The following is a 72,089-nucleotide window of genomic DNA, read 5'->3' on the forward strand; positions in this document are numbered from 1 at the left end:
GCTCAATGTCGCAATGTGAGAAAGATTTCCTCAATAAGAAATTAATCATGTTCAACCATGGGCCAATGTTGCATTGTGACAAAGATTTTGTCGATATGAAAATCAACCATGTTTATTTTAAGGTTTATAATATTTACTATAGGGTTTATATACCTTGGGTTTATAATAATATTCCGTTGGGTTTAATATTATTTGCTTGGGTATATAATCCCTTGTGTTTTTTGTATTAATCTTAGGGTTTAATATCAATCTCTTGGGTTTATAATCATTTTCAACCATGGTCAATGATGGTCCAATGTCACATTGCGACAATGGTTATCTCAATATGAAAATCAACCATCTTCAACCACTGTAAACTGTGGTCAATCATGGTCAACCATGTTCCAAAGTTACATTGTGACAAAGATTGTCTCAATATGAAAATCAACCATGGTCAACAGTGGTCAACCATGTTCAATCATGGTCAACCATGGTCCAACGTCGCATTGTGACAAAGATTGTCTAAATAAGGAAATCAATCATGCTTAACCATGGTCAATCATGATCAATATGAAAATCAACCATAGTCAATCATGGTCAACCATGGTCCAATGTCATATTGAGACAAACAAATATTGTCTCAATATGAAAATCAACCATATCAACCATGGTCAACCATGGTCCAACGTCGCATTGTGACAAATATTGTTTCAATATGAAAATCAACCATGCTCAGCCATGGTAAATCATGGTCAACCATGGTCAATAACCATGGTCACATTGTGACAAATATTGTTTCATGGTCCAACGTCACACTGTGACAACCATGGTCAACCATGTTCAACCATCATCAACCATGGTCAATCATGGTCAACCATGGTCCAATGTCACATTGTGACAAAGATTGTCTCAATATGAAAATCAACCATGGTCAACCATGGTCCAATGTCACATTGTGACAAATATTGTCTCAATATGAAAATCAACCATGGTTAGGTATGGTCAACCTTGGTCCAACTTCGCATTGTGACAAAGATTATCTCAATATGAAAATCAACCATGGTCAATCATGGTAAGCCATGTTTATTCTAATGTTTATGATATTTATCATAGGGTTTATATACCTTGGTTTATAATATTTATTTTAGGGTTCATCAACCATGATCACCCATGTTTATTTTAGGGTTTATAATATTTATCTTACAATTTTTATGCCTTGAGTCTATAATATTAATTCCTTGGGTTTATAATCCTTTTAGGTTTTAGTATTAATCCCTTGGGTTTATTATTCCTTTGCGTTTATAATATCATTCCCTTAAGTTTATTAATCGAAGGGTTCATATTCCTAGGGTATAATATTATTCATAAAGTTTATCATATTAATCCTAGGGTTTAATATAAATCCCTTGGGTTTATAATCAGGGTCAACCATGGTCCAACGTCACATTGTGACAAAGATTATCTCAACATGAAAACCAACCATGTTCAACCATCATCAACCAACATAGTTACCGATCAAACATGAACTATTACCTCAGAACGGGTACTCGAGCCCAAAATCCCAAAAAAATATGAAAAAACACCTTGAAATCGAAAAGTGTTGATGTCGGAATAATGTTTTTTTTTTTTTGAGAGTAAAATTTCAATACTTTTTAAAAATAACAGTAAAAAAAAGTAAAAGCCATTTTGTTTGGTGCAAAAAACACCTTGGAATCGAAAAGTGTTGATGCCAGAATAACGTTTTTTTTTCAAGGTACATTTTCAACATTTTTTTAGTAATTACATTAAAAACAAAATATTGTGACTCTGAAAAACTTTAAATTTCCAATGATTTTCAAGCATCACATTAACGATAAAATATCACGTCTTTGAAAACCCTTAAAATTCCAATGATTTTTAAGCATGACATTAAATTTAAAATATCACTTCTTTGAAAAACCTTAAAATTCCAACAATTTTCAAGAATGGTGATAAGAAAAAATATTTATAATTGTTTTCAACCATAAAATTAAAGATAAAATATCACGACTTAGAAAAACATTAAAAATCTTGACAATTTTTCAACCATGGAATTAAAACCAAAGATTATGACTGCAAAACAATCTTAATTTTTCAAAATATTTTAAGCACGACATTATGGAAAAATTTTATGACTAAAAAAACTTTAAAAGTGAACACCTGAATGAAAGAGTTATTATCCCGGCAACCCCTGCAACCTCTGCATCCTCTTCCCATCTTGGAATTAATTTTCCATCTTTTGCTACCTTTGTGATATCACCAAGCTACAGGTGGGATTTTTCCTTCCCAACATTTGGATTTTCAATGCTCTAGTGGAGGAAGGCCCATTCCTGAAAAGCAAGCACCATGAGGAACCTGATAGAGTAGATGCAGATTCGGCAGCGCAGGACTAGTAAGAGCTAGGGTTTCAAGAATTTTCAGGTGTTGAATGCCATGGAGGGGTGCAAAGGAGGGAGCTCCACTCCCTCCTACAGCCAAGCAGTAGCCAGTCGAGGAAAGAAACCGTTGGTGACGGCTAGAGGTCTTTCAGGAGAAGGGAAGAGGAACATTGACGAGGCACGGGATTTGACCAATTCAAGGCAGGACAATAGATCAAAAGAAAATGAGGAAGAGGACAAGAAAAAGGAAGCAGAAAACAAAACGCAAAAGGGTCCTGTAAGCCTAAGGCGGAGGTCACACCCAGAGTAGTTTTAAATGATCCTGCACTGCAGACACACAAGGATCACATGCAGACCTATGCTATCATTTGTAAATTCATGGGATTATGGCCCACTAAGAAGGCACTACAGGCATGGATTAAATACCACTGGAAACCTAAAGGAGGCATAGACCTACATCTTGGATCAAAAGGTTTCTTCACGGTAGTCTTCACAAATATAGAGGACAAAGATAGGGTGTTTGAAGGAGGGCCCTATTTCTATGCAGCTGTAGGCCTTTATATGCAGCCTTGGATGATGAATTTTGTATTGGAACGCGAGACTTTCACTTTGGTCCTGGTCTAGGTAAGACTCTATTCCCTACCTCTAGATTACTAACAAACTGAATCTTTATCTGCAATAGGAAATAAATTAGGGCGTTTTGTCAAAGCATTTGAGGCAACCAGAAGGGGAAAATACACTTCCTTCGCCCGAATATGTGTGGAGATGGATCTCTCTGGAGCTCTATCGGATGAGGTCATCCTGGAAGTTTTTGATGAAGAATGGGTGCAAACAGTGGATTATGAACATATTCCTTTCAGATGTCGAAGGTGCCATGAACATGGGCACCTATTTAGAGATTTCCCTCTTAGTAAAATAGAGACCAAAAGTAAAGCTATCATAGTGAAAGACACTTAATGCTTTCACAAAAAGGGATATAGAGGAAAGGGGGGTAAGAGGGGGCCAACGAAAAATCAAACTGAGGGGCAACGGGCCAGTCCAAACAGGTTCCAAGTATTAGAAGAAGAGGAAGAGACAACAAAGGTAGATCAAGAAATGGAGGGAAGCCCCAGGGATAAAGATAAGTAAGAAAATAGTGTGAAAACATAGGACACTTATAAACAGAAAGGGACTATGCTGAACAACGAAGAACTGGAAATGGACCATGAAATGACCCCGAGTGAGATGGAAATGGAGGATCGTGAATTGCAAGATATTCTTGACAAAGAACACCTAGATCTAGAAGGATTCTTGAAACAGGGGACCATGAAAGGGGTGGAATCATTACCTCAATAAGAGTTTAACGGAGTGCAACAGTTGTTCAAATGGAGAACTCAGACTAACGAGCTGGAAGGACAAAGACACACCGAAAAGCAGGGCAACGAAGGGGTGAAAATTATGAAAACCACACCAGGACTAGCTCCTAGGAATCCAGGAAAGAAAAGGGGCAGAAAAAAACTAAATGAGTTATTGATGGAATGTGGAAAACTAATGATAGATTCAGGTAAGATGAAAGATCTAACCAGCTACTCCTTTACAAATCTTTCATAATGAAGTTAACATCTTGGAATATCAGAGGTCTAGGAAGTAAAAGGAAACAAAGGATACTCAACAATAGAATGAAACAAGAAGCTCCGGACATGATCTTTATCCAGGAAACTAAATGTTCCATTCAAAAAATAAAGGAAATACACAGTAAATGGCTCAATAAATATGAGTTTCTAGAAGTCAAAGCAGACAAAACAACAGGAGGTATCCTTACTCTTTGGAACCCCCAAAATATTGGCATAATAGATGCTGAGGCATCAAGGAATTACTTATTAGTGGTTATTCAGCCTGTGGGAGATAGGGAGATGTATTTAATTACAAATGTTTATGGCCCTCAAAGACCTGATGATAAACTCAGGCTTCTAGATTCTCTTGTGGAGCTAAGAGATAGACACGCAGGAATACCATGGATAATGGGCGGGGACTTTAACATGATCAAATCCCTTACGGAGAAAAAAGGAGGGACCAGAACTTTAAGCAAAGACTCTATAGAATTTCAGAATTTTCTAGATAACATGAAGCTAGTTGACACAGATACGAGTAATGGCCTCTTTACATGGAACAATAAGAGAGGAGGAGAGTCTCAAGTAGCCTCAAAGTTAGATAGATTCCTTATCTCAGAGGACCTCATGCTCACAAGCATGGATATGACAGTGAGAATTCTCCCCTTCGGTGGCTCGGACCATTGGCCTGTCCAACTTGAGGTTCAGGGCATTGGCACCCCCAAGAATAAACCTTTTAGATTTGAGAATATCTGGCTCACCCACCTAGATTTTCTTAGCAACATTGCAAAATGGTGGACAAAGGATCTGCAGATTCAGGGTACGAGAATGTTTCTACTACACAAACGACTGAAACATATCAAGCTCAGACTCAAAGATTGGAACAAGAATGAGTTTGGCAATATTTTTGAAGTGAAAAAAGCTGTCGAAGGTAAAATGCAGGAACTCAATCAAGCCCTCATAACGGATGGCTTTAATAAGGCAAGGAACGATCAAGCCACCAAGCTTCATCAAGACTGGGAGAACTTATGCAAGCAAGAGGAGATATTTTGGAGACACAAATCAAGAGTTCAATGGTGAAAAAAGCTGTCGAAGGTAAAATGCAGGAACTCAATCAAGCCCTCATAACGGATGGCTTCAATAAGACAAGGAACGATCAAGCCACCAAGCTTCATCAAGACTGGGAGAACTTATGCAAGCAAGAGGAGATATTTTGGAGACAAAAATCAAGAGTTCAATGGCTAAAAGAAGGGGAGAGAAACACAAGGTTTTTCCACAAATCTACAATGGAGAACAGGTCGCATAATAGGATCTCAATGATTAAGGACTCAGAAGGTCAAGTACTCAATACCCATGAAGACATAGAAGCTGTGTTGGATCAGCACTTTCGAAGTATCGCAGAGAAGACCATCATATATAGAGATCATTTTATCAGGGACTTCACTAAGCACATTCCTAAGCTAGTAACAAGAGAAGATAATTAAAATCTCAATAGGCCGGTGAATGAAGAGGAGGTTAGTGATGTTATCAAAGAAATGCATAATGGAAAAGCGCCTGGCCCTAATGGTTTCAATGTTGATTTATTTAAAGCTTGCTAGAGCACTGTCAAGCAAGATATTCTGAATGTCGTGGAGGACTCCAAGATAAGTAGAAACATTCTGAAGGTGCTCAATACTTCCTTCATCTCTCTGATCCCCAAACAGGACAATGCTTTGACTCCAGATAGATTCAGACCCATAGCTTTGTGCAATGTGGTGTACAAGATAATATCCAAATTAATTGCCAATAGACTCAAACCCCTTCTTCCCACTCTGGTTTCTGTGGAGTAAACAGGTTATGTGGAGGGCAGAAAAATCCTCAATAACATCATCCAAGCACATGAGGTGGTTCATTCATTGTTAAGTAATAGGAAGGCTGAAATGATTATGCAATTGGACCTTGCCAAAGCTTATGAAAAGTTGAATTGGACCTACATCAGGAAGGTCCTTCTAGCCTTTGGATTTGACCACAATTGGGTAATATGGGTTATGGCCCTCGTGACTTCATCTAGTTTTTCAATTCTGGTTAATGGTTCTCCATCTAAGATTTTTAAACCTTTGAGAGGCCTCAGGCAGGGAGATCCTCTCTCCCCCTTTCTCTTCATCCTTATGATGGAAGGACTTGGGCGATCTATTAAGCATGCTAAAGAAGTGGGTACTATCTAGGGTCTTAGACTCTCCGAGACTGGATAGGCTTTGACCCATCAGCAATTCGTAGATGACACCATGCTTCAAGGCATCCCCACGATAAAAAAGGCACTAACTTATAAACGAATCCTAAGTGACTTTGACATGGCAGCGGGTATAGAGGTAAGCCTCTCCAAGTCTAAAATTTTCTTGTTTAATACTAATATTGCTATTCAGTGGAATATCTCCAGAATTATGGGCTTTCAAAGAGATGTGCTACCTTTCAAATACTTGGGAGTTCTACTAACTGACAAACCTCTGCACAAGAGTATTTGGGAGCCAGTGATTAACAAGATGCAGGACAAGACCCGGAAATGGACAATTAGATCTTTAAACTTGGCAAGCCAACTAGTGCTTACAAAGGTTGTCCTTCAATCTATCCCCATCTTCATGCTTTCAACCCTTCCAGCTCCAAAAGGAGTCTTGCATCAATTTAGAATCATTCAAAGAGACTTTCTTTAGGGTAAGAGGGAGGAGAAAAAGAAATGGGCCTTGGTTTCCTGGGACACTATTGACAGACCTAAAAACCACAGAGGTCTTGGTTTGGATGACCCGAAAATGCTAAACAAAGTTTTAGGGGCAAAATTATGGTGGAGATGGGTTAAAGATCCAGAGGTGCAGTGGGCTCGTATTTGGAAAGAAAAATACAGGAGCAATTGGAAAAATAGTGACCTCATAAGGATGTCTGGCATCATAAAAGGCTCCTACATATGGAATAAAGCGTGGGAGAATAGAAGCATAGTTCAAAAAAATAGGTTTTGGGAAATCAAAGCGGGAGATCTAACATTGTTTTGGGAGGATAAATGGCAACAAGAACCTCTACTGCTAAGAGAGGACTTTGTGGATCTCAATAATGACACTGACACCAAAGGGCTACTTAGGGTAAAGGATTTTTGGGATCAGACAAGTAATGAAGGAAAATGGCGTACCTGGACGAATATGAATTACAGGGATGACATCCCCTTGAAAGCAAAAGCTGATGCACTTCTAACAATGTTGGACCAAAGGAAAATACTGGTTTTAGAGGATCATGACCAACTTAGATGGGGCAATAATAATGAAGGCACCTTTAATCTTAAGGAGGTAAAGCGCTTAATCCTGGAGCTTGATTCTAATGAACCGGATAGGGTTTGGTAGAATCTATGGAGACACCAAGGTTGGATGAAAACCAAACTTTTCATGTGGTTGGTGCATCATAAGAAAATTCTCACTTGGGAGAACATTAGGAAGAGGGGTGTGTTGGGACCATCTAGATGCCATATTTGTGAGTCTAAAGAGGAAACGATGGAGCACCTACTCAATACCTGCATATTCACCTCCAACTTGTGGGATGCTTTTGCCTTCATTTTCAAAAAGACAGACAGGGACAGAGGGAGCATCACCAATACCCTTAATAACTAGAGAGGAAACTTATTTGATTATGAAATAGTCAGCAAAGCTTGGGCTTTAACTCCAAGCTTCATAATATGGAATGTCTGGAAAGAAAGGAACAACAGAATCTTCAAAAGAAATTTTTTTTCCTACCAGAGCATCATGGCTTAGATCTTATGACAGATCAAGGAGATGGTGGGAACTTTAATGCAAGCTTACCCAAAAAATCCCCCTTCAGAAGCTAATATGCAGATACTTCTTCAGTTGGGAATGCAGGGGCTTATTCCTCAGGGCATGGACATGAAGGTAAAGAAAATGATCACTGAGAAAGACTTCTGGCATCCTCCCCCTCAGGGTTTTATGAAATTCAACATAGATGGAGCCTCAAAAGGCAATCCAAGTATTGCTAGCTATGGTGGGGTGTTAAGGGATGAAAATGGGGGCATCCATTTTATTTTTCATTGCCATCTGGGAAGAGCCACAAACAATATGGCAGAGCTTATAGCACTAGAACAATGTTTAGAAATCCTAAAGCGGGACAATCTTCAGAACATCATAATTGAAGCTGACTCTGAGCTAATCATCAATTCGGTCAAGAGAATCTGTTGTGGTTCGGCGCCGGAAAAGGTCTCAAGACACTGGAGGCTGCTTCAGGTATTTCAAAGGATACAGTTCCACCTTCTGCACTTGAGAACCATAAGTTTCACTCATGTGCGAAGAACAACCAATAAATTGGCAGATATTCTTGCTAATAAAGGGGCTCTTTACACCAAAAGCAGTGTCAAGTTTAGACGACAAGAGATGCCACAGGGTAGTTTGAGGGAGAACTGTCTCAATAAGGTGAATCAGGACAGAGCGCTATACTGAAACAGAGTTGGTCATCAGCCGCAGAAACTGGGTCCAATATGAAGTGGTGTTTCAGAGATGATTTTTCAATGGGGATACAGGTCTCTGCCAGCTTTCTCAGCCCAGGAAAGCGCAATCACAGGGGTCTCAGTTGGAAGTTGTTTGGCAGACATCAATTCTCGGATGCTCAGACGACAACTATCAAGGGTGGTAAGAATATTTCCTTCTTCCTTGGAATCAAGCGATTGAGGAGTGGGGGTGATGTGAAGGACCAGTGCCTCGGCTTTCTCAGCCGACAGGAAACCCTCCGCATTACTACCCGTAGTGTCAATACCGGCCGTGGGGTGGTTTATGGTTTATCGCGTGCCCTGAAATCCGGGAGCGGTTTCTCTGAGATGAGCGCGATTCCACTCACCACTCTACACGTGGCCAAGGGAGGTGTGAGAATACCGCCCTCATCAGGAAACTATTCTCGGAGCTTCTTATTCATGCGATATGATCCTCCACCATTGGATCTGGCAAGGTTAATCAACGGCCATGATACGTCATGCGGGTTGGTGGGTCCGGGTCTTGAAGGGTGACTGGGCGGGCCACTCACGCTTTTCTTTTTTCTCTCCTCGGAACTAAAATTCTGTTTAGCTGGGGGGCATTTCTTTTTCGGATCCGGGATACTTCTGCTTTGATTGTATGGGTCCTTGGGTACTTTGACCTTTGGGTTAGGAAGCAAAACCCTAGGCTAAATGGTTTAGCCTTTGGTTGTTCATATTATATGTAAATTTCTCCTTTTGATTATTTGGAATAGAAGGCACGACTCTTGCATTAGCAAAAAAAGAAAGAGTTGTTTAATTGAGGCTTCTGTGATCTATAATAAGTTTATGAGAGATTTTTCGGCGTAAATCACATGATATTTCATTTGTTGACGTGTTTCGAACCAACCAGTGTGGTTCATCGTCAGGACAAGTTGAATGAACAGATCTCGCTTTGCATGTTAAATAGATAGAGCAGAACATCCAACGGCTATTTGACCAGGTAATGGCTATATTGACAACGGCTAGATTTTACTAGGAAACGGTTAAGTGAAGAAGTTATAACAATTTTGCATAATGGCCATGCTTGGGCACTACAACAAAAAGTTGAACTAAAGCATCATGGTATGATATAGTCACACAAATTGTTTGGTCTTTTACTGGTATTTTAAAACAATGGTGGGATAAGTTGTCTGAAGAAGAAATGAACAATATCATTGAACATCCAACAGATCCCCTAAAAGCTATTTTTGATGCCTTAACACATGAATTTGTGGGGGTAGTACCAAAATATTCAGTACATCATGGTCAACTCTTTTTATCTCAAAGATTGTGTAACATAGATTATCTGCATGATTATTATTGTGTTATGCAAAAACTTCTTTATCAAGCAGCAAATCATCACAATGTTGCTTATTTGAGGTATTACATAGCTTCAATGCCAGGAAAAATTCCAGATTTGATTAATCAGTATATTGAGACCAACAAAGTAAAAATTGAAAATTCTTCATTTGCTACAATACATCAGATGATAGTTTCTGTTCTGCAAAGAGAATGTGCATCAGAAAAAGATAAAAAGAATTTTAAGAAGCAGATGCATTTCAGTACAAAGTTGTATAATAATTTTGCAGAAACTTATGACTTTGGATGTAGTAGCAAATCTAAAAAGAAAGTGTCAAAAGTTTCATGCTCATGCAAGACAGATAAGTATACTCCTAGGAGAAAATATTATCCTTCTAAGTTTTAAAAAAAGAGGAGGATAGTATTCAGAAAAAGAGCAAAGCCTTCTAAAAAGGTAACATGTTTTATATGTGGAAAAGAAGGTCATTATGCTAATACTTGCCAAGAGAAAAAGAACAAGAAACAGTTGAAGACCATGGATATTTTTACTACAGTCCATAATCCAAAAGATTGGGATCTCATTTCTCACTTAGATGGTGAATATTTTGAAATTTCCAGTGATTCTCCTACTTCAGATAATGATGATTTATCTAATATCAGAAGAATAAGTTTGGAATCTAATTATTCTGACTCTGATGAAACTTTTATTGCTAATATTAAAATGTTTTACTTCAGCAAAACAGACAATTTGCAGAATCAGATTGATGAAGTCAAGACACAGCTAGCACAACTTGAACCTTCCCAGCTAACAGCTAAAAGAAGATTGAAAGAAAAGCTAGATAGCGTGGAAAAACAATTGCCTTCCAAAAGAATAATTAATGACGAGGATTTTATTGAAAGAGAGTTTGATTCAATGTTCAAACCATTGCATATTACAAAAGCTTCTCAAGTTACAGGTATGAATGAAATCAATACTCTCAAGAAGAAAATTAGCAGTTTGGAATCATCTATTAAACTAACAAGATCAAAAATATTGCAATTATCAACTAAACTTCAAAGTCTCATTTCTGATTATGATGATGCTAATTCCAAATTGACAAGAATTCTGATGAAGGATATTCCAGAAGAAATGCCCATGAAATCTAAGGAAGTAGATTTGGTAAATATCATGGGAATAGGAGATAAAGTGGTAATTCCTTTGAAAATAAAATTGCCAAATTTAAAGGAATACACTTTAGATGCACAAATTGATTATGGAGCTATGTGTAGTTGCTGCAAATTTGGTGCAATTCCTTCTTATTATTGGCAGCCTACTAAATTGTCCTTCAGAGCTGTGAATAAAGAATTAATGGAGATTAACAATATATCTCCTGATTTTCCAGTTTATTTGAATCATGTACAGACATATGTTACTTTGTACAGTTTTGATACATGATTAGATGTTCTATTGGGACAATATTTTTTGAAAAGATTCCTTCGAGTCACCTTTGGCAAAGACTCAGTCACATTTACTACTATTGAAGGACCGATTAATATTCCTGCAAAGAATGATTACCATTTTAAGGTCAAGCCCAGTGAAGAAGACAATCTACAGGATACCATGCAAGATCTTACCAAAATTCAAAAGATTTTCAAGAATGCAGAAATACATGGCCAAAAGACATTGCAAGCCATCTCAGATAAGCTACACCAGGACTACACAGCCAGCAGGCCCGATGCTTTCTGGACTCAAGAGAAATATTTTGTAGCATTACCTTATAAAGATGGGTATGTTCCTAAACCACAGAAAGCAAGTGCTAATCATATGTCACCTATTGAACAGGCTTTGTGCAAATAGGAGATTCAGCTATTTATTAAATAGGAACTAATTGAGCCTTGCAAAAGCCTGTGGGCATGTCCGGCCTTTTATGTCAACAAACATAGTGAGCAGAAACGTGGAAAGAAGAGGTTGGTAATAAATTACAATGCTTTGAATGAGGCTCTAATGCCTATCAAGTATCCTCTTCTCAATAAAGAATTGTTGCTTGCTAAAATAACCAACACCAATGTTTTTAGAAAATTTGATCTTAAAAGCGGTTTTTGGCAAATTGGTATCATTCCAGATGACAGATATAAAACATCCTTCACAGTTCCACATGGCCAATACCAATGGACAGTAATGCCATTTGGTTTGAAGAATGCTCCTTCTGAGTTCCAAAAGCGGATGGAAGATATTTTTGGAGGAGTACAGTATGTGATTGCATATATTAATGATCTTCTTGTATTTAGTAAGGATGTAAATACTCATAAGCTGCATTTAGAAAAATTCTATGAAATGGTGTACAAGCATGGTTTAGTTCTATTTGACTCAGAAGAAAAGTTTCAAATTGGAAAAGTCAGAATAGACTATTTAGGATTTCATATTGAACAGGGTCACACAGAGCTTCAACCTCATATCCTTCTTCATCTTCTGAAATTTCTTGATATTTTCCTTGATGTAAAGATTCTTCAGAGATTTTTAGGTTGCTTGAATTACATCCGTCAGTTCTATGAAAAGCAATCTGAAGATACTAAGATTTTGCAGAAAAGGCTGAAGAAAGAAAAATTTGAATGGTCTAATGAGATGACTATGGCAGTAAAGAACATAAAAAAAAAAAATTAGAGAACTTCCCAAGCTAAGACTGCCTGACACTGATCTCCCATTTATTCTTGAAACAGATGCATCTGATCATACATGGGCTGCAGTATTATTACAGAAACACGAAAGGAAAGAGCTTGTTTGTGCATATGCCTCTGGTACTTTTGATGACACAGAAGCTAAGTATCCATCTTCCCACAAAGAGATACTTGTTGTCAAAAGAGGAATTCAAAGATTCAGATTGTTCTTAAAAAGTGTCAGATTTTTAGTTAGAACTGATCTGAAACATATGAAGGGTATTCTATCCAACAATAGATTGTTAGAACAAGGAAATACCAGGATTCTAAGATGGGCTCTCTGGCTAGAAGGTTTTGATTTTGATATTGTCTACAAATCAGGTGCAGAAAATTATTTAGCAGACATGATGACAAGAGAAGGAGCTCCAGAAATAAAAGACATCAAGATGTTCAGACCCCTGTACAAAGGAGAAAGTTCTTCAAGTAAAAGTCCAGTCCAGTCAAGTGTTTTTCAGTCCAGAAGTTGTTCGGTCTTGGTCTGTAACCAGTGTAAATATGAATTTTGTTGGGATTGTTTTGTTTTAAGAGTCAAGTCATTGCCAGTAGAAGTCATCCAAATGATTTTGCAGATTTGGTTTGATTTAGAGTCTAGTATGACAGCCTATAATAAAGAGTTACCTTATAGAGATAGGCATTGGCGTGTCTATTATTCACTATCTAGAGAACCAGTTCCCAATTATTTTGGTTTTTTCCAACATACTGATTGGACATGGCAAGGTTATTTTTTTATCCATCAGAGGGCCAGAATACATGGTTATGTTAGAGTCATTGCATGCACGACACAGTTAGATAGTGCTAATAGCTGGTGGAGTCCTTGGTTTAAGGTGTTCATGTTTAAGTATATGCCTAGGGGTGAGCAGATTTGTCATTTTAATTTGCGGGAAACCATTAGTACTTTAACTTGGGAAATCCATATTACTGCTCGACACGACTACACTTTAGAGTTTGAATTTCTTCATACAGATACAGAAATAGTCCTATAGGATAGACAACAAGATGAACCATCATTCAATTTGAAAGTCAGCTTCCATGGAGATATTTCTACAGATTCCTGGATGAGACCAGAAAATGTATTCCATTTTCCATTTTATTGCTATTTCTTAGAAGTAGCACCTCCATGGCTTGATGATGTCTTGCCTCATGATATTTTGCTCCCAACATAGAACAATTACTGGAGATGGATGAAGCTGACAGAGAATATGCTGCTGCATATGAATGGAAATATAATAGTGATTGATGTATATGATCACTCATTCGATATCATGTACATTTTAGTTTTCGTGGGTTTTCTTTAAAATATCCACTTTGTAATTATTATGAGCCGATGTCCTAGATTCCGACCATCTTGTCTATAGATCATATAATCTTGCTTTTTAGGTAGTGTCAGATTCGGTCCCCATATGGCTCTGCCTTTAAGGGATGAGATAACAGGTGGTAGTACCCACTTGCCTGAATCTTTTAGGTACGCATTACTAGTAGTCCTTTGGATATGATTGCCTGCGTGATATTCATACCGAAAGTAGATTCCCTCTGTTTCAGGTTTCCAGTAAAAGTTTTAACCGATTAACTTGCTATGATATTATAAATACTAGCTTTATAATAAGGAGGGGGCATTGGAAGTTCGAGAGAGATTTGAGTATTTGAGTTTGAGTCTGAGCTCCCTGCTCTGCATCTGCGAGAAATTTCTCGATCTGCTTGCATCACGGAGATCTAGCTCACAGCTGTAACCTGACTTCTTTGAATGAAAAAGTTTTAGTTCAAGAATTTGAACCACAGCCAAATTGGACATTGCCAGAGATAGAAGTAGACAAGTTATATAAGATCCCTGCTTTTCAGTTTAGAGCAACTCAGTTATTTTGCTTTACTTCTGTAAATATCCCTATTTCTATTGGTCAGAAAGTCTACCAGGTTCCTTTGATTAAAAGAGAAGATATTGAATGGGGTTTAGAACATGGGTTCAAATATATTCATATAAGCATGGTTCAGTTTGGGATTAATCCTCTTTTCAGACCATGATTAAACACTTCTTGCCTAACTTATGTTCTGGATACCAGAATGAATGATTTTAATGATGCATTATTAGGAGGTTTTCAAAGTCCTCTTAATAACGGTCCTTTCTGGTCTTCAGTAATTCCCAGATATCAAGTTTCTTTGAATGACCCATACATAAATGAGTTTCTAAATGCCTATATTCAGTTCAATGGTTTCGATGTCGCCCCACAAGCTTTAATCGCTCAGCTCCATTCTTCTATTTGTCTTAGATTTGTTTCCAGCACAATGCCTCCACTCAATCCAAAATTGTGTTCAAGAGCTTTGAAAGAAGGAGTGATAGTTGGTCCCGGTAATACTACTCCCTTACAGATAGGATTTGTAGAATGCACTCTACCTGATGAATGGAATAGTTATTACATTCCATTATCACAAAATATCCTCAACTGCAAACATCAAAAGAACCTAGACAATTGTCTATTGTCAAACATTCTGATGGTTCTTCTGGTCTCAAATTCACAAGCCCCCGTCTTGTTAGATCTATGACTATCTTAGATAGATCTTCATTTTTAGGAAGTAGAGACAGTACAAAAGCAGTAATACCTCCTCCAGTTATGCCTTCTCCTGCTCCTTTATCAGTTCCAGTTCCACCAATATATTCTGTTCCCAAAAGAAACCAAAAGAAACCTCTGTCCCATAAATCTAATGATTGCCAATTCTGTGTATCGGGTACATCTTCTAGTTTCCAACTAGAAGACCAAAAGCATGAAACAATATTACTTGATATTAAAAGCTTTAGTCTTCCCAGAGCTCAATATTATCTGATAGCAAAGATTAATGAAAGATATTTAGAGCCTGCAAACTCTAGAAGAACTTTCAAGAATGGTACTCTAAAGTCAGATTTCCAATGGATACAGATGAAAAACATGTCAGATGCAGATCAGAGTGAAACAGAGAAAATGCATAATTATACAAACTATCAGATTGTTTGTATGCTGCAAAACATAGATGACATAGCCAAAGATGTGCTAGAAATTAAAGAACATATAAAGAAAATGCACAGTGGTTATAATGAATGTTTGGGAATACAGAATGAGCACACACAAAAATTGAATGATATCAATTCCAACATGGGAATTATTTCCAAGTCCCTTGAACATTTAAGAGATGCATTACCACAACCTACTTCTCCACCTCATTATAGAGAAGTAGATCTTTCAAGTTCAAAATTAAAGTTTTCTTCCAGTTCAGATGAATCAAAAGATGGTCTTAGAAGTATTTTGTTCAAAAGCATTGATAACATAGATACTGCTAAGATTGAGAAAGTACAAAAAGGAATAATGTTAGCTAGAGAAAAAACAGATTTGATGAGAGATAGGCTAACCACTTTTCCTATTGTTGAAAGCTTGAGATTACCAAAAGGTTATGTCAATCTTAAAACCCTTGTAGAAAATGGCCAACCATCTGCTCCACAAATTTTGGCCATGTCTGGTGTTACCTCTCATGCTACTAGAACTCCTGGAGAACCCACTCAAGGAGATACTAGTTCTAAAAGAGATAGAGGTGATACATTTACATTCATACATAAAGGAATGAAAGGTGACAATGATACTTTTGCACATGAAGCATCTGCAGACAGTCATTTTTCTAGATATAGAAATAATTTGGAAAGTGTCCCTGCCAAATTTGAAAATCCATCAACTAAAGGATTTGGCAATACACTTTTGGTAAATATTGATTGCATTTAAAGTGAAGAAGTTGTAACAGTTTTGCATAATTTCCATGCTTGGGCACTACAGCGAAAAGCTGAAACTAAAGCATCATGGTCTGATATAGTCACACAAATTGTTTGGTCTTTTACTGGTATTTTAAAACAATGGTGGGATAAGTTGTCTGAAGAAGAAATGAACAATATAATTGAACATCCAACAGATCCCCTGAAAGCTATTTTTGATGCCTTAACACATGGATTTGTGGGGTTAGTACCAAAAGCTTCAATACATCATGGTCAACTCTTTTTATCTCAAAGATTGTGTAACATAGATTATCCGCATGATTATTATTGTGTTATGCAAAAACTTCTTTATTAAGCAGCAGATCCTCACAATGTTGCTTATTTGAGGTATTACATAGCTTCAATGCCAGGAAAAATTCCAGATTTGATTAATTAGTATATTGAGACCAACAAAGTAAAAATTGAAAATTCTTCATTTGCTGCAATACATCAGATGATAGTTTCTGTTCTGCAAAGAGAATGTGCATCAGAAAAAGCTAAAAATAATTTTAAGAAGTAGATGCATTTCAGTACAAAGTTGTGTAATAATTTTGCAGAAACTTATGACTTTGGATGTAGTATCAAATATAAAAAGAAAGTGTCAAAAGTTTCATGCTCATGCAAGACAGATAAGTATACTCCTAGGAGAAAATATTATCCTTCTAAGTTTTCAAAAAAAAGGAGGATAGTATTTAGAAAAAGAGCAAAGCCTTCTAAAAAGGTAACATGTTTTATATGTGGAAAAGAAGGCCATTATGCTAATACTTGCCAAGAGAAAAAGAACAAGAAACAATTGAAGACCATGGATGTTTTTACTACAGTCCATAATCCAGAAGATTGGGATCTCATTTCCCCCTCAGATGGTGAATATTTTGAAATTTCCAATGATTCTCCTACTTTAGATAATGATGATTTACCTAATATCAGAAGAATAAGTTTGGAATCTGATTCTTCTAACTCTGATGAAACTTTTATTGTTGATATTAAAATGTTTTACTTCAGCAAAACAGACAATTTGCAGAATCAGATTGATGAAGTCAAGGCACAGCTAGCACAACTTGAACCTTCCCAGCTAACAGCTAGAAGAAGATTGAAAGAAAAGCTGGAAAGCTTGGAAAAACAATTGCCTTCCAAAAGAATAATTGATGATGAGGATTTTATTGAAAGAGAGTTTGATTCAATGTTCAAACCATTACATATTACAAAAGCTTCTCAAGTTACAGGGATGAATAAAATCAATACTCTCAAGAAGAAAATTAGCAGTTTGGAATCATCTATTAAACTAACAAGATCAGAAATATTGCAATTATCAGCTAAACTTCAAAGTCTCATTTCAGATTATGATGATGCTAATTCCAAATTGACAAGAATTCTGATGAAGGATATTCCAGAAGAAATGCCCACGAAATCTAAGGAAGTAGATTTGGTAAATATCATGGGGATAGGAGATAAAGTGGTAATTTCTTTGAAAATAAAATTGCCAAATTTAAAGGAATACACTTTAGATGTACAAATTGATTTTGGAGCTATGTGTAGTTGCTGCAAATTTGGTGCAATTCCTTCTTATTATTGGTAGGCTACTAAATTGTCCTTCAGAGCTGTGAATAAATAATTAATGGAGATTAACCATATATCTCCTGATTTTCCAGTTTATTTGAATCATGTACAGATAAATGTTACTTTGTACAGTTTTGATACAGGATCAGATGTTCTATTGGGACAAGATTTTTTGAAAAGATTCCTTCCAGTCACCTTTGGCAAAGACTCAATCACATTTAGTACTATTGAAGGAATGATTAAGATTCCTGCAAAGAATGATTACCAGCTTAAGGTCAAGCCCAGTGAAGAAGACAATCTACAGGATACCATGCAAGATCTTACCAAAATTCAAAAGATTTTCAAGAATGCAGAAATACATGGCTAAAAGACATTGCAAGCCATCTCAGATAAGCTACACTAGGACTACACAGCCAGCAGGCCCGACGCTTTCTGGACCCGAGAGAAATATTTTGTAGCATTACCTTATAAAGAGGGGTATGTTCCTAAACCATAAAAAGCAAGTGCTAATCATATGTCACCTACTGAACAGGGTTTGTGCAAACAGGAGATTCAACAGTTGATTGAACAGGAACTAATTGAGTCTTGCAAAAGCTCGTGGGCATGTCCAGCCTTTTATGTCAACAAACATAGTGAGCAGAAACGTGGAAAGAAGAGGTTGGTAATTAATTACAATGCTTTGAATGAGGCTCTAATGCCTATCAGGTATCCTCTTCCCAATAAATAATTGTTGCTTGCTAAAATCGCCAATGCCAATGTTTTCAGCAAATTTGATCTTAAAAGCGGTTTTTGGCAAATTGGTATCATTCCAGATGACAGATATAAAACATCCTTCACAGTTCCACATGGCCAATACCAATGGACAGTAATGCCATTTGGTTTGAAGAATGCTCCTTCTGAGTTCCAAAAGCAGATGGAAGATATTTTTGGAGGAGTAGAGTATGTAATTGTATATATTGATGATCTTCTTGTATTTAGTAAGGATGTAAATACTTATAAGTTGCATTTAGAAAAATTCTATGAAATGGTGTACAAGCATGGTTTAGTTCTATCTGACTCAGAAGAAAAGTTTCAAATTGGAAAAGTCAGAATAGACTATTTAGGATTGCATATTGAACAGGGTCACATAGAGCTTCAACCTCATATCCTTCTTCATCTTCTAAAATTTCCTGATATTTTCCTTGATGTAAAGATGCTTCAGAGATTTTAGGTTGCTTGAATTACATCCGTCAGTTCTATGAAAAGCAATCTGAAGATACTAAGATTTTGCAGAAAAAAAAGTTGAATGGTCTAATGAGATGACTATGGTAGTAAAGAACATAAAAAGCAAAATCAGAGAACTTCCCAAGCTAAGACTGTCTGACACTGATCTCCCATTTATTCTTGAAATAGATGCATTTGATCATACATGGGCTGTAGTATTATTATAGAAACACGGAAGGAAAGAGCTTGTTTGTGCATATGCCTCTGGTACTTATGATGACACAAAAGCTAAGCATCCATCTTCCCACAAAGAGATACTTGCTGTCAAAAGAGGAATTCAAACATTCATATTGTTCTTAAAAAGTGTCACATTTTTAGTTAGAACTGATCTGAAACATATGAAGGGTATTCTGTCCAACAAGAGATTGTTAGAACAAGGAAATACCAGGATTCTAAGATGGGATTTCTCGCTAGAAGTTTTTCATTTTGATATTGTCTACAAATCAGGTGAAGAAAATTATTTAGCAGACATGATGACAAGAGAAGGAGCTCCAGAAATAAAATACATCAAGATGTTCAGACCCCTGTACAAAGGAGAAAGTTCTTCAAGTAAAAGTCCAGTCCAGCCAAGTGTTTGTCAGTCCAGAAGTTGTTCGGTCTTGGTCTATAACCAGTGTAAATATGAATTTTGTTGGGATTGTTTTGCTTTAAGAGTCAAGTCATTGCCAGTAGAAGTCATCCAAATGATTTTGCAGATTTGGTTTGATTCAGAGCCTAGTATGACAACCTATAATAGAGAGTTACCTTATAGAGATAGGCCTTGGCGTGCCTATTATTCACTATCTAGAGAACCAGTTCCCATTTGTTTTGGTTTTGTCCAACATATTGATTGGACATGGCAAGATTATTTTTCTATCCATCAGAGGGCCATAATACATGGTTATGTTAGAGTCATTGCATACGCGACACAGTTAGATAGTGCTAATAGCTGGTGGAGTCCTTGGTTTAAGGTGTTCATGTTTAAGTATATGCCTAGGGGTGAGCAGATTTGTCATTTTAATTTCCGGGAAACCATTAGCACTTTAATTTGGGAAATCCATATTGCTGCTCAACATGACTACACTGTAGAGTTTGAATTTCTTCATACTGATACAGAAGTAGTCCTACAGGATAGACAACAAGATGAACCATCATTCAGTTTGAAAGTCAGCTTCCATGGAGAGATTTCTACAGATTCCAGGATGAGACCAGCAAATGTATTCCATTTTCCATTTTATTGCTATTTCTTAGAAGTAGCACCTCGATGGCTTGATGATGCGTTGCCTCGTGATATATTTGCTCCCAACATAGAACAATTACTGGAGATGGATGAAGCTGACAGAGAATATGATGCTACAGATGAATGGAAATATAATAGTGATTGATGTATATGATCACTCATTCGATATCATGTACATTCTAGTTTTCGTGGGTTTTCTTTAAAATATCCACTTTGTAATTATTATGAGCCGATGTTCTAGATTTCGACCGTCTTGTCTATAGATCATATAATCTTGCTTTTTAGGTATTGTCAGATTCAGTCCCCATATGGCTCTGCCTTTAAGGGATGAGATAACAGGTGATAGTACCCACTTGCCCGAATCTTTTAGGTATGAATTACTAGTAGTCCTTCGGATATGATTTCATGCGTGATATTCATACTGAAAGTAGATTCCTTCTGTTTCAGGTTTCCGGTAAAAGTTTTAACTAGTTAACTTGCTAGGATATTATAAATACTAGCTTTGTAAGAAGGAGGGGGCATTGGAAGTTTGAGAGAGATTTGAGTATTTGAGTCTGAGTCGAGCTCCTTGCTCTGCATCTGCGAGAAATTTCTCGATCTGCTTGCATCACGGAGATCTAGCTCACAGTTGTAACCTGACTTCTTTGAAATCTTAATAGAAATTTCAGTATTTGAGTCTGAGTCTGAGCTCCCTGCTCTGCATCTGCGAGAAATTTCTCAATCTACTTGCATCACGGAGATCTAGCTCACAGCTGTAACCTGACTTAACTGTTTCCCAGTCAAATCTAGCCGTTGTCAATATAGTCGTTACTTGGTCAAATAGCCATTGGATGTTCTGCTCTATCTATTTAACATGCAAAGCGAGATCGGTTCATTCAACTTGTCCTGACGATGAACCACATTGGTTGGTTCGAAACGCATTGACAAATGAAATATCATGTGATTTCGCCGAAAAATCTCTTCTAAAAAAAAAAAAAAGAGTTATTATACCAAGAGTAATTTTTTTTAAAAGCTAAATGTATAGCCATTTTGAAATCTTAGCCTAAGACAACTTGATACGACAAAAATTAAAAATATACTATTAAATTGACACATAGTGTAGGTGAGCTCAACCCATTGCAATGAAAACTTAAAGACCAACAATGAAATTAACACATTGTGGCGCAGACTCGATTCATTATAACAAAAAATTTAAAATCAACTATCAAATTGCACATAATGGGATCAGGTTGCTAGACAAGCATTAACACATACGCTACAATATATATATATATATATATATATATATATATATATATATATATATATATATATATATATATATATATATAAACAAAAATCAAATACACAAAATATATAGTAATGACATAAAAAACTATAGAATGTAAAAAAAATTAACCATACGATGTAAAATAAAATAAAAAAAAACAGAAAAAAAAAAAAGAAAAAAAAAGAAGAAGAGTAAAATAAAATAAAAACCAAATAAAAAAATTACAAAAATTAAAAAAATATAATTACAAAAATAAAATACAACATTAAAAAAAATTAAAAACTCAAAAAAAAAAATTCCCCTATGACCCCCAGGCCCAACTGGCCAGGGGTGGCAAGGAGACAATTCATGACAAAAAAAAAAAAAAAATTCATTTAAAAAAACAAAAAAAAACATAAAATGTAAAAAAAAAATAAAAAATCAAAATTAACTTGTAAAAATGGAAAATTTAAATAAAAGAAAAAATAAATTAAAAAATATAAAAACTAAACAAAAAAAATAAATATATATATATAATATAAGAAAAAAAAATAAAAATTAAAAAAAAGAAAGACCATTTTTAAGTTAAAAATAAATAAAACATCATTAAAAAAAATCTTCAATAATTATCAAAAAAAAAAAAATAAAAAAAAAAACAAAAAAAAAATCTAAATAACTAAAAAAATAAATTTAAAATTAAAATTAAAAAAAAAAATTATTAAAAAAATTTAAACTAAAAAAAATAATTATATTTAAAAAATTTATATTTTAAAATTTAAATTATAAAAATATTTAAAATTAAAAATATTTAAATTTAAAAATTAAAATTAAAATATTTAAATTTAAAAATGATTTAATATATATATATATATATATCTATATTCAAAACAAACCCAAAAAAAAAACAAAAAAAAAAAACTAAAAATAAACAATTAAAAAAAATAATAATAAAAAAAATTTGAGATAAACAATTGAAAATAAATAAAAAAACAAATTAAAAAAAAACAATAAAAAAAACAAAAAAATAAAAATAAAAACAATATAAAAAAACAATTAAAATGTACACAACCCTCCCCCTTCCGCCCCCTCCTGTAACGACCTGCGTTCTCCTGGTTCATGCGACAAGCGGTTCATCCCTCGGGTGCACGTTTTGGACGAAGTGCGAGCTGAGATCACATGTGCGATGAGGAGTTATGCGCATATGAGGGATGGGTGAGCATGTTTATATGGCATGGAGCATGGTTATAACTTATGGAGGCCGACCTATGAACATGAGCAAAGCCAACGGGTATTTTGGCAAGTTTGCGATGGAGTAGGGGCTTTGGGCGAGTCGGCTAGGCAGCCAGACTTCGCCCTACGTTGGATATATATTGCAAGTGCGTGAGAGGCATTTGACAATCAAACATTTGCTCAACATCTTCGCTGAAGGAGTAAAGGCGCAGGTCTAAGTGCGTAGAAGCTAAGGAGGAAGGCACAGTTTTGGATGCGCCCATTCTTGGGCTAAGCCGCACGTAGAAGGAACACTTGACTTGGTTTTGGGTGAAGGGTGCGGGCAGGAGCACCCAGTGGTTGGGTGAGGGCGTGCACGGGTGTGTGGCGCCCGACGGACGATTAAGGCATGCACAGGTGTGTGGTGCCCGGTTTTTGCGACGACTTGGCGTGGGTGTCTTGGCAACTCGGGTGAGCGCCCGCCCGGCGTGCAAGTGTGCACGGTGACTTGGTGAAGTGTTGAGATTGTGAACGTTGGTGTGTCTCGGGTAGAGGCACTCATGTGTGGCGACTTGGAGGTGCGCCCGAGTTGGGCAAACAACACGATCGTTCGAGAAGGTGAACGAAATGTTTGTGAGTCGTGCGGCGACCGTGCAGAGGTGCCGACGAGCTAGGCAACTGAGTTTTGCCTTGGATTGTAAATTTGGCTAAGTATGAAACTTGGGATTTCCAAGTATACTTGTAAAGCCTTGTAACTGTTGTATAATATATATGATTCGGGCAGACTCATTATTCAGGGAGTTGCCCCTCCCTTTATACTGTGTAATTGTGTTCATCATTTATAATTGTTGTTGATAATGAATGTGTATGGGTGTGTTCATTGGTATAAAGGATAACATAATAATACTTGGTTGTGAAACACAAACTAAGTAGGAGTAAGTAGTTAGGCGTAGTCCACGAACATAAGTATTGGTGAAAAGAAAGTGTTCGGTGGTGCCGCACCTCACTAAGAGCGGTTGAAAGACTACCGCAAGTGTAGGGGCGTGACAGGTGGTATCAGAGCTCGGTTGGAGCTGGTGATTGAAGCTGATTCAGGGTTGAAGAAGCTTGACAATTAGTGATAGTGAAGTAGGTACTTGCAGGTGAAGGAAATTGTTTCACACATGGGGAACAAGAGCTGGTTCAGGTTGCAGGCATCTTGGTGAAGCTGTTGGATGGTCGAAACCAGATCACAAAGAAGAAGGAAGCTGTTAGCAATGGCAGCTGAATCTCAGGCTGGGTCTAGTAACGGTGTGAAGGATGCTACTATGGCACTTATGGAAAAAGTGTTGGAAAGGATGGAGGACTTGGAAGCTTTCTGGGCTAAGAAGTTGGACTTGTTCGATAAGGAGCAAGAGGCCAATTCGAAGATGAAAGAAGAGCTCGATGAACTCCGGACTCAACACGAGTACACTGATCTTATGTGTACACAACTTGAAGTAAGGGTCAAGGAGGTTGAAGATGCAAGAGACCGAGGTCTTGTAGAGATCATGGGCTTGCGAAAATCTCTTGCCGAAGCCAGAGATGAGATCGCAGTGTTGAAGAAGGCCGTGAGGCATAACTCACGTGGAGGAGTGCTTCATGTGAAAGTCAAGGAACCGGAATCTTACGATGGTACAAGGAGTGCAAAGACTCTTGGCAACTTTCTATGGGACATGGAGTAGTACTTGGAACGATTGGGTCTATCTGATGATGAGACGAAGGTCAAGGTAGCTGCTCAGTTCTTGAAAAATGATGCTAAGATGTGGTGGCGAAGGAGAATGGATCAGATTGCCAATGGCAGTGCTGGTGACATTACTTCGTGGGATGAGATGAAGAAAGCTTTGCAGACCCATTTCAGTCCTCAGGATGAAACGTGGGAAGCAAGGATGAAAATTAAATTCATAAAGCAGACCGGGAACCTTCAGACATATCAGCGGGAGTTTGCAAGTGCGGTTCTGGAACTTCTTGACATGGCGGAGAGGGACAAGGTGTTCAATTTCATTATTGGGTTGAAGCCTTGGGCGTGCAATGAAATGAAGAGGCAGAGGATTAGAACACTTGAAGAAGCTTTTGCTGCTGTTTACAGGTTGGTGGAGCATTATGATGAGACTTCTGATGATAGGAAGAAGAAGTCCAATAAGCCGAAAGAAAAGAAGAAGGATGATGCTTCGAAATCAGATGATAATTCGAAGACGAAGAAAGCCTTGAAGTGTTGGATATGTGCTGGACCACATACGGTGAAGAACTGTCCTTCTAGACCGAAAGTGGCTACGATTGCACAGTCTAATATGAAGAATGAAGAAGCTTCTGTGGGGATGATGCAGATACTTGGAGCTGTTGCTGCTACAGAGGTGGTCTCTCGGAGGGATCCTGAGAGGAACAAGCTGGAGTATGTTCGGATGAAGGTTGGAGGTGCTGATATACTCACTATGGTGGATAGTGGGGCCTCTCACAACTTCATGGGTGAAGATACTGCGAGAAGAATTGGGCTGAAATTTGTACCAGTGAAGGCACAGATGAAGACAGTCAATTATCCTCCTGATAATGTTTTTGGTATAGCTGAAAAAGTGGACACAACACTTGGTGAGTGGACAGGGAAGGTCGACTTCACTATAATGCGGATAGATGACTATGAGGCTATGCTAGGAATGGAATTCATGAAACAGTTTGATGCTATGATTGTTCCACATTTGAGGAAGCTGTACATTTACGATGGAAGGGAAGATGTACCCATTGGTGTTCCAACCATTGGAGTGACAAGGCCTGATTGTAGGTTGGCAGTGATGCAAATGGAGGATGAGAAGTGGATGGAAGACATGAGTAAGCGGTTGTCTACGGTTGAGACAAAGCTTACCGAGCATTCATTGGTCATCAGGACACTTTCAGATAGTATCTTGGATTTGTCAAGAAGGCTAGCAGTGGTCGAGGATGATGATGATGATGATGATGATGAGGCAGATGTGAGGCCGAATGTCCGGGGAGAGGATTGAGTCACTTATCTATAGAGGATGGAGATAGAAAATCCTAACAAATGGATTGAGTTGATTAGTGAGGGTGAGCCTTCAGGCTCCACCCCCTCCACATCTTCTTAGATGACAAGAAGATGGGGCTCATTGTTAGCTGCTCATGGCAGTGAGTCCTTAAAACAGGTTGAGCAGGTATGACAGATGGTGCAGGGATGGCTTGGCATCAAGCATCATGACATGTTGCAGATGGGATGGAGTTTCCATGGACTTGAACATGGGTGAGATTCTTGGTGAGTCCGGGATGTGGCAGAATCCGAGATAGACTGGTGAAGGCATAAGGATGTTCACTCTCATGGCTTGAGCGTGACAGTTGGATTAGCTACCCAACTAGTTCAAACATGGGGTCCGGAAGTGCATGAAGAGATGCTGGCATCAGGCAGGCGAGGAGGACAGTTCACAGGATGAGGATGACACATGGTGGAGATGGAGTTCTACATATGTTGCAGGGATGTTTGCAGTATGTGGAGGAGTTGACATCATGGACCGAGGATGAGACAGACATTGATGATGATCTTGGTGGATGGCTACCAGGATGGTATGTTGTCGAGAACGACAATGATTTCAGGTGGAGGAGGATGTAACGACCTGCGTTCTCCTGGTTCATGCGATGAGCGGTTCATCCCTCGAAAGCGCGTTTTGGACGAAGTGCGAGCTAAGATCACATGTGCGATGAGGAGTTATGCGCATATGAGGGATGGGCGAGCATGTTTATATGGTGTGGAGAATGGTTATAACTTATGGAGGCTGACCTATGAACATGAGCAAAGTCGACGGGTATTTTGGCAAATTTGCGATGGAGTAGGGGCTTTGGGCGAGTCGGCTAGGCAGCCAGACTTCGCCCTACGTTGGATATATATTACAAGTGCGTGGGAGGCATTTGACAATCGAACATTCACTAAACATCTTCGCTCAAGGAGTAAAGGCACATGTCTAAGTGCGCAGAAGCTAAGGAGGAAGGCGCAGTTTTGGATGCTCCCATTCTTGGCTACGCCGCACGTAGAAGGAACGCTTGACTTGGTTTTTGGTGAAGGGTGCGGGTAGGAGCACCCGGTGGTTGGGTGAGGGCGTGCACAGGTGTGTGGCGCCCGACGGACGGTTAAGGCGTGCACGGGTGTGTGGCGCCCGGTTTGTGCGACGACTTGGCGCGGGTGTCTTGGCGACTCGGGTGAGCGCCCGCCCGGCGTGCAAGTGTGCACGGTGACTTGGTGAAGTGTTGAGATTGTGAACGGAGGTGTGTCTCGGGTAGAGGCGCCCATGTGTGGTGACTTGGAGGCGCGCCCAAGTTGGGCAAACAACACGATCGTGCGACAAGGTGAACGAAGCGTTGGTGAGTCGTGCGGCGACCGTGCAGAGGTGCCGACGAGCTAGGCAACCAAGTTTTGCCTTGGATTGTAAATTTGGCTAAGTATGAAACTTGGGGTTTCCAAGTATACTTGTAAAGCTTTGTAACTGTTGTATAATATATATGATTCGGGCAGACTCATTAGTCAGGGAGTTGCCCCTCCCTTTATACTGTGCAATTGTGTTCATCATTTATAATTGCTGTTGATAATGAATGTGTATGGGTGTTCATTGGTATAAAGGATAACATAATAATACTTGGTTGTGAAACACAAACTAAGTAGGAGTAAGTGGTTAGGCGTAGTCCACGAACATAAGTATTGGTGAAAATAAAGTGTTTGGTGGTGCCGCACCTCGCTAAGAGCGGTTGAAAGACTACCGCCGGCTTGGGAGCGTGACACCTCCTCTCTCGCACCCGACCTCCACCCCACTCTACCCTCCTCCCTCACCCCCCTGCGCCCTCTCCCTCTCCACTCGGGCCCCTAGCCACCTCCTTCCGTCTCCTCCTCTCCTCCACCCGACCTCTACCCCACCTCCCTTCGCCTTCCCTCACCCCCCTCCACCCTCATCCCTTACCTCCTCCACCCTCTCCCTCTCCTCTTACCCCTTCGCCTCTCCACCCGGGCCTTAGCTCGACCTGTTAGCCGCCGGATGGGGGCTCGAGCGGGCAGAGGAGGATTGCACCATTCATAGTCGGTACAATTTGCGTATCGAGGGCTTCCCATTCCCGGCGCTTCTTGACCCACTTCATTGCAGAAGTTCCAGCCTTCAAGTGCCACCCTCACTCGGTTGCTCGTCATGCCCGGATCTCCCAGCACTGAAACATATTCAGCAACCACATAATGGGTATAATGAATCAACGCCAAAAACCCAAACCAGCAAAACAGCCTCACTGGTGTCTCCATAATTCCAACTTCCAGCCGCTTCAATATTCAAAATATTGAAAGCCTGAGAAAGGACAGTTGCGAGCAAAAATGCTGCTGCAATGTGCGTACAGTCTTTTAAACTGTGGGGCACTTGTCCCTAAAATCTGACCACCTCTACGTCAATTCTTGCCTCTACCTACTCATCTTCTACTCCAAAACTCCCCATGATCCACTTATATATAGAGGAATCTGAAGTTGGGGAAGCCACTGGAAATTTTTTTCTAAATCTGCCAGCTAAAATTGATCACAGACAGAGGATTGCGCGATCTCGAATTGAATCTGAGTGTATAACTAAACTTTGGAAACATGTGTTAGATAACTATTGAATACGGTAATTTTTAGTTAAAGTAGAACTAAATTTAATTGGAGTCCTGCAGCTTTTGGACATTCTCCACGCTAGCTAGTTCCCCGTGTTTTGATCTCAATTTGAGAATGGAAACTAGAACAGGACGAGATGCACGATTGTTTTATTGTCTGAATATGGAATTATTCCACTTGCACATTATACAGAAATTAACTAGAACAAATCCATTTTAAGTCGGACTTATAGAGTTCTGTATTATCTACCAGCTTTATAATATTGTTAAGTTTTATCATTTGCTTGCATTTAATTAATGTTTTAGAATTATTTTTGCTAGGTTTGTTTTTTTGGGATAAGAAGTAGTTTGTTTTTTTGGGAGATAAATTTTTGTTGTTGTTGTTTTTTATTTATTTATTTATTTTTAATTGTTGTTTTATATTGTTTTTTATTTTCTAAATTGTGTTTTTTTATTTTTATTTTTTATATTGTTTTTTTTAATTGTTTTTTCTTTTAATTATTATTTAATTGTTTGTCTATATATATATAATGTATATATAAATTTTTATAATTTAATTTTTTTATTTATTATTTTTTTGTTATTAATTTTTTATGTTATTTCTTTATTTTTATAATTTTAATTTAGAAAAGAATTCTTTATTTTTTATTTTGTTTATTTAAATTATTTAATTTAAATATTTTTTTATTTTAATTAAACTTGCTTTTTTGTAATTTTTTTTGGTAATTATTTTAAGGTTTTTTTGTAATGAAGTTTGTTTGTTTGTTTTGTTTTGTTTTGTTTGTTTGTTTGTTTTTTTTTTTTTTTTTTTTAACTTAAAAAAAATAGTTTTTAGATTTTTTTGGGTGGATCAATTTTTTTTTTCTTTAAATTATTTAAAAAATTATTTTTTGATATATATATATATATATATATATATATATATTTATTTATTTATTTATTTATTTTTTTCATTAATTTTTTATTCATTTTTTTACGAGTTAATTTTGTTTTTTGTTTTTTCCCTTTTTTATAATAATAATAATAATAATATCCATTTTTAAGGTCATAGCCAATCCAGACACCAAATTAGTGTATGAGACCCCCTTGTTTGTGGGACAAGGGACCCACCTCCGCGCAACAATTTGACTGCTAAATCTACGAAGGCATACATACTCTATCCCCCTCTAGTTTTGAACCTGTGACCTCTTAGGAGGAAACACATGCTCTTATATATACCTTTTGTATTTGATTTTTTTTTTTCATGTTTTTGTTTTTTTTTATTTTTATTTTTATGTTTTATTACTAACATGTTTTATATTTTATGTTTTTTTATTTTTTTTGTCATGTTTTATTTTTATTTTTATGTTTTTCATTTTTGTTATGTGTTTAATATTTTTTTTTATATATATTTTTATGTTTTATTACTAACATGTTTTTATTATTTTTATTTTGTCATGCTTTATCTTTTTTTTACATTTTTATTGGTTTTCTTTTTTCTTTTTTTCTTTTTTCTTTTTTATATATTTTTTTGTATTTGATTTTTTTTGTCATGTTTTTATTATTATTATTTTTCTATGTTTTATTACTAACATGAAAATCACCAACAGTTAAAAAAAATTATGCACACTTAATTCATTAGAAAATTTAAAGTGTAAAAACTAAGCCCTCTAAACAAAAGGGTTGATGCTCATCAACACTTTTCAAAATCAAGATGAAAATCACTAACAAAAAAAAATGTTCACACTTGATACATAAAAAAAATTTAAGTGTCAAAAATAAGCCCTCTGAAAAAATGTGTTGATGTTGCATCAACACTTTTCAAAATCAGCATGAAAAACAATAACATTTAAAAAAATGTCTTGATGTTGCATCAACACTTTTCAAAATCAGCATGAAAATCACTAACATCGAAAAAAAAAATGTTCATACTTGATACATAAGAAAATTTAAAGTGCCAAAAATATGCTCCAAAAAAAGTGTATTCTGGCATCATCGATTTTCAAAATTTGGTGATTTTTTGCTACCTCAAAAAAATGGGTACTAGTTCACTTTCTCATTTGATCGGTAACTATGTTAACTATGGTCAAACATCACATTGTGACAAAGATGGCCTCAATATGAAAACAAACCATGGTCAACCATGCTCCAACGTCACATTGTGACAAAGATTGTCTCAATATGAAAATCAATCATGGTCAACCATGGACTAAGATATTAATCTTAATTAATAATAAGTCTAGTAATCTTAATTAATAATAATAGTAATATTAATTAATAATAATAATAATCATAAAAATAGTGGAGAGCCTAAAACCTTTCTTTATAGCGACTCTCCATATTCCGAGTTGATTTAATTTCCAATAGGTCGTAACTTATGGCGAAGAACACTAGTGACTCCGAAGCATATCTCTATGCTTCTATTGAATCTCTTGAAAGACTTTTTGTATTAAGAAAAAGTTGGGTTATATGATTTTTACATATAACAACACTCCAAGAAAAAAGTATAAAAGAATTGGGTCGTTGGGTGTTTCTTCAACCTAACCGGAGGCCGATTACGCCCATTTTCGAGGGTGATCTTTAGATCGACCCATGGACGAGCATCATGAGACGAAGAAAAATTGTTTGTCTATATGTTAAGAAATATTGAATGTTTCTTATTATTATTACTAGCTCAACCACATTAATAAATGTGGTTGATATATCAATCACACGCATAACTACATTAGAAAATGTGGTTGAAATGGTATAGATCTAATATTAATGATAATATTAATAATCATATATGACAAAGATTATCTCAATATGAAAATCAACCATGGTCAATCATTTTCAATCATGGTCAACTATTGTCCAATGTCGCATTGTGACAAAGATTGTCTCAATATGAAAACCAATCATGGTTAACCATGGATTAAGATATTTATATTAATTAATAGTACTAGTAATAATAATAAAAATCATAAAAATAATGGTTAGTAATAACAACAAATATTTAAAAATGATTGTAATAATCATTAATTAACAATAATTAATATAAAACAATAATAATATTATTATTTTTATTATAATATGTATTTTTGTAATAATAATAATAATAATATTTATTATTATATATTTATCAATATGATTATTAATATTATCATTAATATTAGATTTATTTCATTTCAACCACATTTGCTAATGTAGTTGTGCATGTGATTGATATATGCCTATCGGCTTATATCAACCACATTTATTAATGTGGTTGTGCCAGTACTAATAACTAGCAGTAATCACTCTACACAAAACCGAGTACTTGAATGACATAATGTTTTTAAAATTTTACCAACTTACATTACGAGGTACAATGTATAATTTCCACTTCAATTAGTTGTCGCTCACATTATAGATTCAACTGTTATCACCCCCTTACACATCAAAACTACATTGAGGAATTTAACATTTTTATTGATTACAAGTCAATATTCATAATCTTGCTAAAGAAGTATTGACACAATGTTCTATCTAGAGACTAAGCGTTGAGTGAGATTTGTTAGTTAATACCAATATAATTCCATCTAAACCACATATCTAGCAAGAGTCGATATAGATCAAATCTCTTGAGGTGCAAACCTTTTTTAAATTGCAAAACTTAAAAAATTGCACCTCCAAAGATTGCATCCCTCTAGGGACTTGGTAGATGATGGCTAAGATAAATCTCTCTCTCTCTCTTACTCTCTCTCTCTCTCTCTCTCTCTCTCTCTCTCTCTCTCTATATATATATATATATATGAAATTGCATTTTTGAATGCATAAATGGGTTTAACCCCATCAAAATCCTATGAATATATGGAATAAAATAGCTTAAACATGGAATTCCAACAAATATTTGCTTCATACAAAATTAATCCTTAATAAAAAGGTCAAAATATAAAATAATGATACTTGAAACGTTGTAACAATACGAATTTAATTTTTCAACTACTTTATATAATATATAGACATATTATTATTATTATTTTAAACCAGAGATGATATGTAAATTGTCGATATTGAAATAATTCAGTTAACATGAGCATTGAGATATTTTATTGTCCACATTAAAGTTTTTTGTTTTGTTTTGTTTGTTTGTTTATTCGTTTTTTTTATTAGTATATTTTTAAATACATTTCAATATCACTTTGAATTACTTTTTCTCTTTGCACATTGAAATGTTTTATTGTGATTCAAATATATACATATATGTTTATGTTTTTTCTAAAGTTGATATTAAAATAAATTAGCTAACACGAATTTGTATTTTCATATAGACAACTACCTAAACATACATATCTTATACATTTTAAATTTTTTATTATGACTGACATTAATTTTATTTTTATTTTAAGAGGGACACGTGTCAACTCCATGTTGAACAGAAATGAAATTACACATTTTCCTCATACTGTGCTATAGAATGAGCCTCTTGGCCCAATAATAGTAATGATAAGAGTAGTGATATTTATGACATATAGTTACAAGTTCTACTATCATAATTTTTCTGAGAGAAGCACTTGATGGCTATAGTTCGATTGTCATGTATATGCATGCATAAATTTCATCATATTCATGCATTTTATTTCACTATAAAATTTTCGTTATAATTAAATATTGTACACTCTCTAGTGGCTTCAAATAGAATATACATATGTGATGTGTTTCTACCAACAAAAGCATCGAGTTATAATTTATCACTTCTATAATGGTACTAAGGTGAAGTGGAAATGTGCTAAGGTGGGGTGGGAATGCACAATAATGATTGTTCTTGGAGTGGAAATATATCACAATTATATCAACCCTAAATGGAAAGAATACATCTTGAGATGATCTCCTTAACACTTCGTGTCTATCACCGCCATAATGTTATGTCTAGGGAATTCCAAATAAAATTGATCTGGTTTTCTTTCCCCTTGAAGCAGTGGAAAGAGTGAGACACAACTTGTATGCTGTCCAAATGGTTCTTCTCAATTTGTAGGTGATTCAACATAGAGGGACTAGATAACTGATGTCTCTACATTATGACAATAAGTTAGATAATGATGCCTCTACAACTTATATGGTATATAAAAATAAAGTATTGAAACATTCCTCTATTTATGATTAAAAATCATCCATAATAGATCTTTGTCTTCCATCATAAATATAACAGATACATAAAAAAACCATTTTCATTTAATGGAAACATAACACAGCAGAAAAATTACTTATTTGTTTTCAAATCAGTTAGGCTACCACAAAATCACCGAGAAAATACTGCTCTGTTGAAATGTGGCAACAAGAATATTCCAATTTAATTTTTCCTTGAATTAAATTGTGAATTAAAATCGAATTTAGCCTTAACAACTACTTGGAAATAATTAATTAATTTGTTTCAAATTAATTAGTTGGAGAAATTCAAGTTAGAAGTCTTTTTGAAGTCATGCAAGAGTTATCCCTAAAATTTAGGAGATAAGAGTGAGTTATATTTGAGTTGTAATTAGTTGACTCAGTTTACTAAGTTAAGTCCAGTTAAATTAATTCCAAACTATTTTTGGAACTAATAGAGAGTTAACGGTCAGTTGATGCATGCATGCACTCAACTCGTGTACTCCAGTTAACTGAAGATTCCCTCATCAGAAACTCATGCATGTCTATTCTGAGAAAGACCCAGTTGATATTAAAGTCAAGGACAGTGTACTATCAGTTGCATGTGTTTTCCTATAAAGAAAACTCATGCATGCAGAAGGAATCAATCATTCCTTGAGGATTGTGCAATTCTGACAGTGTGTGAGAGCAGTGTTCCACTTGGTGAGGTGAGAATCATCCCAGAGGAACAGCGCAAGGAAATAGGAACTTGGAGGGCAGAGAGGAAGGCTTGAGAGAAGCCAAGATTGCCTGTGAGCATCTGTGAGGATTGTACTGAGAGCTGGCTAGCTGTGAGAGCTAAGGCTTTGTATAGTTCCTATGTACTTCCACCTTGTATGATAATATAGATAGTGGGGTTTTTAACTGAGGCTTTCCCCAAAGTATTCTCATGTGTATTGTGTGATTGATTATTCTTCTTTTGGTTATATGTGTTCAGCTCAATCTTTAAGCTTCCACAAATTGATAGTAGAAGTAGGTTATAGTATTCTTCTTTGGTTATATTGCATTATCAGGTTAACCTACAGTCAGATTTTCTACATGGTCTCAGAGCGAGATTGGTAGAGAGAATTTCTACATGGTATCGGAGACAAGTTTATCAGAGGTGTGAACAGTATACTGAGAAGAGAATTTGAAGTTTGAAGTTTGAGGTTGTCGCTGCAAATCAAATTCTTATCATACTTCAAGGTTGGCCAATGGCGTTCTATGGCTTGAGACTCGAGTATGCCTTGGAAGGTAACTCGAATTACATAGCATGGAAAGATAGAATGGAGGTTGTATTAGAAGACAATGGCTTGAAGGATTTCACTGATCAAGAAATCCCAAAGCCAACTTCAACTAATGCACAAGAGTTGGTTGAGTGGAAGAAGTGTGTGGTGAAGGCAAGACAGATCATCCTTGAGGGAGTTCGAGACCATATTGTCTCGAGTCTCCATGGGAAGGATACTCCATTTTCAATGTGGAAGACATTGAAGGACCTCTACTAGAACAGTAGCGACCAGAGGAAATTGGTGCTAAAGGACAAGCTTCGAAGAATTAAGATGGAAAAGGGCGATACTATTTCCACATGTCTGAACAAGCTCACCATTTACAGAGATGAGCTTGGAAGTGTGGGAATAACTGCTGCGATATGGTGAGCCTCACTCTCCTTGGCCTTCCAAAGAGCTGGAATAACTACCAGGACTCTGTGAATGGAAGGGAGAAACTGTCGGATGGGGAACGACTGTGGTCAGATCTTATGCAGGAGGAGATCAGGAGGAGCACACGAGATAGTTCTTCATCCAAGGATGATGATGAAGAAAATCTGGCCTTAGCATATAAGGCAAGGAAAGGGAAGGGGAAGGCTTCCCATTCCAAATCAAATTCTTCTCATGGAGGGAAGAAGGGTGACAAGTCTAAAGTTAGATGCTTTAATTGTCACGAGACGGGACATTATGCGACTAATTTCCCATCGAAGAAGTCCAAGAAGGGATCCTCGGAAGGATAGGAAGGTGAGGCATTAGCCTCTCAGTTCGAAATGGACTTTACCCTCATTGCATGCATGGTGTCATCGATGATGGGTTGTGTCTGGTATCTTGACAATGGAGCCTCATTCCACATGACCGGTGATAAAATTTTATTCAGTACCTTGGAGGAGAAAAACCTCAAGATGCGCATAGAGATGGGGATGACGGAAGGTATAATGTTTCAGGAGTGGGCATGGTTGCTTTTTAGAGGGAGCATGGACCTCCTATCACCTTGACAGATGTGATGTATGTGCCTGGACTGAAGAAGAACTTGGTATTGGTCGTGATGTTGGAGGACAAAGGCTATGATGTTGTCTTCAGTAAAGGAAAGGTGTTCCTAAGACACATAGCCACGGGTCAGACCAAGAGGATAGGGATTCGGGTGAAGAATATCTATAAACTAGAGGTAGATGATTGTGCAACATTGAGTATGAAAGCAGAATTGTTGCAAAGCCAAGACATTGGCGAGTTGTGGCATAGGCGGTTGGGCCATTTTCATCACGAGGCTTTGAAGATAATGCAACAAATATCGACAGGACTTCCCAAGTGTAAACTTGAGCAAGTTGACACATGAAAAGGTTGTACCTTGGGAAAGTACACCAAGTCTTCCTTTCATGATCGAGACAGTCGAGCAGAGGTTATCTTAAAGCGATTTCATACTGATGTGTGTGGACCATTATCGACGACATCCACAGTGAAGCAAAGGTATTTTGTGCTTTTCATTGATGATTATTCTCATAAATGTTGGATTTATTTCATGCAGAAGAAGGACCAAACTTTCACAAAGTTTTATGAGTTCAAAGATTTGGTCGAGAAAGAGTCAGGGAAGAAGATCAAGGCCTTGAGAAGCGACAACAGTGGATAATATGTCTCTCAAGAGTTTAAGGACTTATGTGCAGCGGAAGGAATTAAACGGGAGTTGACGACACCTCATAACCCATAGTAGAATGGGGTGGCTGAAAGGAAGAATAGAACTATTGTAGGGGCAGCATGGGCAATGTTGCATGACCAAGGCCTACCACTTCACTTATGGGCTAAGGCATGCAACACAACGGTCTATTTGCAGAATAGAAGCCCGCATCGCATACTTGGGATGAAGACACCAGAGGAAGCTTTCTCCGGTAAGAGACTAGATGTGGGTCACTTCGGGATCTTTGGCTCATCGGTATATTGCCATGTCACAAAGGATTCACAGAAGAAGCTTGAGCTGACAGCAGAGTTAGGGATACTTGTGGGGTACACTGATACACCTCACAACTATCGGGTGTACTTGCCTACCATTCGGAGGACAGTGGTTCGTAGAGATCTCAAGTTTGATGAGCAGAAGGCCATGTGAGTTTTCCTTGAGAAGGAGCTCCAACTATAGGCTGTGGAGGAACTATTGGTTCCTAAGGAGGAGGAGCCTCAGACTGATGCGAAGTAGCCACATGCAGAGGTTCCAGGAGTGGAGACATCCACTCAAGCAAAGTCTTCCAGAGATGGACGGAAGCGCACAAGAGAAGATGATAGATTGTTGAAGGATGTGAGAGAGAATGTGGGAGCACCATCTTCTCAGTGCAGACAGAGGAGGTCACTTGAGAGGTACACTGGATACATGGCCCTTGCGGGGGAATGTGTTGAGACCGAGCCATCTTCCTTTGAGGAAGCAATGCAGCAGCCGATTTGGGTTGATGATATGATGGAGTATGAATCCATAGTTCGTAACAGTGTTTGGGACATGGTTCGAGACCAGAGAAAAAGTCAATTGTGAGTTCCCGTTGGCTTTACAAGTAAAGCAAGCTGCTGATGATAGTGTGGAGAAGCATAAGGCAAGATTTGTTACCCGTGGCTTTTCACAAATCAAGGAGGATCATGTTGCTACAATGTATGTTTCGACAGAGGAGCAAGATGCTGACATTTTGACATTGTCAAAGTGTAAATTTGAGTTCCATAGTGACAGAATCGAGGTGGCAGATAATCCCTTTCTTGCTGAGAGGGAGTGTTGAAATGTGGCAACAAGAATATTCCAATTTAATTTGTCCTTGAATTAAATTTTGAATTAAAATTGAATTTAGTCTTAACAACTACTTGTAAATAATTAATTAATTTGTTTCAAATTAATTAGTTGGATAAATTCAAGTTAGAAGTCTTTCTGAAGTCATGCAAGAGTTATCCATAAAATTTAGGAGATAAGAGTGAGTTATATTTTAGTTGTAATTAGTTGACTCAGTCTACTGAGTTAAGTCTAGTTAAATTAGTTCCAAACTGTTTGAGGAACTAATAGAGAGTTAACAGTCAATTGATGCATGCATGCACTCAACTAGTGTACTCCAGTTAACTGAATATTCCCTCATCAGAAACTCATGCATGTCTATTTTGAGAACGACCTAGTTGAGATTAAAGTTAAGGAAAGTGCACTATCAGTTGCATGTGTTTTCCTATAAAGAAAACTCATGCATGCAGAAGGAATCAATCATTCCTTGAGGATTGCGCAGTTCTGACAGTGTGTGAGAGTAGTGTTCCACTTGGTAAGGTGAGAATCATCCCAGAGGAACAACGCAAGGAAATAGGAGCTTGGAGGGAAGAGAGGAAGGCTTGAGAGCAGCTAGGATTGCCTGTGACCATCTTGTGAGGATTGTACTGAGAGCTGGCTAGCTATGAGAGCTAAGGCTTTGTATAATTCCTATGTATTTCCACCTTGTATGATAATACAAATAGTGGGGTTTTTAGCTGAGGCTTTCCCCAAAGTATTCTCTTTGTATTGTGAAATTGATTATTCTTCTTTTGGTTATATGTGTTCAACTCGATCTTTAAGCTTCCGCAAATTGATAGTAGAAGTAGGTTATAGTATTCTTCTTTAGTTATATTGCATTATCGGGTTAACCTACAGTCATATTTTCTACATGGTCTCAGAGCGAGATTGGTAGAGAGAATTTCTACATGTTGCACCCAACCAATGAGTTCAGGTAACCTTTACCAGCACTCCTCCCTAGCTAACTCACTTCCAAAATAATTCTTTTGACACGAAACAAAATAGGTCCACTTAGAGCCATCTGACCACACTAGGGTTGTCTAAGTTTGTCATGGAGCTTACAGGTTTAACAAAAAATTCCACTGGCCAAACAAATCAAGAATCCATTTTTCTCACAACGTCTTGCCTTTCCTCAACAACGTCCTATCTAAGGAATCATTTCCATTTTCTCAATTAGACCTCCTCCAACTAGGTTGCATGTCTCTAGGCCACCTCATGATTTTTCCTTTTCATCCTCTTGGCTTCCTTTTCCTTAATTGAGATAATTTATCTCTAGGGAGAAGAATAACTTTCTTTTAATTGTCTAGTCAATGAAACTCTCGCTCTTTTCTCTTCAGTAATTCTTTGGCAGACCACTACCAATTTTAAGTAATAAAATTAAACATAAAATAAAAATTCATGTTTATTATTCATGCCAAGCCTTTTTTATGGCCCAAATTTTCCAAATTGCTTCAGCAAAAGTAAATTAAATATCTACATTTCATTGAGAGGTATTACAATTTAATAATTTAAAAGTAAGATTTTATATATATTTTAAATTTTTATAGATTAATAAATTATATAAATTAATGCTTTAACAAATTTGATTAAAATAAATTATATTAATAATATGTATAGTTTAAATATTTCATAAAAAAATATTTTCATTTACATGGTTTTTACAATTTCAACATATTTAAGTATTGATGATAATTTTGTTTCTTTTTGAATCTATTCGCTGCCAACAATTGTTTACAATTTTGTTTTCCATTGTTAAATATGTCAAGGCACGTTGGGTGCTGGCCATTCTCCATCTTAATGAATTTCCCACCTCTCTATTCTACACCTAAAAGGCTTATGCACATCGTGCATGATTGGTCTATGTCTGACGAGCGATTTCAACAATCCAACCATGCAATCGACAATAGAGCTACACAACATTGGAATGGAAACAAAATCTGGACTCAAAACCTTCCAATATGGTAAGAGCTTTCCTTGTTTCCAAGAACTTAGTTTGAGCCATACATTGTACCCAACGGATGTATCAACCACCCATGAAATCCCCAAGGAAAATTAGTAGTCTCAAGACATTGTTATGAAACCAGCTCACAAAAAGATAGAAAAGATAGATAAAAACCTTGGAAATAAGCCTCTTCGAGGGGGCAACCTCCATTACATTACAAAAATGAACAATTCTTGGATGATACAAATGACAAGACCTCCTTTCTATATATAGGAGTCTAAGGGGTCATAATATAATCAGAGCCAACATAACAATAATAATGTAAGGGAACAATAATAAAAATAGTGGGCTTCTATGGGGCACAATAATAATAATATGCGGACTACATGGAAACGAAAATATAATAAGGGGGTTGTACTAATAACAATAAGGGGTTACACTAGTAGTATAGGGACCTAACATGCTCCTCTCCTTCAAAAAGTGTTGTCCTCAACGCTTGAGTAGTTCTTGATGCTTCTGTAAAAAAAATTGTCCTCCCATGCAGAATATTCAGTGGGTAAGTTCTTCCACTTGATGCGATACTCTAAAATTGATCGATTTCGTAGCTGTCGGGTTCTTGTTTCTGTGACTGCTCCAGGCTCAAATATTATTTTTCCTTCCTCTTCAAGTTATGGCAATATTGTTTGAACTGGGATCTTCTACAACTTTTGAATGAGTGGCCACACTTCTTCGTCCTTCTTCCATTCATCCCTTGCTTCATTTATCCAATCTGGTTGGATAATAGAAATAGAACAAAGCAATGCTTCCACATCCTCATCCTTTCTTGAGAGTGCAGCTACAACAACATTTTTCTTCCTTTTTTTGTAGATGATTTCAAAGTCATAACCCAACATATTTGTGACCCATTTTTTTCTGTTCTTCTAAAGATAATCTTTGTTCTAAAATGTATTTAAGACTATCATGATCCATTTTTACCTTGAAGTGTCTTCCCATTAGGAAAAGTCGTCATTTCTTAAGTGCATGTAGTATTTCCAACATTTCCTTCTCATAAATAGCTTTCTTGAGATGTAGCCATAAAATACCCAATCGCCTACATCAAAAAAATTTCCACTGCGATGTTGATCTGTCTGTTGTTTCATTCAATTCTGCACAGAAGTGCCATTGTCCTTTAAAAGTTTGAGAACTTGTTCTTGATGTTTGATGTGATCTTTCACTGCTTGAATCTTTTTCTTCTTGATATGTCCTTCTATCTTGAGAGTTTGAGGAGTGGTAATTTCTTCCAATGCATTACAAGATATGGTCGGATTCATTTCTTGATGATTGATGTGATCTTTCACTTCTTGAATATTTTTATTCTTGATATGTCCTTCTATCTTGATAGTTTGAGGAGTGGTAATTCCGGCCAATGCCTTACAAGATATGGTCGGATTCATTTCTTCTTTCTCAATGTGATATTTCACTTCTTGAACCTTTTTCTTCTTGATATGCCCTTCTATCTTGAGAGTTTGAGGAGTGGTAATTCTTGCCAATGATTTACAATATGTGGTTGGATTCAATTCTTTTTTCTCTGGGGTTGGTTCCTGATGCATATCCTATTCTTTTGATGTTTCTTGATCCTTTTCTTCCTCCTCTTCACAATCAATGTAAAATAATTTCTTCTCAGCACACTTATGACCTTTAATATATTTGGTATCACAATTGTAACAAAGTCCTTTTACTCTTTTTTCTTCCAATTGTTTTGGTGTCAACCTTGTAGGTTGTGGAAGGCTAGGAGAAACAAAACTTTCATAATTATAGTCGTAAGTGGTGGGATTCCTTGTTTCCATAATTTCGCTTTCAATTTTTCTTGCCAACCTGAATGCCTTCTCCAATGAATCAGGTTCCCAAAGACGAACCTCATGTTGAATGTTATCCTTTAAAGTCCCTATGAAGACATCAATCCTTTGCTTCTCTGGAATATCATTTACCCTTATATTCAATTTTTGAAAGTCCTCAATGTGCTTTGCCATTGAAACTTTATTTGAGATTTATCAATTGGCTAAAGAAGGTGTTTCTCTTTGTATCCTCATAATGTGCTATCATTTCCTCCGTGAAAATTGACCACGTAACAAGTGGTTTACGAGAACAAAGCCCTTTATACCATAAAAATTGATCTGGTTCTAAATATGAAGATGAAATACGTACCTTTTGTAATAGTTTCACCTCATGTAGATCAAAATATTGCTCCATGTGTAGTATCTAATTTACCGGATCCTTGCCATCAAACTTCCTCATATCGCATTTTCTTGATTTTAGGAGCTCGATCTTGAAACAACTGTAACTCTGTAATTTCAAGTCTTCCAGTTCTGAAATCATGACCTGTAGTGGCCCTCTGTGTCCTCTTTCCAATGCCACCAGTCTGATCGAATTTGGATTCTCCAAGAAAGGGTTATGAACAATCTACCAAGATGACCTGATTATATACCTTTTCAAAAGAGCTAACTTGTATAAATCACCACGTGTCACTATTTTGACCTCCAGATCTGAAAAATATACACAGAAAACTACAGTCTGTGCTCTTTCTATAACTTCTTACAAAATTTCAATCTGATGCTTAGAGACACAGTTATGACGATTTTCCCCAGGTCATCTATTTGGGATGTAATTTGGGAGCCTGCAGAAACCTTAGATGTCTTGGACTATATCTCCGAAAATATAGCGAAACAAGATCTGACATTCGGTCCCGAGCTTCCCCACGATTTCCACGCAAATGGGTTTTAATTTCAGAGCCTGAGCCTTCTTAAAAAACAAATTATAGTGAAAATACCACGATGACCTGTTTGAGATGAAATTCTGGAGCTTGCAAAAACCCTAACTGCCTTCGACCATATCGCCGAAAATATAGCAAGACAAGATCTGAAATTCGGACCCGAGGTTCAGACCGATTTCTTCTCAAATGGGTTTTTGTTTTAACTTCTGAAACTTCGTAGCGAAAAAGTTATAGTGAAAATTCCATGATGGCCTATTTGGAGCAACAAAACCCTAGAATCCAAAGCTCTGATACCAAATGTTATGAAACCAGCTCACAAAAAGATAGAAAAGATAGATAAATGCCTTAGAAATAAGCCTCTTCGAGGGGGAAACCTCCTTTACATTACACAAATGAACAATTCTTGGATGATACAAATGACAAGACCTCCTTTCTATATATGGGAGTCTAAGGGGTCATAATATAATCAGAGCCGACATAACAATAATAATGTAAGGGCACAATAATAAAAATAGTGGGCTTCTATGGGGCACAATAATAATAATATGGGGACTACATGGGCACAACAATATAATAAGGGGGTTGTACTAATAACAATAAGGGGTTACACTAGTAGTATAGGGACCTAACAGACATGATGAAAACCCTAAATCACAATCCTTAAGCAGTGAAAAGGAGAATATACTTTACATTAGTTTGACAACATTAATGAAACCCCAACAAAAAACAATGGAATTTGGTGGATGCTGTAAGGGAAATATAGAAAATCCTTGAAAAGGGAAATTCAAACATGGAAGAAACCCTTACTCAATTGGGTGTTCAAGTAACTCCACGAATGGTAAAGGAAATATTATATACAATGAGTTCCCTTAGTTTGACTTTGAGATTTTCCAATGGGAAAAAGCACAACCAGGTTTCGACATAGCACTTCAACTTGTGACAAGCTTGTCAATGTTCTAGGGACTTTGAAACACTCCACAGGATCTTGTTACCATATGTTGCAGTAATTCTAATGAAACATTATCATTTTCTATTGTAAGTAATGATGATCCCAATTTGCTGAATGAAGTCATGGAAATGGTTGAGAGGCTGGAGATTTCTTCCAGGAGACACGCTTATGAAACACTTGTTGCTTCTCTTTGCAAAGAGAACCATGTCAATGCAACCTTAGTCGTATTGGAAAAGATGGCGAGTGTTGATTGTGCTCCCTAAATGTTCACATTTCGTCCACTAATATTGTTTTCTTTCACAAATACTAGATGGATAAGCTCCAGTGGGTTTTTGAGATGATGATGATGCACGATTTTCCTCTATAATTTAGAACCATGTCATGACACTGGCATGGAGACCTATAGGGCAGACTAACCCACATGGAAATTCACTGTCATGCATAGGTTGAAGCACAAGTTGAAGTCTCACATATGTCACACTGTATGGTGTATCTTTTGTTGTGAAAGGAAAAAATCTGGTTAAGAAAATTTTTCCTTTTAGAGAAAGAATATTTTTTCCCTCCTAGGATGTGTCATTATAGAGATCATTGTAGGGCTGGAGGGGAGCTTGGATATGGTGACTGTGGCAATGGGAGATCAAGGTTTTCCTATCAAATAGCGAAGGCCATGTGGGCATGGATATACCTCTATAAGGAAGTCCCCGGTTGGCTAGATTCAGGTGGTTGGATTTTATCACCACTGATTTAGGTTTGATTCTTAGGGTTTTGTATATCCTTTTATCTCAAAAGCTATGCATTGGATTTGGTCAATGATGATAACTAGAACAGGGGATGGAATTGCAAGACCTGCTAGCATGAAATGAAGATTATACAGAAATATAATGCATACATGCAAAATAAAAAAGTAGATAATGTAAAAACATTTACTTTTTTTAATAGTCGATAGTATAATTAATACGATACAACTGTACATGAACCCCATCCTAACTATAATGATAACTGGATCAAGTGAACCAATTATCATAGTCAAGCCCTATGCAATATGGTTAATGTTCGTAAATCCAACTATCCATTTTAAAAGTCCAGACATCCTGCAAAGGCTCCAACCATTTCATTCCAATTCTTCCAGCATTATTGTAGTTCCTCTTTAAATTGACACCAGATTTTAAATATCATACTATTGAATCAATTAACTCTTCAAGAAAGATTGATCTTGCTCTCCCTGAGAAGCTAGAGACTCTCCTAAAGCTATATAGATTACTAGAATCTGACCAATATTTTATGGTATCTTTTCTAATGCTTTCAAACAACAAATTAACATCTTTATTACTAGCCACATAATTTTCAGGAGATAATATTTCATCTATAATGGTGTCAGAAGCATCATATGCCTTGACCCTCGATGGTGAAGGAGGGGCATTATAACATTTACACTTTGATTTATCTTGGCATGTCCTATTCAATGTTCTATGAATGATAACTTCCCACTTGGATACGGGGCTATTATCCTTAGGACCAAAAATATTACCAACATTCAAAGGGAACCATCTCTTGGAAACTACATAGACAAAAAATGCCATGAATGGGAACTAGAAAACCTTAGGGTTTCTATGGGATTATTACAATTAGAAGGCATTTACAAGACATATAACTAAGGCTTGTTATGGAAATTTAGAAGTAGAAGAGAGATCTAGTCCAACAAAAATATATGTCATCTTTGAGAAAATTTCATAACTATACAAATTTAAAAACCTACATAATTCAGTTTTCTACGTTTCCACTCCATGTGAAATAACGAAAAATAGCCTTCCATTAAATTGAAATGATGAATACAAATTTCAGTGGGGTAGAAAATTGAAATTCTAGAAAAGAGGCTAATGTTTTCCCCATTTGTAATCAATTTTCTCATTCAATATAGGCTCTTTTCTTTTTGTTCAAATGGTAACAAACCTGAACTCAAATGAAGAATAGCTAGAGAATAATCAATGACATGATTCAAATCAGGCAAGTTCAATCAAGAAATTACCTAAAGACATACATATATGCTTTATCTTATTTACCAAGCCAATGCTCAATATCCAAATCATTGAGTGACACATTTTCACCAACATTCCATGTGCCTACTAATATTCTTCCAAAAACAAAAGAAGAAATAGTATGAAAAGTGATTTGTGGCTCCACACCCTAAATCGATAAAGAACGGAAAGGATCAAATATGACATTGACCAACTTTATTTCTTTGGTGTTTATGTATTATGCTCACATTGTCTCTGATTTCCCTCTTCTTAGTCTACTCAAGAATCGTTCTAATGGAGTCCCTAAAAATCAAAAGAAACACAAACAAAAAGGTGTGAGAGATTTAATAATCACTTGCACAACCATAGATGCGATCAAGTCTGTTATTGGATTCACCACACTATTTGATCCAAACCAACAACATCGAATTGTCAAATGCCAAAAAAACCACACCAGAAACTGCACCATTTCCCAAAAATTGCAAGCCATAAAATAAGTAGAAATAGACCTCACAATTTGAAAGTCAGACAATAAGTAGAAATAGATCCCACAAACTGCAAGCCTTCGAACGAGTTCAAGGATAGCTTGTAAACTTTCACTATTATGTTTATTTGAAGAAAATTGTAAGTATCAACTTTTGGACTTTTCTTAGCATGGAAAATTTCACTTAAAGGTATTCAAATTCGTGGTATAGCTCAGATAAATTGCCTGCTGCTAATTACATGGCAAACTGAAGACAATTCTGAATTGAATCAAATGATGACAGGGAAACAACACTCGCTATAGGGACCATTTCAGGGGAATCACCACATTGAGCCAACTCACAATAAATGAACGTATTCATGTCCTCACAATCACATGGGTGTTCTAGCTGATTTCCAATAGTTACATGGCGTGAAAGGCTCGCTTATAAGTTTGGATGGTGTTTGGTGTGTGACTGATAAGACCCATGAAACCCTAATCTGATATATTTTCTCCATACCACTATCTTCTAATTTCACTCTTATTTTACCATTTGAATCGACATCATTTAACAAAGTATAAACTTTTCACAATTCCATTTCTGAAATCCATGGCGCCATGGCGGTTTGTAGCAGGACCTCTGAGATCCAAGTAAGACACATGGAGTGTGTATTGTAGGACAACAATTAGGTGTTCTCCCTCTCTTTGGCCTCCCATGGTTGGACCATATTGTATGGGTCCACCATTTTCTCCTGCTCCTGCTACTGCTCCCTCTGTTGACATCTCTGCTACATGATTGACATATAAAATACATCAGCCTCATCTATATATAAAATATGTTTTGAACTAGGGTCGTGTCTTAATACAAACAACCAACCCCTATCCAACACATCTGGGTAAAAAAACACTTGGTTATAGTGTTTGGGAAAACATAAGTCTCCCTAGCTTCATGCCACATCTTCTTAGAGTTGATAGATATCAACCCACTATCATGATCTTCCTTTACAGTATTTCGATCAAAGGTGTCCCAACACTTGCACCTAAAAATAACACATTTGAATTAAGAGAAGTTCACTTGAATGATCTTTGTATCTTTCCAATGTAACCTAATGTCCCTTACATTAGCTTTTGATCACGGTGGCTAGCATGACTAGATTGGTTGAACTCGAATTCCACTCCATAGTCATGTGTCATGCATCCTTATTGACATCCTCCGTACGAAAATGATGTCCATATGCCCACATAGATGGGAACAAATGCACCTATAAAAATTGGAAAAAAAATAGTGTCATGTGTCTAATAACCTGAACATAATTAAAAATATAAAATATATATAGATGTTACAATTCAAATGTGTGGTATGAAGTTAAAACTGTACAAAAATAGATTATAATTACCAAGTTGTTGCACCTAATCCCTATTTTTAGCACATCCTCTTCAACACGCGGGTAATGACCAGATGCACCGTATTTCTCTATATTTCTCTCTGACTTGATTAACAACCCAATTGTTAGGGCATGTTATTGGTATATTTTCTTTTAAATGACTAGGATAAGGCACACTTATACCATTCAACCGTTTGAATTCTTTCCTGTCACTATCCCATTTCCTCCTCTTCTCTTCGTACAATGTGACCCATGGTTGTGTCACTTCCATATTGTAAAGAATGAATTTGTTGATGGCTTCAATTTCTGAATTCGCTAATGAAATCAAATCAACACATATATATATATCTATATATATATATATATATATATATATATATATATATATATATATATATATATATATATATATATATATATAGATAGAGAGAGAGAGAGAGAGAGAGAGAGAGAGAGAGAGAGTACATATGAGATCAAAATATGCATTAATATGAAGTTCAGTGTGAATAGTCACTATGTAGTAATTTGAAAAATGATAAGCCTACATTTACTCTTTATCATGCGCCTCTTTCCATTCGTTTCGAGAAGATCCCCTTATCTTTTGTCTTCATCCCTTTTGTTGTCCCAAATCACTGCACCATGGTCTTATCGATCTGCTTGGTGTACTCACTAGCATAATACAAAGACATACAATATATACCCCTCTGCCATAAATCCCTTGGGTTTTTTCCTTTATCGAAAAAAACCTTTAAATTTATTCATTTACCTTTCTAAGAAGAACATCCAATGACAAGAAGCGACCCCAACTAATTCAACCTCATCTACTAGGTGAATTAGAAGATGAATATGAAAGTCCAAGAAAATCGTTGACAATTCCTTCTCAAACATACAAACAATCTCAGCTATCTCTTGACACCACAGTGGAATTCTAGTCATATGAATCTCCTTTGATGTGCTCCAACATAAAAATCATGGGGAAAGTCATGTTTCACACAACCACACATGAGCAAAGGATAATGACACTACATAGTAAATAGTACATTATACAAAAAATAATTAGAAATATCCCATTACATAAAAATAAAAATAAAAATAATAAAATCATGTTTTTGACATACGTACTCTTAGAAGGTTCAAATGGTCATGCGGTTTCAACCTCGACAAATGATCTTCCAGAGTGAAGCATCATCACAATGAAGACCCATATAAATAAGGAACCCTCACACTCATTATAATTCCCTTTTCCAAAGAAAGATCATTTTTATTTAAAATCCATTTGACATCATCTTCTTTGAAAGACTAAGAGGGACCAACCTCTCCTGTAGTTTCTTGTCTTGGCCAATGTTTCTTTTTAGTTTTTTAAGAAATAAATCTCTTCTAAAAACCAATGTGTCACATTATTTCGATGATATGTGCCTCCATAAAGAAGATTAAACAATTTTAAATATATGCATGGGATCTAGTAAGTGGGAAATCTTAAGATGCTCCCAATATGGGAGCTCATAAAAGAAAAATTTCCTTTTCATCCCAATGGGAATTTCTCAACATAGGTGTTGAAGAATTATAGATCATTGAACATAGGCTCCCCATTTCTCCTTCTCCTTCTCTCTCTCACATGCTCTAAGCCATATAGTTGTTGTCATTATTGTAGGCCTTTGGATTCTCTCTGGTTTACCATTAAAAGTGGATGATGCTCTTCTTCAAGGGTGTTATTCTGGGAGGAATACCTTGGAACAATCATACACCGGCTTTCGTAGTGGTTAGACAACCTAGCCTTCAGAGAAGGTCTACAAAATTTACATCCATGATACCCTTTTATTACAAGACCTGTGAAATTATTGTATACAGGCCAACATGGTAGCAACCATGCAGATCTGAACAACTGCAGAAAAATAACTAATATGAGAAACAATATTGTTACTAAACAAATCAATAAGAATGTAAATTATGAGAGAAAACTCCTAAGCGTGGATAATCATGCATGGTGAAAGCAAATATGCCATGCAACATAAAAATCCTCTTTGTTGTGATGGGTCATGATACATAGTACACATGTATCCCTTCCCATAATTCCTTTAATTCATATAGTAATGGTTTTAAGTAGTGTTACATGGGATTTATGTCCACAGATATAAATATCTCCCCTAGGTTTGGTGGCTAACCTAGAACAACAGAATGACAAAGAACCAAATTTTTTCCTTAAAGTAAGTAGATGTGGGGAAGAAACCTACTTGAAATTTGTGGTATGTTTCACTCCTTCTTTGGCTTGAATGCTCCAATCCAAGCTTTAGCTGCCAAAATTAGAACCTGGACAACTAGACAACACAAGCCAAGAAACCACGAGACCTATGTAGCATCATCTATATACTTTATTCAACAGATCAACATGGTATTGAAATATATGAAATAACGACATCACATGTAGGAAAACATAATAACTCTTTGTATTGATATAAATTGAGTGAGTTACAACCATAAATAGGTGTCGATCTTGTAGAAGAGCCCCTCCAAGGTGTTGACTTGTCCTTCATTTGTCACAAAGTGTACCTCCAATCACCCAAAATGCATGAAAATATAACTCTCACAACAACATCATACAGGTAGAATCATTCTCCAAACGCCAACCCCTTGCATATGGAAGGCTGTAAATATATAGAGTGAGGTAAGATGTGAGTTCTTATGCTTTTAACAATCTTGGGATTGATATCCACTCTTGATGGGAGGATGAAATCTAAGGATAAGGGATGGAAGCTCCAAAGTAGAATAGGATAGGATTCAAAATTTTATCTGAGGTAAATGGTTACAATAGATCCTAGAAGATTCTGGAAATCAAAGTGGGTAAGGTAATGGATTTCCCTAGTAAATAGTTAGTTGGTTGTTTTGGATTCAAAACCATCTCAGAAATGTCTCTGTGATCCTGATTATGTTCTACTTGGAAACCCATTTTAGGGTGTTTTCTAGTCTTCCATGTTTTGATGAGAGAGTGGTTGGCCTTTATTTTTCAGATGGATGAAGTTTTTCTACACATTTTGAACAAAACCAGAGTTAGAAAAAGGAAATTACTTTTCTGAAAGAATGGATTGTTGATTTTGACCCAAGAAGGGAACCGATGGACATCCCTACTTTTTGGGCACTTTTGTTGGGCTTGCCTCTGTAATTTTGGAGTTTGGACTTCTTCATGTCCATAGGGAACAAGCTGGGCTTTTATGTAGGAATGGAGGGAGGTTGGAAAACTAAGGAGGACGATAGAATGACATGGGTTCAGGAAGATGTATGCCTTAAAGGTGATATGGTGGCTTAAGTCGAAATCACCATGAATGGAAATACATGGGTGTAGAAAATTGTATTGGAAGCTTTCATTCATGTTTCATCATTTTCATGATGCAGAGTGTCAAAATTTCTGAATCTACACATCAGAAATCCTACTGCAATCACTGGTTTATCATCTCCTACTTGTTTTTACATTCATAAAGTTATTTAATTATTTAAACACTGATGAGAAACACTATTGTAGACTACACTGACATACAGATCATAAAGTGAAATAGATATGAGACAAACACACAAGGAACACCATTCTTTTTGGACAAACCTCCCCGGAAAAACCCAATGTGGGAAAACCGATGCAACAACTCTGAGGTTTTCTATTATTAAGTAGTAGCTCTGAATACAACTCTGGATGCCCTCTCAGAAATCCAGTTACAAAGATAAAATATACTAGCAGAAACCTAAGGGATATTACCTCACTTTATCTAGAAAAATCCCTCTGATCCAGCAACTGAACTGACTATCCCTGGCTACAATTGCATTTCCCCTTCACAGTAGCTACGTGGACCTGCATAGAGCACTCTGAGACTCTGTGTTAGCTCTACATTGGCCTCACTGCCTCCTGCAGATCTAATGTCAGCCTTCTCGGCTAATCCTGCTGCTCCCTGGTTGATTTCAGACTTCTGTAGGAGGTCATTGATCCTCTACGATGGCACTACATCAAACACTGCATGGGACCTCCTGGACCAATATTAGTCCTCCTTGGTCTGCATTGCCTCCTCTGGTGTGTCTCTGCCTCCCTCTACTAAGTATTCAGGATTTTGGAGAAGAACCTCCACCCCAACTATCCTTGCCCCTCTGCTGCAACTCAGATCATCTGTTCAACTTTCTCAGCAAACCTAACCCCAGAAAAATCGAACTGACTGATCAATATGGTGTCCCTCCAACTGACCCTCAAGCCTCCTCTTATACTTTTCCTATTAATGAATCAACGATCAAGATTAAGTCCCTAATCAAGGAATAAGATTAAAATAGACTTGATCCTCGTCTCTTAGAAGCTTCTCACCCATATTTTTATTAATACCCATTAATATTTTTGTTTTCCTAAGTTTAGACTTAGGAACCCCATTAAAAATATGAACTATTTTAAAAACTCACAATCCGGGTGGAATTTCTCCAAACGATTTCTAGGTCTTGGAGATATTATGTATTCTATGCCCTCCACAAAATTTCAAACATAGAGCACATCCGATGCTACCCCAAAATAAACACTCCCTCTTAGCGAGGAATGTACTCTAGCAATACTTCCAATAGAAGCATCACACTGATCCACGACATCGGTCCTCTGTATTGCTAATGCTTGGCCTGCTTCCCTTCATCCACTGCACTCCTGCATCCTATATTGTTGCCCATGACACTCTCACTACCACTGCCGCATATGTACTGCAACTCCCTCTCAAAAAATGCTACATCATGTTGCCCGTAGCACTGCCAATGCTAACTGCTGCAATGGAACTTAGTTGCTTAGAAGTAAGAAACTCAAAAATCCACCCAAAAGCTGACATATTAGTCAGTCTGGATACCTCATGATGCTGAAGCTACCTTTGTTTCTAATCTGTGCTGACCCTCTGTTGCTTACTACGTTGCTGCAATCTGTTATGTGCTTCCCACACTGTTGTAACCTCCATTGTGTGTTAGGCCCCTATACTACTAGTGTAACCCCTTATTGTTATTAGTATAACCCACTTATTATATTGATGTAACCATGTAGTGCCCATATTGTTACTATTGTGCCCCATAGAAGCCCAATATTGTTATTATTGTGCCCTTACATTATTATTGTTATGTCGGCTCTGATTATGTTATGACCCCTTAGACTCCTATATATAGAAAGGAGGTATTTTCATTTGTATCATCCAAGAATTGTTCATTTATGTAATGTAAAGGAGGTTTCCCCCTCAAAGAGGCTGAATTCTAAGGCATGGATCTCTCTTTTCTATCTTTTTGTGAGCTGGTTTCATAACATTTGGTATCAGAGCTTTGGATTCTAGGGTTTCGCTGCTCCAAACAGGTCATCGTGGATTTTTCGCTATAACTTTTTTTCTGGGACGTTTCAGAAGTCACAAAAAAAACCCATTTGAGAAGAAATTGCTCTGAACGTTGGGTCCGAATTTCAGAGCTTTTCGCGTGATATTTGCGGAGATATGATCTGAGGAAGTTGGTATTTTTGCAGACTCCTGAATTACATTCAAAACAGGTGACCTGGGGAAAATCGTCATAACTTTCTCTCTGGGGATCGGATTGAAATTTCATAAGAAGGTACAGAAAGAGACCAGATTGTAGTTTCTGGTATGCATTTTGCAGATCCAAAGGTTGAAACAGTGACTCGTGGCACGTCGTACAAGTTCGCTCTACTGAACTAGTCTATAATTAGGTCATCTTGGGAGAGTGTGCATAACTCTTTGTTGGAGAATCCAATTTGGATCAGACTGGTGGAATTAGAAAGAGGACACAGAGGGCTACTACAGGTCACAATTTCAGAACTTAAAGATTTGAAAGCACAAAGTTACAATCGTTTCAAGGTCGAGCTCCTAAAATCAAGAAAAAGCAAGATGAGGAAGTATGATGGCAAGGATCCGGTAAATTGGATACTTCAGATGGAGCAATATTTTGATCTAAATGGTGTACAACTGTTACAAAAGGTATGTATTGCATCTTCATATTTAGAACCAGATCAATTTTTATGGTACAAAGGGCTTTGTTCTCGTAAACAACTTGTTACGTGGTCAATTTTCACGGAGGAAATGATAGCACATTATGAGGATACAAAGAGCAACACCTTCTTTAGAGCAACACCACAACAATTGGAAAGAGTAAAAGGGCTTTGTGACATAGTGGAAAGAAAAATTATGGAAACCAGGAAGTGTACCCCTCACAACTATAAAGATGGAAGTGTTGTTTCTCCTAGCCTTCCACAACCTACAAGGGTTACACCACAACAATTGGAAGAAAAAAGAGAAAAAGGGCTTTGTTACAATTGTGATAGCAAATGCACTAAAGATCATAAGTGTGCTAAGAATAAATTATTTTACATAGAATATGAAGAGGAGGAAGAAAAGGATCACGAAACAACAAAAGAAGAAGATATATGCCAGGATCCCACCCCAGAGAAAGAAGAAATGAATCAGACGATATCTTGTAAAGCATTGGCAAGAATTACCACTCCTCAAACTCTCAAGATAGGACATATCAAGAAGAAAAAGGTGCAAGAAGTGAAAGATCACATCGAGAAAGAAGAAATGAATCCAACCATATCTTGTAATTCATTGTTTGAAATTACCACTCCTCAAACTATCAAGATAGAAGGACATATAAAGAAGAAAAATGTTCAAGAAGTGAAAGATCACATCGAGCATCAAGAAATGAATCCGACCATATCTTGTAAAGGATTGGAAGAAATTACCACTCCTCAAACTCTAGAGATAGAAGGACATATCAAGAAGAAAAAGGTTCAAGCAGTGAAGGATCACATCGAGCATCAACAACAAGTTCTCCAACTTTTAAAGGATAACGCCACTTCGGTGCAAAATCAAACGAAACAACAGATAGATCAACATCGTAGTGAAAAATGTGTTGATGTAGGTGATTGGGTATTTTTACTGCTACATCTCAAGAAAGCTATTTATGAGAAAGAAATGTTGGAAATACTACATGCACTTAAAAAATGGCGACCTTACCGAATGGGAAGACTCTTCAAGGATGAGGATGTGGAAGCATTGTTTTGTGCTATTTATATTATCCAACCTGATTGGATAAACGAAGCAAGGGATGAATGGAAGAAGGACGAAGAAGTATGGCCACTTATTCAAAAGTTGCAAAAGATCCCAATTCAAACAATATTTCCAGAAATTGAAGAGGAAAGAAAAATCGTATTGGAACCAGGAGCAATCACAGAAACAAGAACCCGACAGCTACGAAATCGATCAATTTCAAAGTATCTCATCAAGTGGAAGAACTTACCCGCTGAATATTCCACATGGGAGGACAAGAATTTTATACAGAAGCATCAAGAACTACTCAAGCGTTGAGGACAACGCTTTTTGAAGGAGAGGGGCATGTTAGGCCCCTATACTACTAGTGTAACCCCTTATTGTTATTACTATAACCCACTTATTATATTGATGTACCCATGTAGTGCCCATATTGTTACTATTGTGCCCCATAGAAGCCCAATATTGTTATTATTGTGCCCTTACATTATTATTGTTATGTCGGCTTTGATTATGTTATGACCCCTTAGACTCCTATATATAGAAAGGAGGTCTTTTCATTTGTATCATCCAAGAATTGTTCATTTATGTAATGTAAAGGAGGTTGCCCCCTCGAAGAGGCTGAATTCTAAGGCGTGGATCTCTCTTTTCTATCTTTTTGTGAGCTGGTTTCATAACATTGTGCTACTTCAGACTGTGGCACTCTAGCTCTACCACTATTTCTCCATCATCCCTCGCACCAACTAGATCCTTTCAATCTGCTACTGTCATTAAGGGCTCCTGTATCTGTATGTGATCTAAGAGTTTAGGCACCTCAAGGATCCTTCCCCTTGTTTAGTCCTCTCGAATACAGCGCTATGTCGCCCCACCTCTTCTCCATAGGTGCATGAGCACTCATGGCACAATCCTCGTCGTCATCTTCCTTGTCAGCTTTCCCTGGAGCAGCCTTCGAGTCAGAAGTCTCTTCCTTGCCCTTCTTCTAGGGGCACTGAGTGGCGAAATATCCTAGTTCACCACACTTGAAGCATATGACCTTGGATATATCAATTTTCTTCCTTTTCTGCTAGCCATGTTGTCCCAATGATGCGAGAGTTGCATCCTCCTCCTCCTCCTCCTTAACCCGGGCTCCTTTTCCGCTACTTCCTGCCTTGGTCAGCCTCCTGATCTCTTCTCGTGGAAGAGCTGCCCACATTTCCTCCTAACTGGGGAGAGAAGCTTTGCCCAAGATACTCTGGAAAAATGTCTCCTAGTCTTTAGTGACTGCATTCAAGGCAGCCTTGACCATGAACTCATGATTTGGTGTAGACCCCATGGAAATTAGCTGGTCTCAAATCCCTTGCAACTTGAGAAGGAAGGGATCGATCTCTTATCCCTTCTGCATCTAGTATTGTCTCAACTGATTCTCTAATAGCATCTTCCATTGAACATAAGTCAACTGGTACAAGGTGGTTAGTGTCTCCCACATCTCCCTTATTGTTTGCTTCTCACCAATGTGTGGGACCACACTATCTTTGTCCCCATCTAGAATCATGCATTTAGCCTTTTCCTGGGCCTCCTCATACTTCTATAATGGATCAACGTCGACCAGAATAACAACTACCTTCAATGCATAGTCCTTGATGCGATTCTTGTCTAAGACTGTCAGGATCCTGGCCTTCCAGATGACAAAATTGGATGCTCCATCCAATTTTTCCTGATCCCTTAGTCCATTGACTACCATCTCTTCTCAACAAATATAGGATTGGTTCTCTTCTCCCTCTCCTGTCGTTAATCCAGCAAGACTCAGATCTGGATTTCTTCGGCTCTAGAAATATTCTAAGGAACAAGATCCTCTAGACTCCTTCTAATTCCTGATTTCCTTCACGAAATTCCTCCACCAAATGTCGAATCACTCCTCTCCAATCCTTCTTTATTGGTGCAACCTAGATCTAGGTTTCTTTGGCTAGAAACCTATCAAGGCAATGACTCCCTCTACCTCAGCTTTGTCTCCATAGACATTGTTCTACACCAACAACAACGTCTCACCAGCTCCACTGACCAAATTTGCTCTACTCCTCCAGCCCCGACAATTGACTGATTTAAGCCTCTCAGGCTCTCCCTTGCCCAAAAGAGCTGACACAATCATTGCATGAGCTCCTCTCGGGTACTGCGTCACCTTCTATAGGCTCAAAATGCTAACGCAGACACTGCATGAGCCTCTACATCACTTCTCTAGCTTTGCATCACTCCTTCAACTACTCCTTTGCCTTTAAAACAACGTTGTCACTCAGGAAAATCACTTTTCTGGAACAAATTCATTGGCTCTCCCGGATGATAACTTCATTGTCCTATGATTTGCAATCCTCTGATACCATGTGAAAATTTCTGAATCTACACATCAGAAATCCTATTTCAATCACTGGTTTATCATCCCCTACTTGTTTTTACATTCAACAAGTTATTTAATTATTTAAACACTAATGAGAAACATTGTTGTAGACTACACTGACATACAGATCATAAACTAAAACAGATATGAGACAAACACACAAGGGTCACTGTTCTTTTTGGACAAACATCCCCAGAAAAACCCAATGCAACAACTCTGAGGTTTTTCTATTATTAAGTAGTAGTTCTAAATACAACTCTGGATTCCCTCTCGGCAATCCAGTTAAAGAGATAAAATATACTGGCAAAAACCTATGTGAGATTACCTCACTTCACCAAGAAAAATCCATATGATCTGACAACTGAACTGACTATCCCTAGCTACAATTGTGTTGCTCCTTCGCATTAGCTGTGTGGGCTTGCGTGGAGCACTTTGAGACTCTGCGTTAGCTCTGCGCTGGCCTCACTGCCTCCTGGAAGTCTGACGTCATCCTTCTCAGCTGACCCTACTACTCCTTGGCTGATTTCAGACTTTTGCAGGAGGTCGTTGATCCTCTTCATCAAGCATTGCGTGGGCCCTCTTGGCCCAGTGTCAGTCCTCCTTGGTCTGTATTTCCTCCTCTAGTGTGTCTCTACCTCTCTTTACTGAGTATTTGGGGTTCTGGAGAAGAACCTCCACCCCAAATATCCCTACCCCTCTGTTGCAACTCAGATCACCTGTTTGAATTTCTCAACAAACCTTGCCCAAAAAAATCGAACTAACTAATCAATATGGTGTCCCTCCAACTAACCCTCAAGCCTCCTCTTATACTTTTCATGTTGATGAATTAACAGTTGAGATTAAGTCCATAATCAATGGATAAGATTAAAATAGACTTGATCCTCGTCTCTTAGAAGCTTCTCACCCATATTTTTATTAATACCCATTCATATTTTTATTTTCCTAAGTTTAGACTTAAGAACCCCATTAAAAATATTAATTATTTTAATAACTCACAATCTGGGTGGAATTTCTCCAAACAATTTCTTGGTCTTGGAGATCTTATGTATTCTAGCCCCTGCACAAAATTTCGGAGCTAGAACACATTCAATGCTACCCTAAAATCAACACAAAGCACCTCTAAAAAAAATATCCTAGTTGTGGTCCCCTATGGTTGCTTCATCTTTCCTCCATGGAGAAGAAAATAAGAGATGTAGGTGTTCCCCCCGCCTCCAACTCGGGTGGGGGGTTCTCTATCTGGAGCATCCCATCAAGGATATAATCCACATTGTCAAAATTTTAAGGTAAAAAATAGGACTACAAAAATGTACTGACAAAATTAAATTTAAAATAACTAATAGGATTTGAGATGATGATACCATCCCCAAGGGAGAATATTTTGGAGGGAAAAGAAAAAATACTTTCTATTTTTTTAATTGTATTTTTTACTTATCTCCTTGTAGGTTTAATCAAATGTCAAGTGTAGACACATGTTGGATGTCAAATTAAATTCCACATTCAACAAGTAACCACTTTGCATACTTTTGAGTAGACCTACATTGAAAAAACTTGAAAATACATGAAAAAAGTCGTGTATTTTCATTTTTTTTTTATGTTGGTCTACTCAAAAGCATGTGGAGTAGGTACTCATTGGATGTGGAATTTAATTTTGCATCCAATAGGTGTCTACACTTGACATTTGAGTAAACCTACAAGGAGATAAGCCAAAAGTACAATAAAAAAGTAACTTCATTTCTTTTTCTTTAAAATTTCAAAACTCTTATTTTATTATTTTCCTTAGGAGACCCATTTTAGATCTCAAAATTCTCCTAATGCTTCCATCATCAATCAACAGTCTCTATTCTAGTAAGGAATCTCTTCCTCCTCCTTCCTTTTTTTCTAGCACTGGTTTTTTTCGTTGGTAGTTTGCACCCCCTTCTTTGTGAGCCCCCTTTGTGGCCCCCCCAATCCCCCTTTCCTCCCCATATTTCATCCCCGTGATGGCTCCCACAGAAACCTCTATCCTTTCCTCTCTTTTCCCCTGTTTGTCGCCTCTACCCCCATCCTCTCTCCCCCCTCCTTACTCACAGAGTGAGAAGAATTATGCCCTATGGTCTTGGAGGAACCTAAAGGAGGTTCCCCCCTCATATGGTTTCCTTTCCTAAATCCCCCTAGTTCCTACCATATTGGAAGAAAGTCACATCTGCACAAGGCAAAGGAAAAAACTAAGCTAGAAATCAACAAAGGGAAACAATTCTCCATTACTAGGGCCCTTAGAGTAGGTGAAGTTTGGTCGAGTGGTGTCTTATGATTCTTCTCTCTTTCCTTGTGAGGGGCATTGGGAGTTCCCATAAAATAATCACCCTCAAATGTTTTCTTGTTGTTGTTAAACCCAACATCCTAATTATCCAAGAGACTATGTACCCTAGTGATATAGTGAGGAAAATTTTAGAATCGATGCTAAAGTAGTGGGCGTTTTTCCATGTGGATTCTGAAGGGCACTCCAGTGGTATAGCTACGAAGTGGAGACCCAATTTCATGGATATCTCCTCCTCTTCTTTTCCCTCAACCATTTTGGTGCAATTATCCTTTAATGATTTTGTTATTAATGTCCATTTTCTTAACATATATGGTCCCTATTATGATCGTGAGATATATTGGGAAGAAATGGCCTTTACAAGGGCTTTAGACGATAGGAACATTATCATCGAATGTGACCTAAATATTTCATGAGGTTTGTGAGAAGTGTGGGGGCCTAGCCTGTGGTAGGACCTTGTTCATTAGTTCTTCTTGGACTAGTTGGTGAACCATCATATTCCGGACTTGGAGCTTGTAAGCTCTCCCCTACTTGGTCGAATGGGCATTTTGGGGGTAGTTAAGTATCCAAAAGAATAGATCATTTCTTGGTGTTGAAAGCCTTGTTAAATTTTGGGATTGCTTTCAGATCTTCAGTGGGGACCAAGGGGATATTTGACCATCTACCTATTCTACTACATTTTCCTATGCAGGAAGGCCCCAAAGAAATTCCTTTTAGGTTCAACCCCTATTGGCTTCTTGAGGAAGATATCATTCTTTGATACCCAATATCTAGTGTCCCTTAAGTCCCTCTAGTCATTCATCTTATATAGAATAATTTGCTCAGTCTCCATCAAGAAAGAATCAACGGTATGGGTGAAGGAACATTATGCCAAAAAACATGTGATATTGATGGAAGTGGAGACTCAAATCAAAGAATTCATAACTCAGATGAATGTGAACTCTATCTTTGATGATCAAATGAGATATTTAAAATATCTAGAAGAAGAGAGACATGCAATGTTTGTGGAAGATGAAGAGTGGTGGAGATTGAAGAGTGACAATAGCACCAAGTTTTTCCAATCAACATCTCAATTTGAGAAAGCAAAAAAATACTATATGGAGTATTCAGGATGTTAATGGTTCCCCTCTTTATTCCTTCTCGGATAAATTTGTAGAGGGAGTTCATTTCTATTAGACTCTTTTCAAGGCTCCTACAGGATTTCCTATCCAAGATATATTACATGTTTAAAAATTCCCTAAATTCATATCATATGAGACAAATTCTTTCCTCTTTGATGAAGTTTTTGAACATGAAATTCTAGCAACGTTAAAATCCATGCAAAGGTCCAAGAGGCCTAGGATCAATGGATTCCTTGAAGAATTCTACCTTGGGTTCAATGAATTACTTGAGCTTGATTTGCTAAAAGTTCTAAGGGATTCTCAATTGTCTAGCAAGGTGTGAGCTCTTTCAATTCTACTCTTTTGTGTCTCATCCCAAAATCTCAGGAAGGTTGATTTTCGACCCATTGTGCGCTACAACCTTATCTACAAACTAATATCTAAGATCACTGCAAGGAGGATCAAGCCTATGCTTAGTGCTTTTATTTCTGAAGAACAATTTGGGTTCTTACATAGTAGGAACATTCATGATGCAATGGTCATTTCTCAGGAGGTGTTTCATTCACTGAAGGTCTCTAATATTAAAGAAACTATTTTCAAATTGATGTGTCAAAGGCCTATGATAGAGTGGACTAGACCTTCATGCGACTTATTCTCATCCAACTAGGACTTGCCCTCTCGATTGTTATCTGGATTCTGGGATGTATCGAGTCGGTATCTTTTGTAGTATTGATGAATCATATACCTTTGTACTTCTTTCAGGAATCAAGGGGGTTGCGCCAAGGCCTTCCTTTATCTCCATTACTATTTTTTTATTGTCATCAAAGCTCTCAATAGATTGATTGGCGATCTTAAATCAAAGGGGCTCATTTTTGGTGTTAAAGTCTTTGAAAATGTAGTAGCCACCCATTTACTCTTTGTAGATGATGTGGTCGCATGCATTATAGGGAACATGAGATATTGCTCTTATCTAAAGAACACATTGGGCCTATTATGCAGGGTTATAAGCATGAAAATTAATGTAAATAATTCAATTACAATATACAACAACCTCTAGGAGGAGTTCCTATCTCATGTGAGAGGTTTTTCTCCTTTCCCTATTAAGGATCTGAATGGGGGCTTTAAGTACTTGGGTTTTATTTAAAACCAAATAATTATGAATTATAGATTGGGTGTGGATAGTTTATAAATTTGATGCATGCATTGCAATTTGGATTAGTCTCTTTCTCTTTAGAGGCATTCAATTGGTTCTCGTCAAATCCATACTAGAAAGTACCCCAATATATTGGAATTCCATTGTAGTGGTGCCAAAAAGAATTATTAATATGATTAAAAAAGAAAGCTTCAATTTCTTGTGGCCAAGTGGTTGCAAACTCAAAGTAATCGCCTTGGTCAAGACTTGGTTGTGCCTCGTTGCCCTAAAGGAGTTGGGAGCCTAGGGCCTAAAGGAAATTCACTTGTTTGCTAGAGCTTTATCAAGTAAATATTTATGGAGCTTATCAAAGGAAAATTCTCTGTGGTACAAAATAGTTCAAGATAAATAGTTTCTAGGGAGATCCTTTGTAGATTGGATTACACTTCCCCAAAAATATTCTAGTGTGTCGAATGTATGGAAATTAATGGTCTGGGCCTTCCGTTGATTGGTAAGCGGGCTACATGGTGGGTGGGGGATGTCTGACTAGTTCGCTTAGGCTGTGATCCTTGGTGTGGAGTAGGGGACAATTACAGGCTATTGAATCCTCTTTTAGAAGAGATCAAATGATTAAATATTGTTCATCTAGCTAATGTCAAAGCATAGAAGCCTCAAGCCAAAGGCAATCGAGGATGGAAGTTCACAAGATACTTGGGACTATTAGAAGATGTTACGGAGGAATGGGAGGGAAATGCTGGATTGTTTATGAAAAATTTTGTGACGCTTAAGGAAAATGTACCTAACACCATTTGATAAACCCTCATATAGGTACATTTATGACGAAGCTTGGATATAATGCTTGGTTTGAAAATCACTTCACATATTGCAAGGTCTAGTAATGGAAGGTGATATGGAAGATCAAAGCTCCATTGAAATCCAAATTAATAATATGGTTGGCACTTAGTGAAAAAAATATCACTTGGGACAAGCTCACCAAGTGGTGATGGATTGGTCCAAACCAGCATCCACTATGCAAAAGGCAGGAAGAAAATCACCCTCATCTTTTCATGAGGTGCAATTATGTGACATAGGTATGTGCTCTTTTATGGCATGATTTCAAGACCAAATTTTAGTGGTTTGAGTCTCCACTTAGTGATGTTTTCAAATTCTCATGGTTTGATAAATAAGCTGCTCTTTTCAAAGCTCTCCCATGTATCTTAACTGATTGCATTTGGCTTTATCAAAATCTATTTGTTTTCTAAAAAAAATTTACCCCCCCCAAGAGGCATGTGCAACAAAAGGGGGTTGCACTAATGCACAAGTTCAAGTCTTATCCACATCCCAATATGTTGAGGATTAAGATCTTACCAAAGATTGACTTTGAGTCTCCCTGGTTTTTTTTTTAATGGGGCTAGTAAGGGGCACCCCCGTCAATGTGGTTTTGGGGTGGATCTTTATTTTAGCCACTCAAACTTCATATATTGCATATACTCTCCAGGTTGGGGGTCAAATGATAAGGTTGAATTTGTCCCCCTGTGGTTTTTGTTAGAATTGGTCATGCAGAAAGGCCTCACAGGATAACAAGTGATGGGAGATTCCAAACTAGTCATTAACTAGGCCAATCATAGAGCATAAGTCAACATTTTTGGGATGGATACCCTTCTAGTAGACATCAGGGAAGTGGAAAATACTTTTAACCACATCACTTTTTGTCACATTTTGTGGGAACTCAATGTAGAAGTGGATGGTGTAAAATGAGGCTCTTGCACTTCCTGTTGGGTTTGTTGGAATACATGACTTCTCGGACAGTAAAGAGGTTGAGTCAATGGTGACCAGTCTCTCTTTCCAACTCTTTCCTTTTCTCTATTTTTCTATTTTTGCTTAAATATAGATATAGGAGCCTCCATCTGAGTTTTCTAAACTGATGTAAGACAATACTTAGTTCAAATATTAAAATATAGGCTTTTTGGGATAATTTTGTTGATATAACATGACACAACTTCTAATAAAAGACAAAGATAAAAATACTATGTATATATTACTCTAAATAATATATACAATTTTTTATATTAAACATTTTTTTTCCAAACTTTTGATACTCTACATTCTTTAGAAAAACTTATTAATAATTTTTTTTTTAATAGAAAGATTACCCATAATCTGTCACAATTTTAGCTTCAAAACCTTCTTTGCTCTTTAATGGTAATTTAGTGAAAACTGACGTGATGCTTTGCACAAATATATCTTTGCAATTATGGCTTCAATGTCTTATTACATGCACAAATACATCGTAATGTCGCCTTCAATTGAAATCTATAAACAATTTGGTTGAGGTTACTTCTTTGCTAATCGAATTCTTTGTCCACAATTTCTATGATCTTTTCAAATTTTTATTTATTAACGAAACTTGATATTTGTTTGCTCTCCAAATGAGTGATTTATGGGACAACTTTTATGATGTTTCTTTATAGCCATTTCATTATGTTTGTGTTTTAGATTATGTTAAAAAAAAATAGTGAATTATTAATACAACTTCTATCATTTCTATTATATCCATTTCATAAATATTTAACGAAAAAAGCCATCCAGACTTTTTAGATCATTTCAAGAGATTAATAAATTATTAATATGACTTTTATCATTTCTCATTAAATCCATTTCATAAATGTTTAATGAAAAGCCATATGGACCTTTTCCCAATTGATGGTTGGAAGAATGTAAGATAACTTATTTCAAAATAATATGGTATTATTTTTTCAAATGTAGAAAAATTTATATTGAATTTATATGTTTGCTGGTAAAAGGTTATATATATATATTAAAGAGAGATAAATATATAAATATATAAATAATGGATTTTATTTTATTTTTAATTTAAGTTTTTTTTGGTTTTTGTCTAATTATTTATATTTAAATTGTTTATATTGAATTAGTAATCATAATAGTTTAATTGAGATGATTTTTTTTATTGGTTAAATTGATTTGTGATGGATTAACATGTTCTTAATATTGAATTTCATTTTATTTTTTTCATTTATTGAAATTGTTTTATAAATTTAACTTCAAATTGTTTTTAACCACTTTATTAGTCATAATAATAGTTAATAATTTAGTGGAATAACAAATTTAATCCTCTACTAAAATAAAATTCAAGATCTCATGATGAACTTTGTTTTGAAATATTCTATTCAAACCAATTAAGCTAATCCATTGGGCTCCATTCATGCTAACTCATTTCATTGCCACATAGGCTTTGAATAGTCTTTTTTGTTTATACTTCATACAATTGATCATTTAACCCTTTCTATGTTGGCATGCTTACACCTATTTTTTTATCATTTAAGATGGATCTAGGGGTGGTTGGTTATAATCTCACCCAATTCTATAGAAATCATAACTCAAAGTTTATGCAAATATCATTACGTAAAAATATAATTTTGATTATTGTAAAGATTTTTATTTTCAAGGAACCTTAGCAAAAATCTCTCTTAGTACATTTCAATGATTCATGGATAGTAGAAAGAGATCTCGCATTTAGCTGATGGCCACATCTAGATCTCTATTAAATTTAGATATAAATAAATATTATAATAGAAATATTTATTTATCTTTATAATAAGTCTAGTGGGTTATCTCAAATAATCATGAGCTAAATGTGATATATATATATATATATATATATAGAGGGAGCAATACCATACCACCTGTATTTATATTGGAGGATATATATTGAAGAAAAAATGGTATAATATATTGAGCATATAATAGGGGGTAAAGGGTTTTATATGTTGTGTATAAAAAATAGAGGTTGAAATTATTAAAAAACATATAAAGAAGTATAAAAAAATGTTAACGAAAAATAAATACCTACAATATATAATGAAGATAAAAGTTTTTTTAAATTGGAAAAATGTATTGAATTAGTATTAAAATTAAATAAGTGAAATTCATTAAATAAAACTGTATATATACATATAGTAATTATTATTATTATTATTATTAAAAATTATATTTTTTAAAATAATTATATTACAAATTTAATAATTTCATATTATTAATTTAGGGATTAGATGTGCAAACGTGCTAAAACACAAATGGCTCTTTAGAGGTAATATTTGTCCAGGTAACTGATTAGAAGCGGGTCATAACTGCCACCCTATGTTATTTCCAGGAGGTGGGCTGAAGCCAAGAGTTTGAACATGTTAGGCCTCTTGACAGCCACCAGACGCTGTCATGGGCGCATGAGGGGAATCATTACCCAACCAAAGGGTAACTATGAGAATTTCTTATGGAGAACCCCTCTGTGCTCCCATTTCTTTGCAGCCGCAGATTTACATACAAAGCCCAATGTAACCCCAATTCCTCAAGAAACAAATCCTCCTCCTGAGATTGTATTTTTTGATTTAGAGACCACGGCCCGCCAACCGGATGGAAAACTCCACTTGTTGGAGTTCGGGGCAGTAGTGGTGTGTACCGATACTTCAGCAGAGAAAGATCGTTGTGTTTTTCCAATTCGTCCTTCTGTTGATTTAAAATGCATTCCCAATGGATAGCAGGCAGGCTATGGGCAGGTCACAACTTGAAAAGTTTCGATGCCCGCTTGATTCGTGAAGCCTTCCGCACTGCAGGCCACGTTCCGCCTGTGGAAATTGGGATAATTGACACTGTTGAGTTGTTCAAAAATTGGTTTCCAGTGCCAAACAACAAGGTCCGTAGCATTATTTCCATTTCTTGCTAAACCATGAATCGCCTCTTTATAATTCAATGGATTATAATTGGTCTCTATGTGACCATGGAATTGCAGCTCTGTACTTATGCCAAATACTTCAATTTTGAAGAGCAAAAGCACAGGTAACAATGTGCACAATTAATTTGTGCAACAAATATTTATCCAAATTGTTACAAAGGAGGTTAACCCTACTGCAATTTCCAGAGTATTCTGAAATTTGAGTTAGATCGGTGACCTTAATTATTTCACTTTCATTCCAATTTTATTTCAAAATATCTTATTTGCAATATTAAATTTTACCATATTTTCAAAATTTTCAAAAAAATATAGTTTATATCTTTAATAATTTGGATAGTTAAAATTTTTAGAAATATATCTCAAATTTGCAATATTAATTTTCAGAATATTCTTAAAATCTGTAAAATAAATTTAGTTTGAATAGTTAGAATTGAATTATTAAGTGATATTAAATGTTGTCATATTATCTCCTCCTCACCTTAATTCAATCAAATCTTAATTCATGTTATCTAAACTATTACAACTGTGCAATCATATAAATTAAAGATCAATAAACATTCATAAACATTCATAAACATCAATCCATAATAATCACAAAATACTTACTCATGATACATTTCACTTTAAAATCACAGAAATTAACTAAATTTTGTAACTTTATTTTAAATTATTATTATTATTAATTACAAAAATAATTAATTTGTAAGTTAAAACAATATTTTTAACAATGGAAACTCACCCTCATTTTACTATAGAAATTCTTAACTTGTAAAAAAATTTCATTACAATATTATTCATATGTACAATATGACAAGTGTTGATATAACATTTTCTTTAATTAATTAATTTAAGATAAATTAATTAAAAATAATTTTGAGTTAAATTTTAATTCTAATTTGATAGATGAATACTACCATAAATATTTTGATATATTCCATTGAAATTAAATCTCTAACTTTTTATAAAAATGATGAGTAATTAAATTGAAATTTTAAATTCAAATTGATAATTAGATTATAAATTACCTTGTTAATAAGTATCGTGATCCGTTTAATTTCTCAAAAATAAAAAATAATACTATACACATTTAATAATTACAAAATTTGTTGGACTCCTCTGCTATTTTGCAGAGCAGAAGTTTACCAGATGCGCGATTGGCCAGAGACGTTCTGACGCGTGCTGCAGCTGTCAACTTTTTGGTACGCACAGGCTTATGGATTATTTTTATATGAAGCGTTTTTTTGTGGAGGTTTTTGTTTCTCTCTTTCTAAATCTTTTTTAGAAAGGTCCGCTTCTTGAAGCGCCTCTTTTGTTTATGTTGATGGATCCTCATGCTTTTTCGATCTCGCATTTCTGTTCAGGCGTGGCCGGGTTGGAATTTCGATTCCTCTTTACCCATCGGATGTTTTAGGGGTTTTTATGCTGGCCTTCAAGAAACGTTATGTTTAAAATTTTGCCCTTCTAAAGGTGATGTTTTGATAATAAATTAACACTTCACTAATAAATGTTTCATTAAAAACACATATCTATCATAAGAAAAACAAAAACAAAATAACACATAAATCACTTATTGAATTCTAAATTTGGTTTGAAATTATATGGAACACTCACAATAAAATCTCCATAACTCTGAAATCAAATGTCCTTGACTCAAACATGCCATAACATGATATTACTAAGGAGTTCTTATGGGACGTATAATATGACCAACAAAGTAAAACTATGAGATGCATCCTCTCCATGATCATAATCACATGGAATCAATGTGAGGGACCACCGTGGAGAGTGAGTAGTCAAGTAAGTATAATGTATAAAAAGTGTTTTAGTATTTCATAAGCTTCATGAGCCATATCTTTCATATCTTTTTAAGTGATATGTTGAGACACTCGATATCTGGTGCAGATTGTAGTGGAAGTGTCGCTGTTCCATAGGTGATATTGTGACATAGGATAACTTTCATAAGTGAGTGGTGAGTCGGTGACACTGTGACAAACCTCTGGCCCAAACAAACCAATAAAGGTGGGTGGCCAACACACTCAGGGAGAGTAAGTGGGAACAAGCAAGATTGTGGTCCAAAATTATTGTGACAAGGAAGCGGTTTTGTTCTTTTAGCTATGTAGCTTCGATGATGCACTAACACACTCATGGATTGATTGTTTTATTCATTTAAGTGAGAATTTTAATGATGCTTGCATAACAGGTAGATACATATTCATTGGATTTCAAGGAAACTATTTGGACTTAGATTCTAATCCAACTTACCCTAATCAAATGAACGAATTGTGAGTTATTGAACGATACGAAATATATATGTTTTCTTCCCCTTGTACCTTCTAGGTGACACATATGGGAATTTAATCATAATAAGATTGAGCATCTGAAGAGATCTCATCATAAAAAAAACATTTCAAACCAAGCCAAATTTGTTGTGTTGTGGCATATATATATAACATTATTTGATATAAAGTCTCTATTAGACTAGATGCTTATTGATCACTTAGTTTTGTAGACATATATTTAAGGAGACTAGGTAATAGCCTCTGTTGAATGGTCTCAAATCCATTTTCCTAGTTGTGTGTCCTCAGGCTTTAGGTGCTTTTGTGCCAGTTGTAAGTATCGTAATTTCTACTTTAATAAAAATATGTTTCACTTTCTATGTGTGTGCATATTCGAATTCACTTGAAAGCTCTCTTCAATTGGCATGGTCCACTCACATGCACGTCAAGCTCATCAACAAGAAAGCAAATCAATGAAAGGTGAAAAGGGGCCTAAATAGATTTACCCATGGAAAATTGAAATCTTGCAAAATTAATGGCACAAAAGAAAATAGAGAAAGACTGAGAATGTGAAGCCTAGGAATAAAAATACGCAACATTGTTATCTATAAGTTTATAATTTCTATTTGTAATAATTCCTAAACTATAAAGAGCCAAACAAAGGTCATTTCTAGAAGGTTTTGTCAAAAAAGGCTTCCAAGGTAAGATATCTACATTATCATGTTTACAATTGAGTTCTTCAACACCATTTCTACATTTATTAAGTCTAATAAATTAAAAAATAGTTTTCAGTGATGTTTTAGGCTCGTTTCATTCTGATGGTATTGTACAATTAATAAATTAGGTTTTGTTTTACTTCCACTTAACGTATTACAAGTATGTGTTTAAATAACACACCTTGTTGGTGATGGATAGAGTAAAACATAAACCATTAAATATACACACACTTCTTACAAATTTTTAAAAGAATTGTGTTTATAAATTGGAATTGTTGACAATTTTTTTTAGTTCTATGGTATGTCTGAAATTGCTTTTGTTTGGCTAAGAGTTTGATTTCATGGAATGTAAGGAAATAGGTTAATAGGCCAAGACTAAGAGGTATATGGTAAGAGTGAAAGTCAAACTTGGACTCGGAGTAGGGTAATTCCAGGGAGTGGTTTTTCTACAATAACCATGATGAGTCAACCTACATTATGGATAGCAACCAGTGAGACCATGATGATTCAGCTTGCATTATGGATAGTTGCCATTGAAACCATGATGATTCAACCTGCATTAGTTGCCAGTGAGACCATGATGATTCAGCTTGCATTATGGATAGCTGCCAGGGATGATTGTCCTCAATGTGAATTTCACCACTGAATTATAATCTTTTTTCCCAATTTTTTTTCAAAAAAAATGGGACAAAAAATATTAAAATATTATAGAAAGCAATTCACTAAATTCACTTAATATATTTCAAGTATATTTTTAACTAAAACATCATAAAAAAACATTAAAATTTTTTAAAGATTTATATTTATCAAATTTTAATTATTTAAAATTAGAAAAATTTTAAAATATACTTAATTAATTTATAAATTAAAAAATAAAAATATTTAATCCACATAAATCTGCAATTTTTTTAAAAGATAACATACTTAATTCCAATCCAAAAAAACTATAGAAAACTAAAATACTTAATAATAAATCACAATCACTGAACTTATAAAGCACCTGGCTTTTTTCTAAACTCCATTTGTTGATAAGATGATTATCAATTTATTATAATGTTCCAAGTTGAAGCGGAAGGTATCACTCTTAGGATATGATATTAATAACGTTTTCAGAAAAACCTTAACCGTCAAAAATACGTTCTGCATCCTTCCCAACACGTCAGGTCAGACGGTTATTTAAAAAAATTCAACGTATTTTACGGGTAAACTGGTCTCTGACGGGCAAAATGCCCGTCAAATTCCAACCCTGGGCGTGGCTTTGCGCCTCCTCCCGTTTTTTGTTGGCTTTCTCATGTTAGTGACAATTGGTTTACATGCTGTTTCATCAGTCACTCTATCTGACTATCTGATCAGCTGTATGTTCTTCCAAGTGATTCTCACAGATTTCGATCATGTATACAGATCTTTATATTTCCTTAATATAATCTATTATGATTTTTCTCTTTGAAAAAAATATTTCTAATGTTTTAGAACAAGAAATAATGGTGTTGGTTCACTCTAATACAGAGAGCCAAAATTCCAGCGTTACCTCCTCCCCCAAGGTAAAAATGCATTATGAGATGCATCCCTGGTTTCAGCCTCTCCGAGATCAAAGAATAACACACAAAGAAAGAAAACCGAGATTTGCGAAAACAGCTGAACTGAATTTACTAAATAATATTAATACATTAATTTTGAGATTTCCACGTTTTGGAATAAGATTATATGTTGGACGTTGTTCCCGGAAATCTGGTGCATATATGAAAGATTATTATTGAGATCAAACTATTATACAATACTTCATAGGCATTACCTTCATATATAATTGATGATTTAATAGGTATATAATTAACGAATCTAATTCATACGCTAATAAATATCCTAATAAATGTTAATACGTGTTAAGCAGTAGTTAGTACTTGTTTTTAAGTTTAAATATAGTTAATTGGAGTATAGAAAATTGATAGTGTGAGATGATCAATTAAAATATTTAAAAAAAAAATAAAAATGAAAGTGAAAATATTGTGTTAAAATGTTGTTTTTTGGTGAACCCTAATTAGTTGTAATGAAGCTTTATAACTTTATTTTTTTTGGCGGTGTTTGATTCAAATTGATATGGAGAAACTTAGTTTCAAGTTAATGAGATAGATGTCAATTCCAAGAAACCTGATTTGCACAATGAAGCTTGATATGGAGAAACTTAGTTTCAAGTCAATGAGATGTCGATTCCAAGAAACTTGATTGATTTGCACAATCAATTGTTTCCTACAAAGTTCATGGGAATTGAATTGTGTTTGTGGCAGTGAAGGCATGGGAATATGAAACAAAACTTTTATTGTTATCTCTCAAATGGCATCTTTTTCTTTTGAAGAACAAAATTGAGTTGGGATGATCTATAATATGTAATTTAGTATTAAATCAATTTTTAAATTAAATTGTAAAGACAAGTTAATTAATATTTATGACTAATTTGTATAACAATTGTTTTACTATTAATTTAACAGCTAAATTATAACTAGCACAATTATATAAATTAAATCACTAGTAACTATAGATAGATATCAAAACACTTAGTTTCTGATCAAAATACTTAGTTCCTAAACATTTCTAGAAAGAACAAATGTGTTTTCTTTGAGGAAAGAAGATAAAACAACTTTAGCGAACCAATTGAAACAACACATTAACTTTTTGCATGGTAACTAGGACCAATCTTTTGTAAAACGATTTTAACAAACCAATTGAAACAGATGAGAAATAGAAGACTAACCTCCCAATAAATGTCAAAAAATTTCCAACTTCCAACTACTTGAAACATAATATGGAATTTCAAAGTGGGATTCCAACTTCCAACTACTTGAAACATAATATTGAATTTCAAATTTGGGATTGGAGTTTCAAATCCTGTGGAATTTCAAATGATGAAGATGTAATCTTACCCAAGTTACAAAAAAAAAGTAATAAAATTAAAAAAAAAAAATCTATTTGGAAAAATATTTTTTAATTATTTTTTCCTCTTTAAAATTTGTCATCTTAAAAAAATGAAACAAAAAAAATGTAAGTCAAATTAAAAAGTAATAAAACTAAAAAAAATATTGAAAAAAGTTCTCTCTATTTATTTTTTCCTCTTTAAAATTTGTCATCTTAATTTGAAAATATAGACAAAAAAAACTAGAATTCATGAAAATGGAAATAATAAAAAAATGAAAAAAAATCAAAAAGTTCAATAAAACTAAAAACAAAAAATTTAGTAACCAATAGAAATGGAAGTTACTAAAAAATTCATAATAATGTCTCAACCAATCACCTTACAAATAAATAAATTTAAATAATAAAAAACTGAATTATCAATGTTAAAACATGGATAAGCAACATAAAATTTTGGTTTAATAGGTAGTCAAAAGCAAAATACCATGTGTGCAAGTATAATAAAGATGGTATT

The sequence above is a fragment of the Pinus tabuliformis genome, chromosome 3_1, assembly GCF_031772625.1.
Source record: "Pinus tabuliformis cultivar Carrire ecotype Pingquan chromosome 3_1, CPIR1, whole genome shotgun sequence".
NCBI lineage: Eukaryota > Viridiplantae > Streptophyta > Pinopsida > Pinales > Pinaceae > Pinus > Pinus tabuliformis.